The following is a 70257-nucleotide window of genomic DNA, read 5'->3' on the forward strand; positions in this document are numbered from 1 at the left end:
GTTCCTGAGTAAGGTATAAAACAACATCCAATGCCTCCTGGCCCGGTTGTTCACAGAGGATTCTGGAAAAAAGTAAAAGTCTAATAAACTGGAAGTTAAGAAATAAATAATTATGAAACAAACACACAAACACTAATAACAAAACATCAGTTCTGATGAAGCATCAACAATAAAACTGAATAAATGCAATAAAGTGCATTTTGTGAGCTAATTTAAAAGAAGAAACTATAGTTTGGTCACTTGGTGCATCTTAAAGTTATAAGTAGTTATTTGGTAGATGACTTTTCATGCAAGAGCTACACCCACCCACACACACACACACACACACACACACACACACACACACACACACACACACTACTGACCAGATGACACATTGCTGAATGTGGAGTATGCAGATGCAGTGTGTTTTGCTGGCGTGTTGGAGACCAGCAGCTGGCAGAAACACACCATGACTGGATTGTTATGATAGTGGTCAGCAAAGATCATCCCAATCCAAGTGCTGTAGCCTGGAACATGCAATAAATAATGTTAGAGCTTAACACCATATATGAGAAATAGCACTGAATTAACAGTATTTCAACAATATGTGTTTGAGGAGTATGCACTGCATGACTGAGGAAAAAATCCTTTTTCTTTGGGAAGTATTGGGAGAAAGGTCCTGGAAGAAAATAATCTTCAAGGATGAATGAAAATCTATAATATAACCCCGATGAACTACACCAGCATCAAATCATAATAATAATGATGATAATGATTGTATATGTACAGTATGATGAGTCTCTTATCTACTATCACTGTATATAAAAAAGAAAGAGGTTTGGCCGTGACATTTTATGGTGATAAATATGGAGACTTAACTTCTTAAACCCTTAAACCTATATTTCATCTTTGTCTACACAAATTTTGGTTGAAAGTTAAGCTTACCGGCATCCATGGTTTCATATCCTCTCTGCATAATGGTCCGATCTAAGCGGGACACCAGCCACGTTCCCACTACAATGCTGCACAGCAACCTTATTATGCAGTTGCTAATCCCCATCACCACGTTGTAGAAAAAGAAGAAGTAGTTGAAGCAGTGGAACCCCTTCCTGAAGAGGGGGAAGAGAAACTTTGATTTCAAGCTACAGATTTACTTTTAATTATATTCTGTTCCATTAACGTTTCCCTTCCCATTCCCCTTTCAACAATCAATGTTTTCTGGCAAATAAAGGACCTGCATGGTTTTAATAGTCTTATGATCCACGCTTACATAATACCTATGTTAAAAAGTACCCACCTGTTATTAAGGGCCAAAGGTTTTTGTTTATCAGTGGGAGACATTTTGTCCTGAAGGAAGAAGATCTGAACCAGAACTATCTGGAGAATCACCAGGCCGATGACTAGACTGATGGTCAGACTGAGAGAAACAGGAGAAATATATCAACTAACGTATCAATCAAATCATCCATTCATATACCGTCATATATCCACAACCACAGGGAAAGCAGACTTACAGTATAAGCCCCAGGTTGGTGAGCATGATCAGTGCTTTTCCATGCTGTATAGGAAGAACAAGCATATAGACCAACAGCAGAGCAAACAGGAAGTAGATAAAATGGACAATCAAGTAGCCTAAATAGAAAATACAGAAGAGACATCCAATTATTTCATGTAGTCTCTCTTTATGCTGCTTATCTTCACATTTTACTCATGCAATGGAACTGTGCTGTTGCTACTGTCTGCTGCATTTTATCATGTTTCTATTTCATTCTCAAAACTATTCTTTTCTGTGTGATAGGACAATAACATATATGCAGATATATTCATGCTCCTAAAAAGATTTCAACATATCAATCAACAAATATAATGGCATAGTAGGATGTTTCTCAACCACCACACGCCTATAATGAGTTGAAGTGACTTAATAATTGCATCCATTATATGGGCTTGATCAATGAAAAGTTAGTAACTGCCTAAAGCTTGCTGTTAATGGACACTTTCCCTCCTTCTCTTCCCTCAGACTTCTGAAAACGTCCCGCTTTTGAGAAACAACAGCGAGACAAATGTTGGGTTCAGTCCCATAACATAGGATGTGTCGATGTACATCTGCTAAGCCGCTGTTTTTGTTTTTTCAAAGCATGCAGTACATGTCAGTTCTTCATGTATATCAGGAGATGAAAGTCTTACCCCACAGTGTAAAAGCTATTTGCCAACCAGAGTATCTTGCAATGCAAGCCTGCGGAAATTGAAAGAGAAAACTTGTTTCAAATGCATAAAACAAGAGGCCAAATAAAATGAGATGCAAACTTTAACACATGCAAAGAACCCACATGCCCTGCATATTTGAAACACTCAAATGCATGCTCACACATTGAAATATTTCAGAAACTTGCAAATGTGTGTGTTCAGCAGAACCTGCTTGTGGGGTGCAGTGGCCATGTGGTTTATAATATGAGGACCATATTTTTCAAAAATATGTAGATCATAGACTGTGACACAAACATCATGACCTGGAAACAGTTACACTGCGGCCAATGTCACACTAGTGAATGCTGGTTTTGAATTTAGAGCCTGATCTGAATCTGATTTGCATTCTTGATTTGCATCTGCCTGTGTGTGTGTGTGTGTGTGTGTGTGTGTGTGTGTGTGTGTGAGATACTTACTACGCTGACAGCAGATCTAGGGTTGTGAAACTTTTCAGGAAGAAAACCCTTCTGCCCTTTCCACAGCCTCTTCATGTGTTTTCTATGGCGACAGTAGACCACTCATCTATGTTTTTGTTGTTGTAATACCTGCTTAGGAAATATCATCTAACTTCCCATGAACTAAATCAGTTTATATACTTCTTTTGGGACATTTATCATACAATTCCAATACATTTAATTTATTTCAGATATTTTAAGGACCTTACCTGTAACATGCCAAGACATGGAAGCAATAGGCTACAGAGTTGAGAGTAGAAAAGATGGTGGTAGCTAGCCAAGACTCTGGAATAAAATAAATAACGACAACGTTACTTAGTGTGTGTGTGTGTCAGTGTATCAGCGTAGAGTTGATTTTTTGGCTTTTTCTTATTGGAAATGTTTAGAATTATGGAAGCAGGGCAAATGTTGTGTAAATGTTCTCAAAACTTGTCTGATGTCAACTATGGAGCATTAATCACACAGACTGTTAGGGGGGAGCAGACCAACTCACTCCGAGCCACGTCGATGAATTCTTCCAGCTGTGGTATCATGACTGCGAGAGCTTCAGTCTGGTTACAAGACGTAACCAGCTGTTTTAGTGTATTCTTCCACCTGTCTATTTGGTCAAAAGCCACATTACTAAGCCTGTAATCTACCAGGGTCATCTAGAGAAATGACAATAAGGCAAATTAATACCTACAGCAGATCCACATATAAGTTGTTCGTGTAACACTTTTCCAAAACAAAGTGTATGGATGAGACATTTGGTTTACATAACTTAACATAAGAGAAGTCTTGCTGTACCGTATACAGGCCTATAAGGGATATGATGACAGTGCCGATAATTCTGTTGGGAAACTTGAAGTAAGGGTCCCATTCATACACTCTGCTCTGGAACCAGCTGAGGGTCTTACTGCACAAGAGAAAGGAGTGTCAAATAAACTGTCTCTATATATGTACGTATGTGTGTCTATAAATGACAGTGTTGTGAGAAGCTGACTCCCAAGTCTTGGGTGCTAGTGTCTACCAGGAGCACCTCAAAACACCAGACTGGACTTGAAGTCATTGAACTGCATGACCACGCAACAACAACGTCACTTTGAAAATAGATAAGATTTGACACACATGGGTTTAATAGTGTAAACAGATAAAAGTTCCTGCAACTAATCTGACTCAGAAAATCTCAATGTCCAACTCTCCATGTTGAGTTTAATATTTTACTGAAATAAATGATATGTCGTCAGTGAGTGAAAAAAGAAAGTAATGTTATGTTTCTGAATACATTTAACTGTTCTCAATTTTTGGTAAACTGGTTAAAAAAATGCAGAAATAGCGGATCCCTTTACAAGAGAAATAACTGAAAATACCTAGTTATAAAAGGGACACTTGAATTCAGCATTGATGAACACGTGCATGAGTGTGTATTCTACCTGTGTGCAGGTGTTTTCCTCAGCAGTCTCTTAACATGCTGTATCTGGTGTTTTTCAATCAGCTCTTCAGGGTCCTGGCAGCAGATTTAGCATGTTAACAGTCATACAGAAAATTCAGTTATATAATGATTGCAGAGAAGAGAATGCAATAGAATACAATGTTTCGCATAAATGTCTTAAAGGTCCCATGGTATGAAAATTTCACTTTATGAGGTTTTTTAACATCAATATGCGTTCCCCCAGCCTGCCTATGGTCCCCCAGTGGCTTGAAATGGCGATAGGTGTAAACCGAGCCCTGGGTATCCTGCTCTGCCTTTGAGAAAATGAAATCTCAGGTGGGCCGATCTGGAATCTTGCTCCTTATGAGGTCATAAGGAGCAATGTTACCTCTCCTTTCCCTTTCAGAGAGACATCATGGCTTTTAAACAAGCAAAGTGGCAGTTGGTCAAGGCCACACTCCCACCCTACACATTGCCCCCCCCTCTCTCCTCCTCAATAGCTATAGACACAGAAATGGCACATACTAAGGAAAGCTCATGGCTCTAGTGGCTGTAATTCTGTACAAAGGCTGAATTTTGGGAAAGAGACTTCAGATATAGTATTAGGAGACCACTAAGGCCTATATAAAAGCATCCAAAGAGCACCATGTCATGGGACCTTAAATAGTCTGTAGATCATTGGGGGTTTTATCCATAGGGAAAAAACACGGCAAGAGTAATTTCAATGATTTCATACATTAGGCATACTGACCTCCTGTTCCACTTGCAGATGTATTTGAACAGCTTTAACCAGCATGTAAAGAAATCGTCCCAAAAGGAAGATGAGGGAGAGGATGCAGGGCCACTGGACAATCCACCTCTGGTATTTACCTAGAATCTAAAACCACACACACAAAGTCAGTCATTAATTATTATTTTTTTCATGATGTTTCAACTACATACCAACAGGCTAACACTTCATAACTGAATGTTTTTTAGAGCCTCATTTATTTAGGTGTAGGAAGAGGCTGGCTCCTTGGTAGAAACAACAGGCACATTACATTTACACTAGCTTACACTACTCACCTACCTTACCACTGGGACAGGTGAATAAATCCCAGACTGTAACGACGATCCTAAAAAAAAAAGCATCGAGACATGATGTATTTTCAGACTTTTAAAATGTGATCATCCACATATCAACCCATGTATTTATTCATCTAGCCAAACTTGTAAGTATTTTTTACTTTTTTTATTAATGTAAATTCTGCTTCTATTCAGCTTTTAACTGTGAGTGTGAATGCTAATACACTCAAACTCAAGTAACCATCATATACACTTTTTAAATTCTTTTTTACAATGTTGTGTAAAAGACACACACTAGTGAAGGAAACCCTTTCCTGTACAAATTCACATTTTGAGACATATACATTTACCAGGCCAAAGAGTAGCATATTCCCAGAACTGCCCCAGCCGCTCTGAAAGGTGTTGACAGACAGGCAAAGAAAGGGAAATAGACCAGGCCCACCTCTAAAGCTCCAACCAGATACACTATAGCTGAGGAGAATAATCAGGAAAACATCACATCCGTCAAAGTGTTTATTTCTTGTATCTGCAAGGTACATAGGTTTGAATACAGAGCCTGAATAACAATGGCAAACAGTGGAAGTACCTCGGGCCCAGGCCGGGACAGAGAAGGGGATGTAACGTTCAGAAAAGAGCAGAAAGACGCTGGCGGACACGGCCCCAAATGCAAACCCATAGGACCAACGATTACTGAGGCTGCCTATAGTATCCAAAGGCCTGCGACACAGTAATATCATTAAAACAAACAAAGCCACATTGCTGAACTATATCAGGCTGATATATATCAAAACAGTATGGATAGATGTTACATGATTCAGTTGCCTAACACTTTTAAAGCTTTAGTGCGTAACTTTTTTATAATAATCAACATCCGTTACATTCAAGCAACTGCCAAATGAGTTGATACAAAGCTAATTAATAGGCTCCACAAAACACTCTCTGTATTTCTCAGTATGGCTATGTTTAGAAATTGGTGTCGTCCGGCGACTCTCGTGCGCAGAAACTCGAGTAAAGATAATTTTCCTCTTCTGAAAAGTTCATCTTTTTTCTTTTTTAATCCTCTGTGTCCTCCTTGGCTACGTAGCAACTGTGTGGAGGAGGGAGGGGGGGGAGCGCGGTCACGGAAGGCTTGTATCATGTGGATGCACCAACAGAATTGTTGTCATCACTCAGAATTCCTCGTGGGGGAGACAGAAACTACGCACTATAGCTTCAAATACTTTAGTTATGATATTGAAAAACATATTGTTGCTCTTTTTCTTTTGAGATTCCTAGCTGCTTACACCACAATGGCAAAACGTCCCCGCAGGAAGGGAAATCTGTGATCAATGGCCAGTTTCTGGGCTCTCTTCTGGAGGAATGAGAGCACCCCTACAATCACAACCTGAAAGACAAGAAATCAATAAATAATATATCAACAAAACTCTGTGAATTGAGAGGCTATCTTATAAAAACACCTTACAGGTGTCCAATCAAAGTAGTTTTGATCAAGCTGCTGCACCTACCTGCTTACCTGTTTGTTTTTTATTTTTTATTTAATGCACGTTAATTAACATAAGCACTCTAGTCCAACATGTAAAAGTGCCAGATATAACCATGCGGGCTAATTTTCATCTGCAGTCCCTGGCAGGTTGATGACATACATAAGCACTTCATTGTAGATGTAGTAGTACAGGTATGTGTTGTGTTGCAGTTCTTGGTTGTATAGTGTTTTTCTTCATCATTTGCTTATATGGTGGACACAGAACGGCAATTTCCCACAGTTGTAAATATAAGATGCTTATGGCATTAACATAACAAAACTATTCATTTTTCTTGCTGTTGTGATCTTTAATGTTTCAGGAAGACTAAGGGATTAAGTGTTTCTGGTTGAGAATATTTTCCTTCCTCTTAAACTAAAACATGGTTTAGAGATACGTGGGTTTTACAGAACAGGAACCAATAAAAATTCATTGTATTGTATCTGTAGAAATTTATGGAAAGCCGTTTAGTATGTCAACTTGTCTGAAATTCTCCAGCCAAATATTCATATCCCCGGCAAAATAGATGGACAACTTACTGCTGGTATGAGTGAAAAGTGCAGGAAGAGCTCCATAGATATTCCATTTTGACAGTCCTTAATGGTGGAGACCCTGGAGAAACAGGACATAACTATAATCTAACTGATCTGAACTGTAGGGCCACAGAGCAAACTGATCAAACAGGGTTAAAAATCATGAATAGGCTATACTTCTTAATGCATCAATAATATCATTGATTGTTTGTCGATTCCAAACAGCTGAAATCAGGTGTAGTCCTAAACTCTTCGTAACATGACCATGACGAATAACAGCTGCTAGTTACACAATAAAGAGCAGGATCGTAATGCTAGTAGCAGTGAGCCGAGTATTTGCAGTCTGTACTTACTCATGTTCCACTCGGTTTCTTATCATCATTGATAAGTCAGTTCACTGAAGTCTGAAACGCTTTGTTCCTGCGCTAAAGATGAGGGAAGTGACTGGATATACTCATAGACATACTCCACTTCTCTGTTTCCTGGTTTCAACCATGTGACTCACACACTTGACCTTTGACCTCAGGATTCAACACTTTATGTCTCTGTTTTTTTATGTCCTCTCTCCCAGTGTCTTGCTCTGTGCTTCTCTCGCCGTTTACTCACACTCTCTCTGTTTGTCTTCATCACACACACACACACGTACACACACACAAACACACAGTGCGTTTCACTATCTTTGTGGGGATTATTATATATGACCATTATTATTATTTATTACATTTATATAGCGCTTTATCTCAAAACGCATTTGGGGGGAGGGGACTGCTCTCTAACACCACTAATGTGTAGCACCCACCTGGGTGATGCACGGCAGCCATACAACACCTTACGACGCCAGAACGCTCACCACACATCAGCTAGTTAGGGAGGGGGAGGGGAACATATTTTTAGTGGTGGGGGAAACCGGAGAACCTGGAGAAAACCCACACAGACACGGGGAGAACATGCAAACTCCACACAGAAAGGCCTGGATTTGAACCCAGAACCTTCTTGCTGTGAGGCCACAGCACTAACCACTGGGCCACCGTGCTGCCATTGACATAATGCATTCCCTAGCCCCTTACCCTAACCTTAACCGTCACAATTAAATGCCTAAACTTAACCCTTACCCTCACCCTAACCATAACCTAATTCTATCCCTAATCCTAAAACCAAGTCTTAACCCTCAAACAGCCCTTTAAAGTTGTGGGGTCCAGCATTTTGGCCCCACAAAGCTGTCGGGACCCCACAAGTATACTGGACTCCCGGTTTTTGGAGCCCACGAATGAAGTTAAACAAGAAACACACACACACACACACACACGCACGCACACACACACACACACACACACACACACACACACACACCTGAACATTATTGACCAATGTGTTACCCAGTATAAGGAGTGTAAACATTTGTCTTTCCCACAGATAACCAACCGTTCATTTACCTCCTGCCTTCACTATCAAAGGAATGTTTTTTAGATAAATCATTTCCTTTAATTTTTTTTCCATTGCCCTTGTATCACCTCCATTGCAAAAAAAAACAAAAAAACAAAGCAAAACATATATACTTTACTACTATACTATTCCTTGATTTCTTTTATTTCTAGCATATGTTTAACTCCTTCTATAAACATGATCCAGACAACTTTCTTGACTGGAATATGGATTTTATTGACAAACAAAAAGAAAGTAAAAGATGGTTGTTTACTGCTGATATACATTTATTACTTATTGCATTGACAAACATTTAGGAATTGTAATTTCACAGATCCATGTTGGGTCGATAATCAGATCCTGATTGGTCACCCCATAGCGGTGACATCATCCCCTGCGCAGGTCAGCAGCTTTCCTCTTTGGCAACCAAAATGTCCATCTTGGTTGTTCTGCAAAGAGGATCACAACATGACATGGCTGCGATTCATTCTGTTTCGGTCATCTGAGATCTAGTTCAACTTCGTATCAATGTCAGTGATCAGAGTGAAAATAAGGCCAGTCAAAAGATTTTTTCTCGGAAATCACAACTTATATGAAACTGTTTGAATGTGGGAGTAGATTCCAGCAACAGTGTTTAAAAGCCATCACTGAGGATATTAATAAAGCAAGTTGTGTGTTATGAGGTTAAAAGACGAAATAAGATAAATAGAGAGAGACAAAGAGCACTTTATAGAAAGAGTCACTTGCTGTTGTTAGGCATCTGTGTGAAATTGTTTTGCCAGTATTTTTTCAATCCAATGCAAAATCATCGCTTGACATTTTGTGCTTTTTCAAGATTTGGTTATCAGAAAAATGACATATCATTATCTAGTAATGACTAATGGCCACTAGCTCATATCCTGTAAAGACAAAGAGATGAATAAAATGCTTCCAGTCATTTAAAATCAGCCGCTCCTGTTAGCCAATCAAGGTTCGGTATTGTGACTGTGGTCCTTACATTCATCCACCACCAGAGGCTGACTCCAGCACCATACAGTCGACTTGGATGATGTTGAGCTAATGTGTGAATGCCATGAGAATGGAGCAGCTGTGTGTGTACTCACTGTCTCTGGGCACACAAGGTACACTCGTTGGCATAGGTGTTTCCATCGCTGCCGCACACGGGAGCGAGGTTCAGAGGGCACGCCATGATCTCCTCACCAAAGTTAGGACAGGAAGGCTGCCAGGAGATACACACAGGATCTGGTTTCTGGTGCGACTTCTCTCCTTTCATTACCTCATAAGAATGTCTCAGAATACATGTTTATACATAATTCCTTCAATGACACAGTTTAGGTATTTTTTTCATTCTCATTCTCTCACACATACACACAAAACACCTTCTATATGCAGCACACACCTTTCTCAGGAGTCCAGAGTTCTCCCCAGCAACTGTAAAGAAAGCAGATGACTCATAAAACCATAAATGTCTAAATAATTGACCCCATATACCATCAATTCTTGCCTACATGCAAGTACATGAGAATATTGTTAGCATGTAAAACTGACCGAACACCCAGAGACTCAAATTGCGTGAATTTATACTGGGATGAGCAAAGGTCAGTATTCCACCTTTGATACTTTTTAATATAGTCCCTGTTATTGATATTTCTAAACAGTTATTGCTAATTGACTATAAATACAGGTAAAATATATTACTATGTAACACTGACATACAGCGCACATGATTTTATGTGATATCCCTACATGTGAGTATACTGTATAAAATACTGTACAGTGCCCAGCTAAGCAAGCAAACAAGTGTTTTATATTTGTATTATTTCTCTCAATTTCACTTTGTAGATATGTTTTTTTTTAAACTTTGAAATCAATCTGCCTTTTTCGTTGTTGATCAGTGTAAAAAAAGCCACATCAAATCCCCTTTGACATACATTTAGTAAAACAATAAAACATTGACACTTCCAATGTGGGTGAATTCTTTTAACAGGCACTCTTTGTTCATTCAATGGCAACTAAACAGAAATCCCTCAAAAGACATGCACGTTAGCAACAGTCAAAATAGAATGTAAAAATAGCTATAAAAAAAGTGTGCTTTTCTTTGTTACCTTCAGCCACACAGATGAGCAGCAGTCCCAGAAAAACAACTCTTCCAATCATGATGTTGGTGGATGAATAACTAACAGAAACTTCTGAGCGTTTCGTCCGTTTTACTGTCAATATAACTGGGGGTGGGTGTGGGTGTGTGTGGAAACACAGCAGGTGAAAATAGACACTCAATGCATGCACACTCTAGAAACTTATAGTCATCAGCGCGCATGCGCGCACACACACACACACACACACACACACACACACATACAGAATACATTTCTTTTGTTGAGTCATTAACTACAAACTTCCATTTAACAACAAGGTTTTTTGTGTCTACTACACAACTAGACAAACATGCAAAATAATCAAATCAGGAGAGTTTTTCTTCAAAATGTATGAATTTGTTTATTTATTAATGTAGTAACTATACACAATTTGTAACAGACTCAAACAGCTGTTTAATACTTAAAAATGTAAACAAATAATAATATTGAGCACAAGAAGAAACCATCACCACCGTAATTTTGCCCTGCATGTCTCCTTTTATCTCACTTTTTCACTCTCAATCACGTCTTCCCTCTCAATTTCAAGTTTCAAACAAAATGTTTTAATGCAGTGGTGTAGCTTCATTTTGTCTGAATTTTACCGGTTTTCCAGTGCAGAGATTTGATTTTTAAAGTCTAATTTACCATACCCAAAACCCTACTTCTACGTCTTTGACACAACAGGCTATGCAGTCTATAAAGTGCTGACATTTAGCTGAGGGTTTTGCTGCGTTCCAAGATTTGAGAGAGAACCCGTAATGACAATCTTGCATCAATTTAAACCCTGAATACAATTTCTTTTTGGGGATATTCTATAAACTGTAATTGACGTGGTCCCTGTTTATGTTGTCTGGCTTATTGACTAGCTCTGGAAAGATAACTGTGTGTGAAGCATCTCAACCTCATGTCTAAAAAAATTAGAGTTACTGACAGTACAGTGTGGCAGCTGATTAATGTGGACTGACGGAAAGATGAGAATTTGGCAACGTGACTAGAAGATAGAAAAACTAAATGAGGTAGCACACATTTGACATAACATGTGCTAATATGTTTCGAGCTGCTAGCAATAGAGAAAGAACTGAAATCAAAGCACAACTTAAACTTTACAAAACAGTTGCCTCCTCCGTATTATGCTGGTTTGATCAAAGATATATATTCAGCTCCATTTGGCACAGATACTGTTTGTTTACTCCATCGATAATGTTTTTTTTGACTCGACATCACAAAGTTGCTACTGTACATAACATCCACATCGGTGCTGGCTCAGGTCTAAAACGCTCCCATCGTGCCCTCGCAGGCGAAGCACACGGTACCGGAAAGGTCACCATCTTTAGATCCTACACGAGCAGACTAGCTGTGAAACTGTCTTCGTCATGTGTGAGAGCTACAGTTTTACCTACAGGAACATTTCCACCCCATCGCCAAAAATCCCATTTTGATACAGAACAACAGAACTTTGGATTTGGACTCCACATATACATATGTGCCAGTAATCCCACAACAATGAAGCACAATTCAGTCGTCTCCAGTTCTTTTACAAGCCGATCTGACGGCATGCTTCGGCACACACGCACACACACAGAAGCGCTGACAGTCCCGTTGTGTGGCCCAGTGGAAAGCATGCAGTATATATTTCCAACTTTGAGAAACCAGTCAAATTTCTTCAGCAACTTTCAGCTTTCTCTTGAAGTCACAACTGCTAAGTTTGTGATGGTCATCTTGCGTCCTCTCTGATTAGCCTTCAGTTCCTTTGAAGAGAGCAGGGCGAGTAAAAACAAGCCAGTACAGCTGACTGCACATCTTGTACAGACATCAAGCAACCACAAGATTTTTTTTTTGTTTTTGACAATGAAGGATACAGTTTTTATAAAAACAGTCAACTTTCATTCATCATCTTCACAAAAAGCCCCCTTTTTTGTGCTTCGATGTATGATGGTATCGGTTTTATACATTCCTGGGCTGCCTACATACATTGTTGTTGTTTTTTTTTCTTTTTTAATGGAGTGCTCAGATTTCTCTCTCCACCATGATACAGTATAGGCACTGTGCTAGACAATGTCAAGGGCACAAAGAACATTAAATAAAAAAAAGACAACTTGGTTATCAATCTCAATTATAATCCAAACAAAGAAAGAAAAACTCCATAGAGGTTAAGTTTGTCTATTAGAATTAAATTATCTTAAAACAAATCAATCAAATTAGTAAAAATGAATATGTTGCTTTATTGTGACTGAAATCAATTGGATTGTAAATGATGGTTTCACCATCATCTGCATGATAAAACTGCGATTGGTAATGAAGAGAGATCGAGAGAGGTTTGACTCTGAATAAAAAAGTAGTCAGCTCGTCTTATAGCAGTTGGCAGTGAGTGATCTGAAATTTTTGTTTCGTTTTTTTTGCTGTCGTGATGTCACGATACAGAGCAGCACATACACAGTCCCACTGACTACTGCTAACTACTTTTAGGAACAGGGATCAAAAACTAGAGATATTTCCTTTCATCATGCCCGATGCCGAGCCCATTGAGTGAGTAGCAGGGCTACAAGCTTTCCAGTCCAGCGCAGCATTATAATCCTGCTGTCGCTTTAAGTCTTTTCTTTCTTTCTGTCCATCTAGTGAAGGAGAAGCACCGGTCTCCAAACCATCACAGGAATATCTTCTCATCTTAAATATATTTATATATATTTCTTGCATTGATTTGCATTGGGTTTTCATTGTTTCAGTGTCACAATACCTGCAGTCTCTGCCTTGTCAAGAGGCTGTGCGCTGAAATGCAGGTCCACTGAAAAATGATAACAATTAAAAAAGACTAAAAAAGAGAAAATAAAAAAATTAACAGAGTTTGTCTCCCCTGCAGGTTAGTGGTCCATGTTTTCTGGGTTGGGGGAGGGTGGGTGAAGCATAGCAACTCCCACTGATGGTATGTTGTCGAATCAGACACAGCTCTCCCTGGTCTTGTTGTCTGTGAGGAAAGTGTTAAGCTGGGAAATGTCCACTACCACAGCGTCCAGTTTGTTCAGATGGGCCTCTTTCAAATGGTCCTCATCACTTTGGTCCTTGGCGAAATTTACAAACACCTGCGAGAAGGGAAACAAGATGAGGGACAAATTAGCATGAAGGAGAAATTAGACTCAGCCTAAACTAAAGTCACAATCCAATTATAGTGAGATCCAGAGGTGGAAAGTAACAAAATACACTTACTCACGTTACTGTTTTGAGTAGTTTTGTTGTGTATATTGTATTTTTCAAGTAGTTTTTAAAATCGGTAATTTAAATTGTACTCGATTAAGTTTTGAGAGAAATATTGTATTTCGCTACATTACAAATCCCATCCGTTACGGAGTACAAAAAAAAAAACTTTGGCTAACAAAAACAGCATCTAGGCTGCCTACCAGGCGCCAAGTCTTTCTGTAGGAGATTGAGAACGAGATGGAGGTGGATGAGGCGAGCGACGACGGTTCAGAGACTGTTTCAGTAGAAATGCTACCTGAAACATCGAATCCTGCTGCCCAAATCAATGAAAATCCTTGGCCTCATTTGAAAGACTGTTGTAAGAATTTCTCCCATCTAGCGGTGAAATTGTATATGACAACCAACTGAATATTACTTTCTAGCCCTTCCCAATCCGAGCGCATTTCAACTCCTACGGTGGCTAAACCCAAAATTAGCTCTTAGTATCTCCTTTGTTTAAACGCAGCTGTTCTAGCCACTCCAAAATTAACTTTGGTCTTGTTGCTTTGCCTGTCGCGTTGTCGTTTTAATTCTGTTTTGCTTCCCTGGCGAGTAATCTCCCCCTCGCATTCGTCACGGTGCCACTGAGTTTAAAAGCGCGAAAGGCGGAGATATCTCCCTCTCTGGCTAATGCATTTTAAAGATGGAGGCGCTACATGGCGGCCGTCATTCGAGCGACTCGCTCGTATGTATTCTGAATGATTCTGAATGGCAGATTCTACGCTTACGAGAATACTTTGATTAGTTGGTGGAAGTAATTACACATGAATGAGCACATATTTGTGAAAGAACAAAGGGGATTTTGCTAAGAATCAACTCAAAAAATTACACAATGTAGGTTTAAATTCAAGAGGGCCAAAGTATCATCATGCAATGCCAGATGTGCCTGAACTGGCAGCATTCAATAACTCCACATCTAATCTGCGGAAGCATGTGTTGGTAAGTATTTGTGCATTGGCACTTCAAACAAAGTTTTCAGGACTAATAGCAAATTGCCAATTAGCAAAACATGTTTCGTGGCATTGCTAATTTTTGTCCAGCACTAGCAACCTGATTGTTTGAAAACATTTTATAGGATGGTGTGAACTAAAATTGCACATTATACCTTTCTAAGGGTCTTAAATGTCATGTGTGACATGTGTTATGTTGTTATTACATGTGTATACATTTGTATACATGTTTATACATTTGTATAGATTTTTCTTTAAATAAAAACAAAATAGTTTTGGATTTATGACCCCTTGTCCTATTTTCACTACATGGGAAAGATCCCCCCTGCACCGTTTATTTATTTTTATTTAACTAAGTAACTTTTACTTAAAGTACATTTTAAATGAACTACTTATTACTTTTACTTGAATAATTTTTTTCAGATAGATAATTTCACATGTACTTGAGTAATATTTCATCAAAGTATTGGTACTTTTACTTGAGTACAATATTTTAGTATTTTTTCCACCTCTGGTGAGAGCCGTGGGTGCACTTCCTTACTTGGTCTAAAGTAGTCTGTGAGACGGAGTAGTCCTCTATGCTGAGGGCCTCCTTGTTCTGTGAGAGCAGGGAGAAGATGCGGGCGAGGGAGGTGAGGGAGGTGGGCAGCTGGTACTGCAGCATGTTGCGGTGTTTCTCCTTCAGTGTGCTGCCAGGCAGCTCCCGCTCGATGAACTCCATCGCCGGCCGAAGGTCTGGGTCTGGGCCAGCCACCCGCAGGATGATGGTGTAGCCATCACCGAACCTGTTAAGAATGCAACGGAGCACATTTCACTCAAATGAACTGTTTAAGTTAGGGTTCTTCAAAAGGGGGTCCGGGACACCTAGGGGGGTCCTCAGAGTCAATGCAGGGGGGCCTCGAAATATTGTTAATTTTTGAAAGAAATTTAGTTTTTTTTTTTTTAAGTCTTAACATGAATCCAACATATTATTAGGAAATATAAATCCCCACTGCTGACTGGCCTATAGTCAAGGTAGTCACTAAGGCCATCCACAGAGGTGTGCCACATGTATGTTAAACATTATTTATAAAATCAACCCAACAATTATTAGGCTATTTGAAAAGCTTAGTATTCTATGCAAAAAAAAAAAGGTATATATAAAGGCTTTAGACTGCCCTACAAGTTATTGTAGGCCTAATTTAAACTTCATTTTATAAAACATATGTAATAGGGGGTCCCTGCTGCGTCTCTCTTTCAGTTAACTGGTCCTTGGCTTAAAAAGCGTTAAAGACCCCTGGTTTAAGTGACAACCTAGGGGAAAACTGTTATTCTTTCAGTTCTTATATGTGTGAGCTTTTGTGAAATACTATTCTGGCATGGGTTCGCACCTGTTTTTGAGGTGCTGCACACTGCCCAGACACCGGAACCTGCCGTTGACCATGATGGCCATTCTGGTGCAAAGTGCCTCACACTCCTCCATGCTGCAAAAACACACAAGAACACACCAGGATGAGGTTAGTCATGTTGAGGTAAATATGTAAATAAAAAAAAAACAACTGTATAGTTCGGTTAATTGAATAGATATAATTCAGACGCCAAGTCCAACCTGTGAGAGGTCAGGACTACAGATCGTCCCTCTTTGATGATGCTCAGGATTGCGTTCCACAGAGCACGACGTGCTTTAGGATCCATGCCTGTGGTTGGTTCATCCTGTAAACAAGAAACAACAAATACTCAGCTGCTGCTACAAGGTACTGTTAAAAACACAATCCACTGTCTTCAGGAACTTCTTGGTCACCCAATTCAGAAGTATTTTGTGAATGTTCGAAGATGTTCTACTGACCAGAAAGACTACAGGTGGTCCTCCTATGAGAGCGATGGCAGTAGACAGCTTCCTCATGTTTCCTCCACTGTAGCTACCTGCTGACTTGTCCACATATTTGACCAAGCCCAGCTTCCGGATGCCCCACTCTGCTACCTAGTGGACAGGATAAGGTTTTCATGAGGATCAACCATTTTCTTTTTCTTTTTGCACATACATAAAGACTGATGATGATATAGTCAGTTTGTTCATTTGTATAGACCGATTTCCCAAATAATGCCTCAGTGGACTACAAAAATAGACAAAACAAGAAGTCTGACTTACATAATAAAATACCAATACAACAGGACCAATACAACATGTCATACTAAATACAGTAGGCCCATGTATGTGTGTTCATGTATTTTGTTTGTTGCTGACCTCACAGACTTCCTTCTCAGGCACACCTCTCAGGATGGCGTAAAACTCGAGGTGCTCTCTGCCGGTCAGCAGGTCGTTGATGGCATCAAACTGAGGACAGTAGCCCATGTTCTGATGCACCTCATGTATCTCTGTAGTTACACTGGAGTGAGATAAACATATAAAGAAGAGTATAATTAATTTTTATAGAAAGCAACAACATTTTTTTTTTTACATATTTTAAACAAAATGTTGCCTTGTATCACATCTTTTCTCACAAAAGAAAGAAAGCTGATTTAATTCACAGTGCAAATCAGATTGTTTCATAGAGTTTCGTTTGATTAGATCAGTGATGCTAAGAATATATTATTGTGACTACTATTTCTTGCCAGCTAGGCAGGCTAAATAAACTAGCGGAATAATGGAAAGATCGGATGTATTGTATGTTTTGAGGTATGATGTGTCTTACCTCTTGCCAGCCAGGAAGGCCTCTCCACCGGTGACCAGAGAGTCTCCCGTCAGCATTTTAAAGGTGCTGGTTTTCCCTGCGCCATTCACTCCCAGCAAACCAAAGCACTGCAGGAAAAGTGGGACAACGTCAACATCGGGACACAATATGTTTATTTTTCACAGGAATACTATAGAGTGTCTTATCTTTATCTTGCACATTTGTTGTATCGGCTGATCATGCTGTATCATCCTCTTGCAAAAATAATTTTCACAAACTGTTTATCTGTAGGCTACTGAAGAAAGCTTAGAATAATGTTTGTATAGCTTGTCTGTATCGTACCTCTCCAGGGGGGATGCCAACACACAGCCGGTCCACTGCTGGCTTCTGTTTCCTCTTGTAAATCTTGGTGAGCTGTCTGAGCTCCAGGATGTCTGACTGTCCTCCTCCGCTCAGGATCCTCTGTCGCTCTCTGGCCACATCCTCATCTTCTTCCCCAATAGGCTTCAGATGACTGGTGGACGACCTGGAAGGGCCACAGGCAACACAGGGAGGAGAGGTCACATTCAGTCCTTCACCCAGAAGGGAATTCAAATCGCTATTTTGTTGTGAAGTCTTAGTTATGCATACAGTGTTATAAGGAAAACTCTGGAGGGGTGTTTTTGTCTCATTTAAGTTGAACTTAGTGAGTTACATTCTGACAGATCACATGTGTATTGAAGGTTTCACCCACCTGGCCTTGAAGAAGAAGTGGTACTGAATAAGGATGGTGATCCCGAAGAAGATTACGCCCTCTATGGCCATTGCAAACAGGTTCTTTCCCACCATGTCCCAGGCCAGAGGGGAGCGGAATCGGTTTTCCCCTGCAGAAAGCCAACCAGAACCAGAGAACATTTAAAGACGCTTAGAAAATGTACATTTACTTCCCTTGCCAAAAACAAATAAGGATACATTTTGTATCAAACACAGTTTGTAAAAGAGGTCTGCTGTAATTACCAAATCTCTCCAGAGCGTCGGCCATTGCCTGATTCTTCACCATGTCGATCAGTCCTCTGCCCAGACAGAAGTGAGGGAAGATGAGGAACACGTTCTTCAGGATGTCGTTGATGCCACCGACTTCCTTAAATAGGAATAAAGTAAATATATAACAGTTAATATTCAATCATGAGAGGTAAAGCATCCAATCAATCAATCTACTGCTACTCTTAACTATCTGAATCAATATGACTTGGAGACATTATTTACATTGCTTCCAAACAGCTCCAGGACAAATGTGGAGACGCTGCCGTTGATTCCTATCAGGATGTTGACGCTGGTCAAAACCACGTAGGCAGTGCTGGGGATCTTAAAGAAGAACGAGGCTGGGTACATCAGAGGGGTGATCGACCATCTGGAAAAGAGATACAAAGATCATTTTAGATGAGGGGAGGTTAGAGAATTAGAAAAAATAAAGAAAAGTATTGCCAAAACAACTTGAGTGTGTGTCAAATTTACCCGTAGAGCAGCAGCAGCAGCGCCAGCACAGGCAGATTGGTGGAGGAGACATAGGCGTCTTGTTGGAAACAAATGAAGATAATGATGACCAGTGTGGCCGGGACGATGTAGTTGCACTGTGAGAAAGGAAGAGGGTGAAAAAAGGGCTTCAGTTAATTTGATCATGAAAATAACTGCATTATGTTTTTTGTTTTATTTGGACTTTGCTCTCATGATATTTAATATAGTTTGGAGGGGAGCCAATGGGTCCAGCTCGACTGAAATATCTTACCATATCCCAGACAAAGTTGGCCAGCCAATAGAGCAAAGGCTGCACTCCGCTGATGAACTGCAAGTGTTTAGCCTTGTTCACTCTCTCCTGGATGAGGAAAACAACAAAACTGGCAGGGACAAAGGACATGGCGAAGATCACGCATATGGAAACCAGCACATCTACTGATGTCGTCATCCTGAGAGAGGGAGAACAGAGTGACAGAAGAAGTGAGAATGATAAGTGATGTGTCTTAGAAGATCAAAGTGATCGTTTTTTTTTAAGTGTACCCCCGTATTAACAGTAATACTCACAATGCGACCTGTGACAGCTGCTCCTTGGTGAGGTTGAGCGGATGATTGGAGGCAGTAATGCCAAACTTTGTAGGGTCTTGGCCAGCTTGCAGACTTGCCCGCAAGATGCCGTTGTTCAAGACATTGAGAAAAGAACCGATGCTGTGCCAGCCCTTGTTGTTGAACCAGATCTGGAAATAAGAGAGAAAGACAAATGATACAAATGAAGAGTATACACAGTATATTGTAATTCATGAATAGAACAGCAACAACAAAAACAAAGGGGCAAGAGGTTTATCAGCAGTGTGGAGTTAAAGCCGTGCATCTTATAATCTACCGCAAAGCAGAAATCAATTAGTATGCAATCAAACCCCACAATAGGAATAGAGTGAATGAAGCATATTGTGTCTATGTTGAAGAATTTGGCGAGGGAAGCTTGAAGGAAACCTACAGAGCCACGTGTTGTTGTATAACCACTGGCGTGTGTGTGTGTGTGTGTGTGTGTGTGTGCATGCTAACCTTGACGTTATTCTTAGTGTCCAATCCTTGGATAAAATTGGAGAGACTGCTAAAGAAACGATCCGCTGCAGTTCCCTAGAGGGTGGGAGAGGCAGAGAGAGAGAGAGAGAAAGAGGGTGGGAGAAGGAGAACGTCTTCTTTAGGACATGGGTAACCTGAAACTGTTCAAACAGGCAGTAATACAAGTCTATCCAGTCTAGCTCCAATACAGCTGTAATTATTAAAAACATAAACATGTGGAAATGAGTCGCTGTATACAGCAGTTAGTGTCTTACCCTGACTAACTGAACCCACAGTAGTAAGATTTACCACATTAGTGTTTTCTTGCGCATTAGTTATGCAGTTTGAAAAAACAATACTGTAAGGAAATAGCTTACTCTCTCAAGATGGAAACGTCTCTTCAGTTGAATGATCGCATCATCAATTTCATCTGTGTGGGACATAAGCTGAGAACTCATGGCGCCCAACGAGAAGCCACCGTATCTGTTTAGAGAACAATCATTTTTAGGCCAGGCCGCTTTATTTGTATAGCAGATTTCAGCAACAATTCAAAGTGATTTACATACAACATTAAAGAGCAGTTAAAAACATCTGTTAAAGAGAATATAAACACAGCTCAAATAGAATAAGACGGGTATGAAATACAAGAGTACAAGTTACAGTGCAGTGTAAGAAATGAACAACTTAAAAGTCTTCGGCATTGATTTTTTTTTTTATATCAGCGAAGGACACAGCAGAGAGGCACTCAGGTCAATATTATATCGACCAATAAGCTTAAGATGGATCATGTCTGATGATGTACCTGAACTCGTTGACCAAAATCTTGTTCTTCAGACTGAAAGAGAAAAAGAAAACATGACTCAAAGTCAGTAAAAGATAACAACAAAGCATGAATTAGAACTAATTTGAGTGTGTCACACAAATGTAAGGCAAGTGTTACCTCTTGCCAATGATCTGAGCGTAGGTTTTAACAATATAGTCTGAGATGTTCCTGCCAGTCAAATTCTGAAGTGTGTCTTGGTCGCTGATCTTCATCTACACAGACAAAACATTGAATTAACATTATTTAGTGCGCGTATTTGGTCTTTACCTTTGTAATTTTTGGATTGATTATCACTTTAGTTTTGACTTTCTAATTGTTTGGTGTCACCAACCTGTGGTGGTTGAAGTCCCCCAGCGCCAGCAGGACACTCCGGAAGCATCCTCTTGCGTCCTCCACAGCTGCACTCACACATGGGAGAGGGATTCTCCATGGACCAGTTGCCATTGGCGAACATGTCCTTCACACTTTGAGAGACTTCCGGGACCGACCACTCATCTTTAACTGCTGTGCAGGGAGTGTCCCTGGAGCACAGAAATAGACGCGTTTTTATTTAACTCCAAATCTCCATTTTATGTGCCTGTGCAGACTACCATATTTGTGTTTTTACTAAAACTGCATGCAGAGCTACTGTAGATCTACAGTTTGTATTTTTATATTGCGAAATGTATGTTCATTTTTCTTCTCAAAACTCACTGTATGGTTTGTCCTTCCATGCAGTGTGTTCCAAATCCTGGGTTTTCTGTCAGAGCTCCCAGTATTTTGTTGATGTGAGGGTTCTCAGGCATGTCATTACTACAAAGACACAGAAAACCCATTGCCTTTAATATTACATAGCATTTATTAACTGTCTTAATGTGGAAATACACAAACAAATCATCACAAACAAATGATGTTTAACTATCAGCTCAAATGAATTATGATGTACAGCCGCTATGATGTTAAGACTGAAGACAGGTTCAAACATCGGGACATGTCTACTAATAAAAGATTGACATTTAAAATAGCTTTATCATCAATTTATGACACCACAACTCTTTGAAACCTGTATTTTGAGTTTCACAGTTACTTCACAATAGCTGTGGGTAAAATAAATGTCCTTAAAACTGTGTTCAGTTCAGATTTATTTAGAAAATTTCCTTTTTTTGTTTCTTTTGAAAGAGAATGCTTTGATTAAGGTGAATTGAGGATTAAAAAGTGCTTTGACAAAAAAATATAAAAAATGTATAGAATGAGCAGAAATATCTTTTTTGTACAAGAGCTATTAGAGATATTGATGACAAAGAGAAAAATGCTATTTTTCCAGACAGAAAGAACAATATCTCACCTGATGAAGGTAAACTGTTCTCCATACATGCTGTGATCCAGAACCAGACTTGGGTACTTTCCAAACGGAGGGACAATCAGACTGAACACCAGGGCAATACACACAAACACAGCCGGAAGAACAATCTGAAAAACAACAATACAATGATTTATTATAACAAACACGCATGGAAACTGACACACCTCAGAACTATTGCTTCATTCTAAGAGGCATGGTTGATGCAACGGAGAAAGATCTACATTGACTACCTGTATATTTACAGTACGTGAATATGAAAATAGCATCATTGTACCTGAGCAAAGAAGCCTTTCCTGGAGCGCCGAGCGTAGAGGAACCGTTTCCAGAGTAGCGCAACAAACTGCTGTCTCTTCAGACTCCAGCCTTTGACCTGGTATGAGCCTTTGCCATCTGTTCCACTGAGCCAGTCGGTCTCACGGGATTCTGGACACAGACAACCCGATACACATGAGCAAACTTGTCTGTGTCCTGATTTAGTAATATTCCTAATAAGTTGTTAGTAAGAACGTTGCAGCATAAATGCAGTTCTTTAAACAAGGAGAAACTTTTTCTCCATAAAAAAAACCATACGTTTCCTAATTTTCTATGTGGCGAAATACAACTTGGTGCAAAGACAACAAAGAGCAAAAGCAATGATAGCAACAAAACCATTGCTATCATTGCACTGCATGCTGGGTAGTGCAGTTCTACCTGGGTCACCTTCAGAGTCGTTGAAATCAAAGTCATCCTCAGTGAAGGGCTTCAGACAACTCTGGTGGTCTCCAAATGCATGATGGCGACGAATCCTGGTTGGCACGACTCCATCTGCAGCCACACAAGGGTCAAGATGGTCATTTAAACTATTCAAGTCTTCTGTTTTGTTTAAAGATCACTCCCGCAATTTTCCAATAACCTAAAACCAATTACTGATTCTACTAATATATTTCCAAAACATGGGCGTGTTAGGTGTGGAAATGCAGTGAAACTTCAAAATGCATCATGGATCTCACCTGATAGCTCAACAGCATCCACTCCACTGTCCTCAGCCACTTTCAAGAAAATCTGCAGAGTTGGAAGACACGCGATTAAAACATTGACAGAAGCATGTAAACAATAAATAAAACAGAACATTTAAAAAAAGCCATCCACACAAAGTATGTTTTACATGAATTTTATTCTACTTTTGTACTATGAAAGGCCAACTAAGACGAGACAAAAAGGTGTGTAAGCTCTTTCTGCTCCTTACCTCCTCCAGGGTGGTATCAGATATTCCATAGCTAGATATTCCCAGGTCGGTGAGTCGGTCATCTAGCTCGTGGAAGAGCTCTACAAAGGCTCCATCTTTAGCTGACTGGTAGGGCAAGACATAGGTGATTTCGTGGCCAAGGTCCTCAACCAGGCGAGCCTCGTGGACGTGCTTGAATATCAAGTTGGAGATGAGGGACACATCTGTGGGGAAGAAATTGGTAGAAAGAGGTTGGTGAGAGGGAATGATAAAACATTAACATCTAATATGCCTTGGAAAGTTAATTTCAAAGGAATAGATGTGTCACCCTTTAAAGTAGCCTATTCAGTTCTTACCAATAGTGGTGGTTTCACTCTCTGGTTCACTACCAAGACCGGCATCTGAACTGCTCTCTGATACACTGTCCTCCTGAACCGAAGACAAAGAGGGTAAACAGTTAAGTTTTTTTTTTTTTTAAATCTCTTTAACAACACTGAAAGTGAGACTACATATATTGTATCTGTTAAGAACACATGTTCTTTGTAACATCTCTCTTACCTTCCCGGCCTTCTTGCTGTAGGAGACGGTGCTGGCAGAATTCCTGCAGGACTGAAGTGTCAAGTCGTAGTCTCTCTTGACCAGGGTCAGGTAGTAGCCCGTGCCGAGATGGGTCTTCAGGAAGAGCGAGGAGCCTACGCAGCACAGCTTGCCGTGGGAAATGATGGCGATGCGGTCACCCAGGATGTCAGCCTCGTCCATGTGATGAGTGGAAAGGATGATGGTGCGGCCTGACAGAGGAACAGAGGGACAAACACATTAAGCTTACAAACTACAGAATTACATATAAAGTCACAGAACATTTTATTTTAATTTAATCTTTATTTGACAGGGACAGTGCATATTAATAAACTAGCCAAAAGGCTAGATTTTATCTGCAGTCCCTGGCCACATGTTACAATAGGCTCCCTAAAAAGCAACGATAGGCATCATAACATGAGCACAACATTAAAAATACAAATATAAATACATGTGCAATAGATAAAATCACATTACATTCTTGTCTTGTCTACATTTCAGTGTAGTTTAAAAAAAACAGCAACATCAACATAATTAGATACATCTATAGGCTATATAAACCAGACATACAAAATTAATATAAAAAATATTAAAACAACACTATGTAACTTTTAGCCCTACACGTTGGAATGGAACTACAACTCGCGCTACCCGACGCGAGTTGTAGTTCCAATGAGACAACCTGTAAGGGGACCGTCCCCCTACAGGTTGTCTCTTGGAACTACAGCTGCAGCTAAAAGTTACATAGTGTTGCTTTAATATTAATTATTTAAAAAGAATGAATAACTACTGTTATTGACTAAGCACCAACAATCAGTTGTATTTACCTGGTCTGTATTTAAGCAGCAGGTCCCAGATGCCCCTGCGTGCGTATGGATCGACCCCGGCAGTAGGTTCATCCAGGATCACAACCTTGGAGCCCCCGACAAAAGCCAGGGCCACTGACAGCTTCCTCTGCATCCCTCCTACAAAGACAAAATGAAGAAAAAGTCAGTATGACTAATGTAAAACATCTCTGATATTACTTGTGTATAGACTAAAAGGTAAAAAACAAACAAAATTTAAATAACTGACCAGACAGCGTGCTGGTGAGAGACTTTCGTTTGTGAGGCAGTCCGACATCGTTCAAAATTTGCTCTGTCTCAGCCTTCACCTTCTCCTCCGGCAGTCCCTTCAGACGGGCGTAGAACCAGATGTGTTCCTCTACCGTCAGCCTGGGTTACAGCAAACCAAGAAATCACACAATTGCCAAAACACAAGAGGGCAAGTGTGCAAAGAATTCAGTTCTTGATGCTGAATACGTACATGCTGAAAAGTACGTTGTGCTGGGGACAGACGCCCAGATTCTGCCGGACAGCGCTGAGTTCACTGCGGATGTCCTTGCCGTGGATATAGGCTGTGCCAGATGTGGGTGGAAACAATCCCGTCAGTATTGACCTATCAGAAAGCAAGCAGGAACACAACAGTCACCATCAATTGCCATCTCAACTGAGTAGATTTAAAAAATCTTTTAACTAGTTTCAGATGCTCAGCTCGGTTAAATTTAGGATTATTGTAGAATCCCTGCAGAGAACATGTGTATCATCTTACATAGTTGTGGTCTTGCCAGCTCCATTGTGACCGAGGAAGGAGGTTATTTGTCCCTTATAGAACCTCAGGGACAGTCCGTCTACAGCCAGCTTTTTTCCATGGCTGTAGACCTTCACCAGATTCTCGATGTAAACACCGGGCTCGATGTGGCTCGGCTCCTCCTCAATACACACAGCTGAGGACGAGGACAAAAGCATTTTAGCAATAACATAAAAGGAGGTTTGATAAGATACATAGAGGTAGGGATCATCCATCTGCACTTTAAAGACTTCTTCTGAGAAAATATTTCACTAAAAGCGACAATTCAATATTGAACCTCATCTCTAGCTACCTGAATGAGGGACATCGTGTTTAAAAAGCCTGCAGTTCTTTACAATGTTCTCTGTGCCTCTGGGGCTCAGCTGGCCACAGCTGCAAAATATGAGTGCTTTGTTGATATTTATTTAGTTTCTTTTCCGTTTGAATGAAGTGTGCTTTATGATGAGTAAACAGGGTAATTATTCTAGTCTTGCTTGGTGAAAGAGACAAGAGAACTTGCATTCTTAGTCAATATAGCACACACTCTGGATTTGTTTTCTCAGTGGATTACATATACCATTAATACTGATTGGACATCCAAATTAAAGGTGGCAAATTTTCCCTTAATGGTTTATTTACTGAAAATTCCTCCCTAAAGAAACTATGACAAAATAAATAATGATAATAATGATAATGATTTGTACCTTCAGCGTTGCCCTTCTTTGACAGAGGGGTGGAGATGTTGTTATTCTCTTTCTCTCCACACCAGTACGACTTAGTGAAAGGGAAATACCAAGGCCTGGGGATCCCATACTGACCTGGAAAAGAGTGAATTGTTTTGTTATTACTACTGTCCACCAAAACAACCCTAACTATTATAATGTACATCATTGATTTAGCACTTTATGGGGAAAAAAATAATACAATTGTAAACCATATCCATGACTCACCAGGGAACACATTTTCGATGTACCAGGTCATTATTCCGTAGAGCACAGCGTCAAACAGCATGAGGCTGATAGAGGTGGTCAGGTTGTAACTGTCTTCCTCCAGAGGGCTGGCCAGCAGGTTCGACCACTGGATACCCACTCCTTGCTCCTCAAACAGGGCAAAGTACTCACAGCCAAAACCAAAAGCCACCGGAGACAGCAGACTCTGTGAGAAGAATAGAAAAGCCAGAGTTTAGCTCTCATAACAAAAGACTGAGTATTCATGTCTGTATTCAAATGTGTATTATTCAATTTCTTCTACACACCACTATAAGTTTTGCTCCAAAGCCCACGTAGTCCTGCCAGGCAACACACAGCACGTAGGGCAGATAGAGCGTGAAGTATATAATGCCACCGCAGGCGGCTGCCAAGTTGGCACGAGAGAACAGGGTACTGATGAGGAAACACTGCATGATGGTAACAATGCCGAAGGATCCAAGGAAAAGAAACACCACGCCTGGGTCACTGTAAGGCAGCAGGCTTCCCATCTGAGAAGTGTAGAAAGGGGGGAAGAGATAGAAAATGAAATAGTTTCCTTGTTACAGCAGTATGATATAACTTGTTTTCCACAATTTGATGACATTTCTAGAAGATCCACAGAAGTCCTCTGTGATCATGGAAAAACAGAGTGACTATCGAGTTAAATGTTGAGTATAAACATGATGAATGTGATTATGTTCACTTGTTTTCTATAATTTGCTGACATTCCTGCATGATGACAAAATGTATTTAATGCATGTGTGTGTGTGTGTGTGTGTCTGTGGCAACACCAACCTTCAACAACATCACCAACAAGCCGGCGCTGATCAGGAGCGGGATTAGACTGCTGATGAACCAGCTGAGCCACAGGGTGCCGTTGTTCAGTCCCATGATCCTCATGGTCTCTCTGAGCCGGGCCTCCTTCTCGTACACCACGCCCTTGATGATGATGGCTACCGAGTACATCCATGCCAGGGTCATGAAGAGAGGCATTGACCGACTCATCACCCGCAGGAAACTGAAAAAAGTGAACAAAATTAGTTACACACATTTTAGACTAACTGTACAGTTAAACATGCAAATATTACTTTGTTCACTTACATGTCATCGACATAGCAGGGGTAGGGCATCTGCTGAATGTAGATGCCTATCTTCTCTTTGGTGCCAGTGATGGCTCTGATGATTCCACGCTCAATGATGTCCTGCAGGTAAGAAAATCCGCCCCAGACGTACCGAAGGTCCTCAAAGGGGTCTGCCCTGGGACCGGGGTCCCAATAGCTGCAAAGCAAGATGAAAATCAGTAAAGCTCATAAAAAACATAGGAATTTGCAAAGGGTTCTGCAATTAAATAACACTTGGGGCGCAGCTTCTTACCCATCTTTAATCTTGTTTGTCCTCTCCACATTATCAATGTCCATGCGTATCTTATAGTTTACGTTGGGAGGCAAGTCAGCGCTGCTGCTATGGGTGATGTCAGGAAACACAATTCCAGCCCAGAACTTCTGGTTGTTCAGAAGACCCATGGACTTGTTGACCAGCCTCTCCTCGTTAGCTACTGGCTCCAGCTTGTCCAGGTTCACACACTGAAAAGGAAAAGAGAGGGGTTATGACATATTTTACTATGACAGTTTGACTAGGAATGAAGATGCATTTGCATGAGGTGTTTCTTGGGTCTAAATGGTGTATGACGGTCTGTGTCACCTAGTTAAAGAAGGATGGAACAAGAAAACATGCCTGAAATTACAGCTTTGCAGAAGTAAAATAGTCTCACGATTTATCTCGAACAGCTGAATGTCCTATTTGCAATTTGTTCTAATAAATAGCATCTCCTAAGTACGTTAAATGTTAATGTAAAATTGTCTTAATGGTAAGCTTCTCATTATAATAATCAGAACCCTACCAGGGTGTCGGACATTTCACAGCTCCAAACAAACTAACCCACAAAAATCATAAAAATTCCTGCTTACAAAAATGACATGCTTACCTCACAAACACCACTGACAAGCTGATAATTACAATGAACCCTATACCCTATTACTCAAACTCATGTGTCTCGGTTGGTCACTGAGTAACCACACCAGAGTTGTTTGGCTGATTTGTTGAGACCTCCTACAGATTAGCCTCTCACATAGCTGGCGTAACCTGATTTATACCTTGTTGCCTCATACTGTGTGAGAAGCCAATGAGTTCAGAAAGCATAAAAACAATATGTGTGAGCACCCCTAATACTGCAGGTATTACAGACATGTATGTTCGTATAAGGCCTTGACATAGTTTTTGGCGCAAGAAATGTCAGTTTACACAAGTTCTGATCTCCTCTAAGGTTGAGACACAGTAGGTCAGTGAGTTGTTTGCAGTGTTGCTAGTTAAATAATATGTGATACCTAATGTACCTTAAGTTTAAAATTCCCTCTTTTTTAAATTAGTATTGTGTTTATGCATTTTATTGCATTATCCACATTCGTAAGAGGCGTGGAGGAGACTAAGGGGAGTCTAAGGGCAGGAGGTGGATTTAAACCCACAATAATCATTTATCAATTGTTTGCATCATCAGTCTATAGAATGGAAAAAAATGTTACTTATTTAGCTCATCTTAACATTATATATCAGAGGTCCATCACAAGGCTATTAGTTCACATTTACTACTGAACTGTAATGTTTATTTTATAGACATCCCACTGAAGAAATTTCCTGACACAGATAAGTAAAACGTTAAAAACATTAAAATTCACGAGAGCACGAACATTGATTAACATTTGGCAGGAGTTTAGGGTCTGTTTTTTATGACTTAAGCTTGGCTTGGCTCTGGCATACTGACCCAATACGCAGAGACAGGGAGCAGTGACACACTGATTTGATTTGGTGAGGAAAGGAAGGGGAAAGAACATTTGATTTCAAGGCTTTAATAGTTGTGCCTGGATCTAAATGCAGTTAAAAGTGCATTAAAAAACAACGGAAGATTTTATAATGTGATGACCTTTTTGGGCAATTAGTATTTAACCTACAGTATTTCCCCACTAGGTTTTCTGTGCATCTTGACCGAAATGGCAGATACTGGATAACAGCTATTTTACAGGCACAACCTAAGAATATGGATTTATTGGCACTGTCCCTGAAAACAAGGACTGCTACGCAGCAATATCATTTCACACGTCTGCAGACTGGACTTGTAATTGAACGTTTTAGTTGCGTGTGTTGGGGTGATGCATACTGCGCTAACACACAAACCTCCATGAAGCGTGAGATGGTCTGTATGGCATGGTCAGTTTCGTTGAAGACGTCTCTCCAGGTATAGGCCGATCCTGCAGGTCTTTGGTCCTCTGAGACCTTAGACAGGAAGGCTGACACATCTGACACACGCCACTCAGTCCCACTGAGCTGGGCATTAAAGAACGCGGCACTGGCGTTATTCTGGAGCAGGGTCTGGAAAAAGGAAGGTTTAAATCGTTTATTATAGAGAGTCAATGTACAATTACCGGCTACAAAAACCTAAAATAATGAAAAGGATACAGATAAATATTAACAGGCGGCTCAGAGTCTTCCTGTCATAAGACTTTCATTATTAAGCTAATTATTCTTGCGCCGTAAAATTGTATGTCAACAACAGATACAAAAATAAGCAGTTGAATAATCACTGTATTCCCTCGTGCTTGTTTGGTTTTGTGTCCTTTATTACTGCTGTGTGTTTGTGTGGCTTGTAACCTATTTATATATATAATATTTTTTGTGATCCCTGTTCCAGGCTTTTCTCAAATTCATTATCTCTATTATCACAGCCATTTTCCTTTTTCCCAGACCGAGAAAACTATTGCCTGACGGACAAAGGCTAAAAAGACAGGGACAGCCATCTGATCAAAATCAACGTGAAGCTATTTTGGAGAATCAACATTGGCCACTAGGTGGAAGTGGTGCTTATGCAATTTACATAGGAAGAGTGGAGTTTTGGCAAAAAACTGTGAGAAAAGACAAAAACATTTCTAGCCAGGAAGAGCCATGTTATGAACTATTTCCATCTGACATGACTTTTTTTTTTTTTTAAAAGAAGATGACGATAAATGTTTTATTTCAGTGGAGTGACTGTAATTTCATACCCATTGATCTATACAGATCAAGTAGTCCTGTGTGCAAGAAAACCAACACTTGGTGCGCTTGTCCCAAGTCTTGCTTTGCTTTATGGTTTTAGAATTTATGGTATAGATTTTAATACCACACTGAAAATGCCTCTATGCTTTGTTTTAATTAATCAAGTTTTATGGTAGACTTTAACTCATTGGCCCTTTGGGGTGAATTATCTGTCTGTATATTAGTCTCTCATTTTTGTCGCTCTTACGTTTACCCAAAAGACACCAGCCAGTATGAAAAATTTACTTTTTTTTGCCTCAACCCACAAGAGGTGGAGGATAAACCAATTTTCTAACATTCAGAGTCAGTCAGATGCTCTAATATAGTCAGAACATGGATCCATACTACAGCTGTCTGGGTGGTGACCTCTACAGAAGTTTCCGAAGTTGTATGGTCATTCCTTTGCAAGTCACGTCCGACACATAATTATGATTACGTCACAAAGACGCACAGATTTCTATCTTTAAACCCCTCATGTAAACAGGAAGAAGCCTAAGAACAAGCAACACATATCTACAACAGACAAGTTTTGGGGAAGGCACGGTCGATCTTAGCCATCCCCGACCAACCGCTCTTGGAGGAATTTGTTCTTCTCCCTTCTAGGCGGAGATACAGATTTCCCAGGGTAAAAAGCAATCAACTTAAATTTTCCTTTGTTCAAAATGCAATAAAAACGCCTCATTTGCACTGAACCTTCACTGCCCTGCTCAGCAGCACCTTATCATGGCCTCCATTTAAATGGTTTGAAACTTTAAACGAAAAGATACATACAGATATTTGGTTGTTTTCTGTCATTGTTGTGATATATGTCTCATGTCCTCCTGTATGTCGTGTTTCTGGTTTTGCCCTCTATTGCAAATCAAATTCCCCCTCGAGGGACAATAAAGTTCTGAACTGAACGCAGCTTTAATGTGTGCATGTGTTGGCAGCGTATCCAACTTACCCTGACCATGTCCATTTCCTCGCCATTCTCCATGAAGTTCCAAACTTTGGGCCTCATTTCCTCCCACATCCCTCCGATGTCCCTCAGCACGCCGAACTCCTGGAAGGTCTTATTAACCTGCAACACACACACAAACCCGCTCAGTCTCATTCAATGGGGCTTCATTCATTATTCTGGTGAGGGTTTCCAAAGATGAGAGGGGCCTTTTGATACCTCCTGGATGATTCTCTGTGTGGCTGGAGTATCTGGGGTGTACAGGATCTTGCCCATGAGCAGAGGCTTCAGAGCTCTCCAGATCATCCTGGAAATGGGGCTGGACTCCAGGCTCCGCATCATATTGTTACAATAGGGAGCTGGAAAATAAACACAGAGACATTTTGAGTCTTGAACCTTGTCTGTCTATGAAAAATAAATCTGAAAAAGGTAAAAAAAAAAAAAAAAAAAATAAATAAAAAAAAGAAAGAAGTTGTTTCAGGTAGCTTTGGACACTTACTGGAAGAGTTGTCATAAGCTGAGAAAGGTTCACTCTCGCTGTCGTTGCCATGGTTTCCAAACAGGGCCTTGTAGTTGTTGTCTTCATACCAGTTGAGAGACTTGATTTTGAGGCCGCCTCCCTCAGGGTGTCCACAGACGATACGTGAGACAGCCTGGTACATCTGGTTTGGAGAGTCTGTGGCATTTGCAGTTAGATACAGGATCTCCTTACGCATGTCGTTCCAACTCTTCATACTGGCAAACTGGAGGGACAGACATAGACAGAAATATTAGCATGATGGTGGATGTAAGTACGCAAGTACATGTATCATTCCAAAATCAAGTGTTGATAAGCTGGAGGATGCAAATACAGATATATCTCGTAGACCCATAAAGCACATTTGAGATGACAAATAGCCCTTAAAGAGGCTGTTCTCGATGTTAAGATTAATACATGAAGACATAAGATTAATAAAGCAGCAAACAAATATTTTCTACGTGAAGATATAGTGGAGGAATGGCGTCCTGAGCAGAAAATGAAGTCACACTCCTTTTTAACAAAGGAGAACTGTGCAGAAAATGAGTTTAGTCTGGGAATTCATGGGGATCCATGTCTCAGCTTCTACTAACAGAAAAAGGGCAATCTATAATCTATGACTTTGAGATGTGTCACCACATCTGTGTTCAAACTTGATGTGTACATGCTTCTTCCTTCAGGGAATCTCACATGTCACATATACTGTAACTCAGTGTGAAAAGTGAAATTAATATGTCTACATTTGAAAGGCTATCATCTGTCACAGCAGAAGCAGCTTATATGAACCCTGTGTGTGTGACGCTGTAGGTTTGAAGTTATTAAAAGGTTATCATCTGCACTATGGGTGGTATTCCAGACAGGGAGGTCAAGTGCTGCACTGCGGGGTGGAGACATTTAGCACTTAGCCGTCTGCCTGGCTAAGATAAAAATAACTGCTGTTCCCGGACCTATCTTTCTCCCTGTGTGTGTGTGTGTGTGTGTGTGTGTTTGCATTTCTCTCCAGGAGAGAGGGCAGATAGCATATAATGCAGTATTACTTACATGTTTTCACAATGTTTCTTATTTAGGTATGTATTGTCCTGTATTCACTGGTGTTAATAGGGTTACGTCTCCAGTGTGCAGCTGCTTCTTTCTCAAATACATTCTCAATGCTGAAGGCTTGGGGGCAGTGCAGTACTGCTCCCTTGTTATCACAGTACAACATACTTAGTTCAGTATTGTTGGTAATTTCAGAAACAGGGCAATGCCTGAGCATTTAGTTTTTAATGAATTAAACCTAAGCTATTAAGTCTCCACTGAATATTTTTGATGAAGTAAGATGAGCTAATCTCCACAGGTTTCAATGTTATTCTTCCTCATTAATGCAAAAAGTATGCTTGATTTAGGGAAATCATTTTCTTGTGATTATTGCAAGATTGCAACAAAATGATAATATAAAAAAAATGAAATATGTGGCCATGCTAATCATAACTACAAAACATATTCCTCTAGTTCCCAGAGAAACTGTCCTTGATCGTCTAGCAACATTGTCTATCAAGTCAGTGTGACGTCTGGCTGAAGGGAGCAGGGAGTTCATTTCCATTCACACGGGGGGTTACTCCAGGTCAAGAGACAAGTCGTCACAAGTTCCCTGTTAATGTCTCCAAACTGGTCAAGTGCACATGCAATTATGTCACCAACTCGTGATAGGGAAAGAATGAAAGAAGGGGTTTTGTGTTTTCTGTGCAAGTAAAACATAAAAAGGACATAAGACGATGGGAGCTTTTGTTTCCTAAGAGTGAACTGCAGGAGATTACTTGGGCCTACGATAGGCTTGGGCTCTCTGTGTGAGAAGTGGAGGAAATCACACCTTTCCTGAGGTTGATATGGGAGGAGATCAGAAATAGGTGACAGAAGTGAGACTGAGAAAGAAAGAAAGAAAGAAAGAAAGAAAGAAAGAAAGAAAGAAAGATCATAGGAGTTTGCAGCAGAGCAGGAGGTGGAAACGAGAGCAGAAGAAGTGAGAACAAAGAGAGGTTACTATCGGTCATTCTCCTAATAGGCAAACCTCCTCAAGCTCCACAAGTAGAGCGCTATTATACTGACAATTGTTACTAAGTACAGATTCATTAACATAAAAACACACACATGTGCAACACGTTAAAGGGCGGACACACCATGCATGGCTGTTTCATGACAAATAACACTGTTTTCTCAACTGTGTAATTTCTACAGCACGCAATTCTTATTCTTCCCTGTCAACAAGATATTTAACACTGTCTTCCAACAAAGCGAAAGTGAGACTGACACACACACACACACACACACACACACACACACACACACACACACACACACACACACACACACCTGCACTCCCTGAGCTCATTGTGTATGCGTTTGCTTTGCAGCTAAACATGCAGCCACATAAAACCATCTCCTTCCTTCCTGCTCTTTCACACGCAAAGAACTGGGTGTAATAACGTGTGTGTACATGTGTACATGTGGTACATGTGTGTTGGAATTGGTGCATATATGGGTCTTTCTGTAGGTGGTTTTCTTGTGTGGCTGTCTGTGTGTATGTATGCATTATAAATGCCTTGCGGTGTGCATACTGCACGAATTACATATGTACATGTCAATATGTGTCTTTGTATCTTCACTGCGAGAGGCTAATGTAGCTGCGACAAGAGAGCGAGCGAGCAAGAAAGAGAGAGAGAGAGAGAGAGAGATGACTTACAGAAGCCATATTTTGTTCCTCCTGTTCTCACACACACACACACACACCCACACACACACACACACTTCTAAAGTAATGTGTGTAACCAACTGTGTCTACCAAATATTTGTGTTGATCTGTGCAAGTGAGTATTAATTTGCCTTTGCTTCTTACATCTGAGCATACAAATATGACATGCGGAGTTCCCCAAGGCTCAGTTCTGGGGCCTCTTCTGTTCAACATCTACATGCCACTAGCTCAGATTATGGAAAACAACAAAATAAATTACCATAGTTATGCGGATGACACACAAATTTACATAACCTTATCGCCAGGGAATTATAGCCCAATACAACAACTGAATATGTGCATTGAACAAATTAACGACTGGATGTGCCATAACTTTCTTAAATTAAATGAAGAAAAAACTGAGGTGGTTGTTTTTGGAGCCAAAGAGGAACGATTAAGGGTCAGCACTCAGCTTCAAACGACATTGTTAAAAACAACAGACAAAGCCAGAAATCTTGGTGTAGTCATGGACTCAGACCTGAATTTTAAAAGTCACATTGAGACAATTACAAAATCAGCCTATTATCACCTTAAAAATATATCAAGGGTTAAAGGACTTATGTCTCAGCAGGATTTGGAAAAACTTGTCCATGCTTTTATGTTCAGTAGACTTGACTACTGTAACGGTGTCTTTACAAATCTCCCTAAAAAATCAATCAGACAACTGCAGCTGATTCAGAACGCTGCTGCTCGAGTCCTCACTAAAACCAAGAAAGTGGATCACATCACTCCAGTACTGAAGTCTTTACACTGGCTTCCAGTGCCTCAAAGAATTGATTTAAAAATACTTTTGCTGGTTTACAAATCACTAAATGGTTTAGGGCCAAAATACATTTCTGATCTGCTACTACACTATGACCCACCCAGACCTCTCAGGTCGTCTGGGACAGGTCTACTTGTTGTTCCCAGAGTCAGAACTAAACAGGGGGAAGCAGCGTTCAGTTTTTCTGCTCCACATATCTGGAACAAACTCCCAGAAAACTGCAGGTCCGCTGCAACTCTCAGTTCTTTTAAATCCAGGCTGAAGACATATCTTTTTAATGTTGCCTTTCTTTAAATAACCTATTTTTAACTGCTCTTTCTTTAAAATTCTTATACTGCACTGTACATTTTATTCTTGTCTTTTAATGATCTTAAATTGTTGTTAATTGTTTTAATGCTTTGAAATTGTTTTAATTGTTTTCTAACTGTTTTTAAAGTTTCATGTTTCATGTAAAGCACTTTGAATTACCTTGTTGCTGAAATGTGCTATACAAATAAAGCTGCCTTGCCTTGCCTTGCCTTTGCTGAAAACGCTTTTGTGTGAGTGAGATATGTGTCATTTCCCCTCGAGGGATGACGACCATGTTACAGCAACTTAAGTGAGAAACGCACACAGACAGGCAGCAGAAGAGAACTGTCCCAGAGTTACCTCGTAGTGAATCCTGTGAGGTTACTTAAGTTCAAATTTCCACTCCAGCACACACAGCTATTTAGACCAGAACAGCTCAGGGGCCAATCATAAATGAATTGTTGACATGAAATGATACATTATAACTCTCTAAACCAGTTGTGACCTGAATATTACAAGACTTTAGAGTAGGATTAATTTGTCTTAAGGTAACTAGGGTCCACTACTGCTCTATCTAACAATGTAAACATAGTCAAACAAAAAAGAATAATACACAGCTTACTGTGAAGCAGTAAAACCCCCCCAAAATTGGAAATATTTATAAGTAGCATTTGTGTAAAGCCTTACGTAAAATGACATTTCTTTGTATTCTGACCAAATACACTTGAAATCTCTAAGGCAGTGATCAGGTTTTGGAACAGAGAGGTTACTAGAGTTTAGTTTATTCACACACTCTACCGCTTAGCTAAGCAGCTGCTTAAGCTACTTAGGGCAAACAATACAAAGGCACGAATGAGAAGCATTTTGAATACATTTTTCTAATGAGTTTGCATTTGTTAGGCTTGTAAGGGGAGGAAATTAATTACATTGTTTCCTTAATTACCAATCACTCATGATGAAAGGTTTAGTCAAACTTGTTGTAGATCATTATTAGGAGTATATCTCCACACTGCCAGCCTTGTGAGCTAAACAAAATAATCTACTTACAAACAGAGAAAAGGGTTAAGGAGCATGGATGGCTGTTGAGCACTATTGATGAGGAAAAGGACTAAAATCTGCCACTTTTTCAAGTGTAACTACACTTGTTTCAGACTTTCTTGGAGCAACATTCCCTTGATGCTAGTACTGTAGATAAATGCTGGTTTATTTAGGAAAATTCCCAAAACAGCTCTGTTTATGTGCATACAAAGTTGTAATTTAAAATAAAACCACTCCAGTCAGGCAGGATATTAATGTGGCTTGTCACATGGCTGACAATGTACATTTTTCTTACTGAAAAGACATTTTGAAAATACATTATATAGTTGTTTTTGCCTTCCAACAGTGATACGCCCTGGATTTAAACACAGGCTACAGATGATTACTGGTTAGGAAGCAGAGGTTACTTGAGTGCATATCTCTATTCGGCCGCTTACCTCATCTACCAACCAGCTAAGCAAACCCATATAATCTTCTTCAAACTAAATAATACACACTGAAGAGGAATTATTTCTGTGAGCAACAAAATAATCAGTGATTAAATAGATGCTCTTTCAGTAAATATGCCACTGTGAAATTACCAGCAGCCTAAAATAATCACAATGTCTCCACAGGAGTATAAAAGACCAACAAGAGCTAGTTCAGACAAATAAAAACATGGTGAAACAAGGGAGGAAGTTGTGCAAGAAAGATTTTGGTTAACAGTCCACTTTTGTCTTTTACATTTTTCATGAGTTAATGCATGCTAAGCATTGCCCTGTCATGCAGTGACAAGTAAAAAAGAAGACTTGATGTGGTGGAAAGGTGATAAAAAAGGATTGGTGAAGGTTGCAACATTATTACTTTAGGACTGAAGAAAGGTCATTGATGTTCTTGCAGCTGCTAAGACCGCAAGCACCATCACACACGCAAATGTACACACACACACACACAATGGTGCACACCCAGTTGGGTCTTTATGTTTTGCCAACTCAGCAAAGCAGGAGCCTGAGAGAAAGGGGGTTATGTATGCCCCACTGCAGCTCCTCTCCCTTCGTACTACATTCCAGCAGCTCCGACTGGGTTACATGAGCTTAGGTCTGGCATGTGAGTGCACTGCATGTGATGCTATAATGTGTGTGCATGCAAGACAGTAAAGACAGTGCACCTGGTTGCTGGCTAAGCAAGGCTCTCGTGCCACCGCCTTCAAAAACATTTCGCACAGCTTGTTCTCGTTTAAACTTGAGAAAGATAATTTTGTAGACCTTTTATGAGTCAGAGATGATTTAGATGTTGTGTAATCTTTAGGCAGAAAAGTAATCTTAGGTGAAATCTAGCTTTAAAAAAAAAAGAGGAATGGGAACCACAGAAAATCAAAGCCCACTGTGGTTGTGATGATTAATATGACCATGATTAATATGGTTAAATGTTGAGGTGCTAGACCCATATCGACACATAATGGTCGAGTGTACAGTTAATATGCTTCGTTGTTGCAATCATGTTAGCAGCTTTTCCAAAAAAAAAAGATATTACAATAAAGCAGTGTGCTCTGCCCCAACTTGTACTACTACATGAAAGCTGTGAGTAATTCATTTAGTGAGTGAGTAATTAAATTATTATTACTACTGAGAGCTTATTCTTGGGAAGAATTGATTTTAAACAGTACTACTGAAGCAAGAACTTTGGAAGTAAATATTTCAGTGGTCCTGTTTGTAAATGTTAGAACATGTGTGGGTTGTTTTCTGTGTGTGTGTGTGTGTGTGTGTGTGTGTGTGTGTGTGTGTGTGTGTGTGTGTGTGTGTGTGTGTGTGTGTGTGTGTGTGTGTGTGTGTGTGTGTGTGTGTGTGTGGTGTATCTACCTCCACGGCCAGTGCTCCCAGGCTCTCCAGAAGATTGTCGGTTGCAGCTGAGACATCCTGAACAACTTTGGGGTCCGACTTCACATCCTTCTGTTAGAGAGAAAGGGCATCTTCACTATGTTGCAGAGATTTTACACTGTATTTTTGGTTTCTGGGTGCAATAAATACATCCTGAAAAAAGGCATTCATTGAAACATAAACTGAAACTAAACTGATGTGCAGATTATGTAGTTTATTATGTAGTTATTTGTTATTTATCATGTATTATTGTATTAACATCTATACTAGCTTTCATTTTGTATCTGTTTATTCACTTTGGTATTAAATATAAGGTAAGCAGGGGGGAAACAGCTCTGGTAAAGGAGAAAGAAGAGGGACAACATTGGGTTCAAAGGTGATGGAAGAGGGGAGCCGAGAAAGAAAAACATGTCAGCATAGCTTTGACCTGTTCCCGTCCGTCAAACTGTGTGCGTGTGTGTGTGTGTTTTCTCATCTATCAGACTAAGCTGTCAGCTGCTGAAATGCCTGACACTTGATAAAGCTCAGATGTAGCTGAAGACAGAACAGCCGTCTAGGAAGACAGAAAGATACTGTAGCTTTCTCCTCTCTCTCTCTCTCTCTCTCTCTCTCTCATTTGCTCACCCTTTTTGTCACATTTTTTCTCGAATTTCTATTCATCTCTCTTACACACATATACACACTCACACACACAGAGAGCAACTTATGGGATATCGTAAAGTTCCTGCCTTCACTTTTGCACAATTTAGTTACTTTTGGAAAGGAATTTCCATTATTGCATCAACATGTGGACACTGAGTTCATATAAAAAAGATGAAGAGAACAGTCTATTTTTGGGTAAATCAGGTCCACACTGAGCCAGGTAATGATTTCATTCTCATATCAAGAGACAAGAAAGCAGCGTTTCTTATCTTTTCAACAGCACAGCAAACAGCAGAATTGCTGACATGATTTATTTCTGAAACCGGGATGATACTCTGTCTCTCTTTCTTTGACTGTTTCTCTCTCTGAAGATCAGTACAGAACACAATGTTTTTTTTCACCTCTTGCCACACTACACCATTGTGACTCACATTTGGGTCACGGGTTTTATGGGAAAGGGGCAGGCTGTTCAGGAAGAAACAGGCAGAGGAGCGGTAACGCTGGACAGGGAAGAGCGGAGGGAGGATGAGAGGCGGAGGGAAAACAAGTTAAGAAAACAAGGGAATACAGAAAGCCCAAAGTTTCATAGTAAGCAGAAAAGACGAGGGATAAGGGATTTACATGTCATGGCTGAATGCGGGGGTCTGGTGATTTCATGCCAGACCTATACAAACAGTGATTCCCCTTGTCACATAGTGTCACAGTCAACAGCTCCCATTTAGCAGTCAAAGTAAAGATGCGTGGCCCTAACTGTGACAGAAGGATCCATGTTGTTGAGGACATTTTTATCATCTTTTAATTTAGTAGCTAGGTTTTTATTGTGATGTTAAAATTCGAATTCGCTGTAAAACTACAACTGGTTGATGTGTTTGACTCACCCGGATAGGTTTGAGGAAGTCCAAGTTGGACAGAAAGTGGCTCTGGGCCTTGTTTAGCCAATCACTGGAGGAATTGCAGATAATTTCTTGCGTCAGACGGGAAACATTGCGATCGGCAATGTGGACAAACTCCTCCAGGGGCGTGGTGTTACAGAGGTCTCTGAGATGAAAGCCAAAACCTTTAGTCAGCACCTGGAAAGAGAAAAAAAGAGCACATTGGTTCAGAAAGAGTAGAGAATTGTGATATAACATGTGTTCTAGATACTATGAGAGGACATATATAGAGAAATATATCCAACAAATAAATATCCATAAAAGTGTGTCAAATGTTAATGTGACAACATGGTGGCATGCCAGACTGATCTCCTTCAAGTTGAAATTATTATAAGTCCACTCTTCAGTTAAAATAAATACTACACAATAACTGTTTTACATAAAAGAGAAAAGGAGTTGAGTGTCCATGTAAATATTGTGTAAATATTTAGAGATGATCCAGTCAATTTCTATTTCCCTTACAGGAGCATAAAAAACTCTTAAACAAAGCAAATGCAAAGATATAGAGGAGTATTTGCACATAATGTTTGGGTCTCTTTGCCATCACAAGTAATATTGATTTAATATGTGGTGAGTAACACTGTTTGTGTTTTAACACAGAGTACCCTTGGTGGTTTGTCCTGTTATGTAGCAGTCTAAAAACGTTACATTCTTAAAACCTGACCATGAGAACAAAACTATGATGCTCATAGAAAGATATTGCCGAGCAACCATGAGGGAAAAACATCTTATGAATGTCAATGCTGGATCTTGCCAAGGACTTTTTATACAAGAAACGTCATCCAAATAAAACTTCACTCCGAGAGACTCATCTGGTGATTTTATTTTTCTTTACATAAACCATCTTTGTCATTTAAACAATGCTTCTCTTCCCTTATTTTTCAAAAAGACAATCTAACACATTATTTGGGAGCGGAAGCAAAGCTGTGCCCGTGCAGTTGAAAGAACGTCCTTTTCTGGGACATCAAAGCATCCGAGTACTGGACAGAGGCCGTTTTCTCTGACAGAGTCAAGATGTTCGGAGTGTGTGTCTTTGTATGTGAGTGATTGAGAGAGACAGAGAGAGAGCAAGGGGGGAGCACACTGACTTATCATCTAGATGACTATAAACTGGTCACACACACAATCACAGCTGGTAATCTTTTCATTGGAAAAACATCAGGGCTTAAAGCCTTTGGAGTGGGAATGTAATACTTATTGTCTGATAGAGAATTCAAAACATATATTTCCCTCAAGAAATTGTTATGATCATATATATATGTCTTTGCTCTTGTGCATCTTATTGCTGTTCTAACAAGTCATTCAATAGAAATAAATAAATAAATAATAAGCTTTTCCTTAATTTTCAATCCCCTCCTTAAATAATGTTCCTCATGACTTTCATAGACTACTGCATCCGATCAATAGATGTGGAAAAATGGATGGTAGAAGACAATCAGATTGTGTAACGTGAGTTTGTCTTTGAGCCTCTGTCTGTGCACGTGAGGAGAACTGGGGGGGGAAGGGAAGAGGGCAGAGGGGCAGTCATGTGACACCAGCCATCCAATTGCAAAGTGGGGATGATGTGGAAGGCCGGGTGTGGGGCTGTTGTTGAGGCGGACCCTTACAGTCTATGGGTGGAGGATCTATGTAGTGAAATCTGTCCATGTATGTGCGTGATACTGTGTTATACAAATAATCTTGATTTTAATGGGAGGTGTGTATGTGTATGTGTGTGTCTGTATGTGTGTATGTGTGTGTGTGTGTGTGTGTGTGTGTGTGTGTGTGTGTGTGTGTGTGTGTGTGTGTGTGTGTGTGGGGGGGATCGGGAGGGGTCATCATGTCAGCTAAAAAAATAAAAAGGGAGTTGGATTTTCTTTTTGTGGGAAAATATACAAGGAAGAGACAGAATTGAGGGAGGCTTTTGGTGCCCGGCAGCCTCTTCACCCAACCACCCCTCACCATCAGTGATTTTTCTGCTGGGTATTTAGGGCTTAGCTGTGGACCAACAAATGCTGTCAAGGCAAGGTCATTGGAATCATGCACGTGCACTGTGACCAGGGGGATGGGGGTGGGGGGGTATGATTAACTCATGTGAAAAGGACTAAACAAAAACAAAAATTTGTTGTCTGCTATAGGTAATATGGGCCGCTAATACTTGTGGCGAGACCTTTATTATTTAACATTCTTCAATGTGGTTTAATCATTTCATCTACAACAATCCACTATTTTTATGTTAGAAAATCTCAAACCAATAAGTAAACTATTAGCATTCACTGAAGAGGAAAAGTTGGGAGGATGGGAGAGGAGGGTTTATTATTAAACGTTGGAATATGTAGGTTTAAGAAGGGTATCGCAGTACTTTAATTTCAACATTAATAAAAAGATAGCAAAGAAATAATAATCTTAGAATTGTTTCTACCTTCTCCAGATTGACGTCAGCTTCCACTATTTGCTTCAGCGCGTGATGAGGAAGTGAGGCGTTGTGGTGCAGGAAGTGGGAAAGCGTCTCATCGTCTTGCAAAAAGTCCTTCAGCTTGAAACCTAAGGAAAAAACAAATTGAAGAAGTGAGTCAACTAACTATTAGACACACACAAAAAAAAAACATTTTGGTGGTTGATAGTGCCAGGACTCACAGCAGTGTTCCCAGCATGATATACAATGAAACCCATCAATTTATCCATCCATTTATATTCCACTAAAGCTGCAAACCACTTTCTCATTCAATGACCATGTGAAACAAGTTATTAAATGCATCCTTGCGTATACTTGTAAAGTGACTATATATATAAAATTCCTCAATAGTCTGATCAAGAAAATCTACAAAATCCTCACTATTTCCTTGTCCAAAGTATAACTCTTACATTCTCTAATATTCCAGAAATGTATGACCAGTGAAAACCCCAGTGCAAGAACTCCATGATATAATGCTCAATGAGAACCACAATATGTAATACATCAAAAATTAGTAGACTCAAACTGAAAACAAAAAAAAACATTACTGAATTCAACTCCAAATGACTCCAAATCAAATGGCATATTTGAATACTCATAACTTCACAAACAGAGCCACACTGTCCTCTCTGAACTCTGAGAGCTTATTGTACTTTTGCTGCATTCCAAACAAGTCAAACCATTTCTGAAAATGGCCTGAGTCAGCTGTGTGCTTGCACGTGCTCGCTCGCGCACACACACACACGCACGCACGCACGCTCGCACGCACACACTCTTCTCAGTTTTTGTACACCCGGGTTACTACACGGCGTTCCACTTTGGTCCAGACACTGCCTACCAGTCTTCCTGTCTCTCCCTCTCTCTTACACTCTTCCTTCCTAAATGTCTCTGTCTCTACCTTTCACCTACTTTTCTGTGCCCTGAGCCACATCTTAACCATTTTCTACCAGAACTTGTCCTAGACTTTGGGTGACGCTTTAAGAGGAATCATGCAGAGAACAGGAATAGCTCCTGCAGCCTGCAGGCTGTTATTTTAGTTACTAACTGTGCTGTCTCGATCTGTTGTGTAACTTTTATGTTAGCATGGCTTAATACTTTAAACTTAACTGATTGTTTTTCACCCTAAAGGGGTTTACGCATGCTTTTACTGCCTTGGATTACCAATATTAATACATTTAACAAAGAATGAATGCTTACTGCTCTGCTCTCGTCTAGTCTGTTCACACATTAAAAATGCTGAATTGAATAATTGAATTAGATTGCTTATTTTAAAATGTCTTCCACCCCCCCTCTCCGTCTTCTGTCGCTTTTATCTCCAGTAAATCTTTTTCTGCTTTTTAATCAGATGACACACACACACAAAGAGGAAACATTTTGCTTCTACTGAACTGAACGTCCCCTGGGAGGAAGTGAAAGAGAACAGTTTGTTTCTGTGTGTTCAGAAGGCACATATGTGGCATCGCTCTCCCCTACTGCATCCATGGCTGTGCACCAGGATGTGGGCTATTTGAGTTTGAGGTGTGAGTGTGTATTACACATACATCCTTACCATCCCTGCTCTCCATGGGCCTCTGTGCATGTGTGTGTGTGCGTGCGTGAGTGTGTGTGTGCACCTGTGCCTGCAGTGTGTAACCTCAACTGTCAGGGGTGAACAACCAGGGAGTGCTAATAAGGTCTAATCAGTGTCCCAGTAGGAAGTCACAGCTCCCATGGTGCATTGCATCCAAAGGCCCTTGAGGACAGACCAGACTGGATGCAAAGTCGGACAGTACTTTGTGCAGTCAGAAAAGGTGCTTGCGTGTTTGTATTCAATTTCCTGGTTTTATCTTATCTGTGTGTTTGTCTTAGTGTGGCCTGCCTACGTGGTTTAAACCCCCTGAGGTAGCAGGAGCAAAGAGGCTTTCTAAAGTAAGAAAACATAAGTAAGAAGAAGATAAGTAAGAAGTAACAAACCTTATTTGTGTTTGTTTTTCCGATGGTCGAGCCAGTTAATGTAGGGCGAGCCCTACATTAACATTTAAGTCTGTGCTTGCTCCTGGCGGTGCCTACTCATATTTGAAAATACTGTGACACTAAGGCTGAGCAATTTTATCGATTCTGTGATATATATCGATGTTTTATTCCCCAAGAAAGTATCGATTTTTTATGCCGCGAGTATCGATACATAAGTCCCATTCAAATCCCCCGTGTTTACCCCCGTCAGCCGGCCGCTAGTGTCGCTGTAGAGCAGCCAACGTCAACTGGCGGCCCTCCGCCAAAGCTTTTAGTCTGGCCCGCAGAATAATCATGAATTCACAAAATGCAAAGAGGAAAAACTGTGTTCTGTTATTTATCATTTCAAGCATTTAGAGCAAAAACCCAGCCCCCTGTATTTACATCTCTATTCACATGCCGGGATTCTGTACATCGATGACCGAGCTCCACACACACGGCTGAGCCGAGATGTGTGTGCGTTAAAACACACACACAGCTGAGCCGAGATGTGTGTGTGCGTTAAAGGTTAAAACACGCAGCACCTGACTGGGAACGATACAGAGTTACCAGCGGCTGCTGGGGCAGATGAACTCACGCTGGTCTCTTTTCTGTAAATAGGCTACAATTAAACCTCAAAAGCTCAACATTGACCATCAGACCATACTTATCTCTCAATCATTTATCTATTTGGTATTAAGAACCTCTTAAAAAATGTTGCACGTCTCTGTTCTTTAAATGCTCAAATGTCTGTTGATTTTCTCCATTCCATCTATCTGCCATGTCATTCTGTACTATCTTATAAAGCAGGAATGCATTAAACCTCATCAAGAAAAGTATGTGCTGTGTGATTTATCTAGTTATCCTATAGGGGGGAAAAGCGTATCCCTCTTCCTGACCCTTTACAGGGCTCCTTCCCTGTCAGTGTAAATCTCATTCGCTGACACCCGTCGGTTGCTGAATTATTAACCGACATGAGAGGGTCTCATTAACCGACATGAGAGGGTCTCCACTCTACATCCACTACATCGGTGCATTCCCTCACATGGATTAAAGACAAATACCGAGCGGAATATGGGATTAAGCACAATGCTGTGCATTTAGAAATCAGTTGTGATAAAGTGCACAGATGTGCTGTTAAAATGATAAAGAGCTTGAATTAAAACAAAAATCTAATTAAAATGTAGTGACCCACACATAAGATGAAGATTTATGACTGGGCTCTAATGTATACTGCTCACAAGATGGAAAGGAAAAGACACAAAAAGAGATGAGGACATCCCAAATGAGAAATTAGCAAATTTAGGAATTTGTTAATGAATAAAAATGATTTTCTTTTCATTTACTCATTACATGTTTACTCTCTCCATTTTTTCAGGCCATGCTATGCTTTGTAGGGCCGTTGCATAACGAAGTGTACCTTTGGGCTGGTAAAGCAGACTGTAGCCAAAACAACAAGAACCTTGATTTGTCTGTTTTGTCATAATTTCTGATGGTACACTCTGCTCAATTTACCCTTACATTAGTGTCTGATGAGAAACCAAGCTAATACATCTTTATTTATAGAAACACTAATGAAACAAACGAAAGGACTCCAATTAGACTCCCTCATTTCACGTTAGCAATTAACTGAGGTCAGTACTTACGTCATTGCTGTTTACTGTTCTTGCACTCTGTCCTGTAATGCCCTTTGTTGTGTTATTATCCTCCATTTTATACAGTGTTTATGTTTTTTTTTTTTTCCACCATTACATTGTTTTCCATTTTCTTTTTGTCCTGGTTGTCTTTGTACACATGGTCGGCTTGAAAACAGACATTGCTCCCAGCTTGCCTCCCATGTCAGAATGGATACTGAATTGAAATGAAAATATCTTTTTCACTCAAGTTAAGTCTTTGTATGACTTATATGCAAGTCAAGTAAAGTAAGTGCAAATTCAACACAGCCAGCTTTCCTATTTGCAGGTTGCTTTGACGGAGTCAGCACAGTGAAGTCAACAACAAGATGTTATTTTAGAAAAATGACCTTTCTCTGCTTCAAGAGGTAATGATAACAAATATCTCCCTCTTTCTTCTTCAAAAAGAACGCATTTTAAAATGTTATTCTGCAAACTTGAGCACTAACATTTCAGATTAGGATGTCGGTAGAACTGACAGCAGAGATAGCAGAATCACGTCTGTGACCGCTCCTCGTAGACAGGAAGCAGCAACATTCCAGTCAGAACAACTCGACATTTACTACCAGATCTGTGGAAGGGATTGTATAATGATTGTCAGGGTGGTGCACACGTTTTTCCTGTCTTGTACCACCACTGGCACGTACAGTAATAACAGAGAAGTGCAACACCCAGTGGCTTCTGGGAGAGGGGCCCACCACGGCTGACAGGCAGTGATAAGGAAGGGACACGCTGCACTCTGACCGCTGAACGCCACTCCGAAGACTTGGAGCTAACATCAGCTCAGTCAACCATTTCAGGTAGTTTAATGGTTAGTAGACTGAACAAACTACAATCTACTTTGTTTTCAATAAAGGAAAAGATAATCATCTAGATGAAATATCTTGACAAAAACTACTTCTTGCTTCTTTGGAAAACAATACGTTTCGTAAGAGTTTTCCTTTCTGTTTAAATGAGCATACAGGCAAGAAAAATGGATGAATGGGTGATCAATGTGTATGGGTGGGTGACTAAAGGGATTAATCAGTATCAAAACAACAGAAAATTAGCACAAAATCAAAGGGATGTCCTTACGAGCACTGTTCTTCTGCAGCTTCTTGAGGGCCCTCAGCAGTCCCTTGTAGCCCTCGTAGCTTTTATCATTCTGTGAGTAGAGCAGGATCTTCTTGGCATCAATGAACAATCGGGAGATTCTAGTGAGGTTGGCAGAGAGAGACAAAATCAGACACACTGTTTGACATCTCTTAAGAATTCAAAGCCTGAGAGGATCTTTTCTAAATTTTCTAAAAGAATACACTTTGTGACTTAATCCGAATTATTATGTTGATAAAAAGATTGAAAATTATAAAACAAAATGACACAAAACTTTCTTTGCACTAAGTGAATACTTTGAATCAACCCAAGCAATGCATTGATTTAGCTATGAATCAGCAAGAGGGCCATGTTACTCACATAGAATCATTAAAGTTTCCCACCACCCCGGGACTCTCGCCAGGGGTAGGATTACGAAAGCACGGGTTGTTGGCGTTACAGATGATGCCTTGCACCCAGGGCAGGGACCCCGCTGAGGGCATGGCCTTGTTCGGGAAATGGCCTGAAAAGGAAAGGGACAGCATACATTTTTTATAATTAGTTTAAAATTTGGAATATCATCTCAATTTACAGACATCATTCAGCCTCACACAAGAACATTGTTAACCAGTATTGTCATTCTAGCAAATCACATGAATTCTTCCATATTAACGCTGCGTTCCAGGCAACCCGTAACTCGTGTTTTCACAACCTTCTCCCCGTGAAAGTGCCCTGGAACGGCAGTCAAACCCGTAACTTACTACTCGTGAACTCGTACCAGATCGTTGTACTCCCAGTTACAGTTTTGACATCACACACACATAAACAACAATGTCAACCCCTGTTAATGCTGTACAGACGCCGGTGATTAACGGTGAAAAATAGAAATAAATAGACATAAATAGGCAACGTAAAGTAATTCCGCACATTATCGCTAGTATCAGCTAGCGCTAGCTAACGTTAACGTTAGGTAGCCGTTAGGTAGCCGTTAGTTAACGCTAGCTAGAAGGGTTTGTCGTGACTTTGCCTGGAACGCTATTGAGTCGTGAGTCATGACTTGAAGTTGTAACTTACGGGCTAAAAATTGTGTCTGGAACACAGCATAAGTGTCTCAGTAACTAGTTATTAGTAGTAGTATTAATAGTTTTACTTGCCCACCAATCCAACCTAAACTCCGAAAAAAGTATTCCACTGTGTGTAAATAATTACCCAGCTATCTTTAGCATTGGCATTATCTTTACAATTGTTTGTATTCTTATCAGCAATCTTAACTGCTACTGCTGCAATTTACTGAGGTTAACTAGCTATTATACTGAAAAGATAAGTGTAGAGGGCACAAAGGGAAAGTTGGAGTTCACTGGGTTAACTGGGTTCGGAATGACTTGATACACTTGTTACAAATAGGGGAATTGTTTTCCTTGCTGATTGGATTTTTTTTTGGTTCTTTTTATCAGTGAGTTGAAACATGGTCAAAGTTGTGAAACCACCTTTTCCAGGAGCTAAAGTTCCTATCACACATTCACACAGTGCAAACAAAGGTTGACAAATCTGAGCGATATTACTGTGACAATAACATGGAAACCTTGGATGACTAACATTATTGATCTTACCAAGAACCAAGAGGCAAAAAATAATGGCTAAAGACAGACAATGTCTTAGAACAGTTGAATAACAGACTACCGGTAATACTGTGTATAATTTTATTATTTTGAAGAATTTAACTCTCAACTTGTAATACTATATCTCTACTTTTATTTACTTTTTATTTATTTTATTTATTAAATATCAGATGGTTAAAAAAAAAGTTGCAAAAAATAAAATCAATATTAGATGTGAATAAAGTAAAAAATAATTTAGTACCACCCTCCATCCCTCCCTGTCTGCTTACATTGATGTTGCTCGTAGGGTGGATAATGTATTCGGACTGAGATTAGGATGAAGAAGATAAACAGGGGCCAGATGATCTCAATCAGCAGCTGGATCTAAGAAAGGAAGACAAAAAGAATGATTAAAGAAGTTAATCAAGTAAATAAAAGTGCTTCACACTCTTGGGAAACAAATGAGTTAATCGTCCCAAAAAAGTGTTTCCTTTGTGCTTTGCAGGTTTTGTGTAATTTCAGGTCAACTAAGGTCATTTCTGCTGCTTTAGTGTGTGTGTGTGTGTGTGTGTGTGTGTGTGTGTGTGTGTGTGTGTGTGTGTGTGTGTGTGTGTGTGTGCGTGTGTGCGCGCGTGCGTGTATGAAGGGAACTGTCAACTGTTGTCCTTTATAAACAGTAATCCCCACCCTGAGTCTGGGTAAAGCATGTGGGTTAAGGGGAGACAGAGTGAGACAGAGTGAGAGGTCTGCAGGGTTTAGAGGACTTTGTCCATCTGTTCCATATGGCCCTTCTGCTTCAGCTGCCTGTGTCTCAGCTTTAACCAGCATGGCAGACACGCAGCGCGGGGGGAAAGAATAAAGACGCGCTGTATCCCTTTGTTGGAAATAATTTGATTTGATGTGAAGTAACCACAGCCATCACTTTGAGGAGGAGTTTCTGCTTGAAGGTCAAACTGCTTAATTGTATGCAGATGAGCCTCCTCACATATAAAGAACAACAATGCTATTGGAACAGAATTTGATTTAACTTTGAGTGTGTGGGCATCATCAACCAGCACAAGATGGTAACTGGACAGTGGGTATGACATTATGTGTCATCATCACATCTTCGACAGACTCATAGAAATCTGTAAACTGTAATGCTTTTCGGTCCGAGTGGCTCGGAGGAGAATTACATCATTTCCATTGTTGTGGGCTGTGTATTGCAATATGCATATTATTTATGAGGAAAGACCTAAACATGTACAAAGTCTTTCTAATTCCCTTATGACTCGTCATGTGATACTGGAAAATCATCTCTGATTTAAAGTCGGTCCATTGAAAATGTGGCCGACACAAATCATTCAGGGGAAATTATACAAAAGAAGAGATGCCCCTCCATTTAGCTTTTTAGTCTTATTTTATGGATTGACCTGAACATGTGCTTCATCGCATTATTAGCACAGCTAACTTCAAACAAGAAGCCAATGCAACGAAAGATAATGATTCTGATTGGCAGCATTAAAATACTGTATGTGATACTTTTTTTCTGAGTGGATCATTAAATAAAATCAAATACACAAAAACAACCCAGCACTGATAAGTGAAAACCTCTGTTTTAAGAAACTATCATAAGGAATGGAATATTTATATTTTGAAATTAATAAAAAAAAAAAAAAAAAAAGACCAAATAAATAATTGACTGTGTTCTCATCCAGTCCATTCTTCTTATGAGTAAGTAATTTAAAGCACTCCTACTTACAGTCTGTCTCCGTCGGTAGGTAAAGTTCTTCCAAAGCAGTAAACCCAGTTGAGTGGAGACTGCCATGTTGACGTCTTCCCTACCTCACCGAGCACGCTCCAGCTCCTCACTGTGAACCCAAAAAGACAAAGAGAGAGGGTCAACCACTGCCATTTTGTACATGTAAAACAGGCAAAACTCAACAAATAACACTTTCCTCACTATGAAAGGGCCACAGATAAAACAAAGTCAGCTGACAAACACTTTACAGTCCAGCTTTGTTCCTTTGGAAAAAGACATGGTCTACAAAAAAAAATTGTAAATTCCACATACACTGACGCACAAAACTGATGTGAAAACAGAACAGAAAGTCTTTTCATCATCAAACCATAACCAAGTGCATGCAACTGTACCAAATATGGCTGTAACGTTGAGTTGATCGTGCCACAATAAGGCATGAAAAGCAATTCAGAGTCAGAAAGAGAACTTTCATAAAATAAATAGCATTACAAAAAATCATCAAGGAAAAAACAAACAAACAAACAAACAGCAACACAACAAACATTAACTGGCTGCTTATTATTATTATATTCTAAAAAGTTGACAAAACTAAAATGCAGTAAATTGCCATCAGATCAAATAATCATGACAACGGATTCACCTATTGAACCAAACTGTTCTGAAACGCCGACCAGCCAAAAGTAGAGCAACACTCAGCAAATGATGTCGCCTGATGACTGAAGAAGGATGCAAACAACTGCAGATTCAAGTCTGCTTGATGTCGACTCATCTGTCCAAAGGTCAAGTGACAGTTAAACTGGGAGGATGAGTGGATTGTGGGAAGTTTCCAAGTGGTGAAACGTTTTTTGGTAATCCCTTTTAAGGCTGTGCAATCAATCAAATTTGAATCACAATAATTATTTTGGCTCCTAAGTAGGGCTGCAACTAACGATTATTTTTATAGTCGATTAATCTGTTGATTATTTTCTCGATTAATCGATTAGTTGTGTTTGGTCTATAAAATGTCAGAAAATGGTGAATAATGTGGATCAGTGTTTCCCAAAAGCCCAAAATGACGTCCTCAAATGTCTTGTTTTGTCCACAACTCAAAGACATTCAGTTTACTGTCTGAAGAAACAAGAAAATATTCACATTTAACAAGCTGGAATCAAAGAATTTTTATTTTTGTCTTAAAAAATTACCCAAACCGACTAATCGATTATCAAAATAATTGACTATTAATTTAAAAGTTGACAACTAATCGATTATTGATTTATCTTTGCAGCTCTACTCCTAAGGATCACAAAAACAATGCAATCGAGAGAAAAAACAACTATTTTCCACATTACGTTTTGAAAGTAAACTCAATTTGTCTGGAAAAGTATCAAGGGGAATTTCACAGTTCAAGGTGTTTTCACTGCTGATTTGTTGAACTGTTTCACTGTTTTTTTTAAGTTCAATAAATGCAACATCTTTCCAAAAGTCAATAAATTATTGTGTTAAATAATCAACATTTCAATATTGATCAAAATAATAGCGATTGTGATTTTTTCTATAATCAAGCAGCCCTAATTGCTTATCATCAGAATTTTCACCCCGACCTCAGTATCACATGCTAAAGTACATTTAAAGTAGGCTAAATGTGACAAGAAGACCTCCCTGCCCTCTATGATCAATCTAAACAAAACAACCACTGATCAAACAGCATTAGTGAGTTTACCCAAAGTAATGTAATAAGCAGATATACACTTTTACGTAATTTTTCTTTCTAGGGCACTTGCTTTTTCATGCCCATTTGTTTACATTCTATTTGCAGATTCGAAAGACCTTGTATTTTTGACTCCAGAAAGAAAACTAAAATACACAAAATATATATTTTAGTTTTGTTATTTTGTTTGTCATTTTTACCAAAGAAGAATAACTTTGTTATCTGGACGCTAAGTTGGCCAACAACCCCACAAATCATAAACATGGAGTTATCCAGCTAATTTTGTAATCCTGTTTTGTCAGACAGACACCTGGCCATCAGGGGCTACAATTAGCGCAGCAACCTAAGACCGAGACCTTAACTCCTTTATTAGAATCATCATGCTTTACAGCACATGAGGAAAATATAGCTCAGGTCTTAAATGTTTATGTAATCACCGTTACAATTCTAGCTATGAAATTGATCACAGCTCCCACTATAATTCTTATATTCACAAAAAGCTAATCAAGACATTTCATCACCGTTTAAAGTTAGTCCATACAATATCTTACACACCAAGAATTGTTATTATTAATGTTGTTGCCCAATTTTTCTGGCTGTTACTTCATTTCCGGTGGTTAACTTGGAGTTGTATTGTGAAATCTACAGACAAAGAATCAAAGTTTATTATACTGAATTCCCTTTAAATACAGAATAAAGCTGACTGGATGTCATAGAGATTGGAACGACAGCACAACAATGTCAAGGACACAGTGATGTTCAAATAGTATGCTCTCCACTGATCATTTGCTTGTGGGTGAGGCCCTGCCCCAATCAAATCATTAATCCAGACTTCTATGGTTTTACACCCCATTTTCTCTAACGCAATCATAATGACACCATAATCACATCTAACCACTTCCCCAGTAGTTTCCACTTACTTGCAGGTTGAAACAAATATATAACACCACTGCCAGAATGTATGCCTTCTAGCATTACATTATTGCCAGTGGCATGGACAAAAAGACGGTAGGTATCAAAAGAAAATCAAATACAATACAGCTGCCAACAACATTTTAGTTTTTATAACTCAAATGCATTGCACAAATTTCCCAGTAACATGCAACTGGCTGTATTAAGTAAATCCACTGGAATGCATGATATGTCACAATGAAAAACCAACAGGACCTTTGGGATGAACAAACAACACAGCGATCCAATATCTGCTGTACTAGTACATCTGTTTTCTCTATGAGTCACTTCATTAAATAGCAGCAGTCACGGCACAGCAGGCACACAATGTAAAATGCCTACTGTAAGACAAACACAAACTAATAATCACCAAATAAACAGCTGGCCATTTGATAATAAAGGACTGCAAAAGCTGATCATGTGATTTAACAAGGGCACAATATGAAGCTATTTAACTACCCTAGAAACAACGTTAATGCTTATATTGCTGTTGGCTTAAAGACAAAAAAAAACATCATCAGCACAGGCCTTGTCCATAGTCACAAATTAACATTTTCTCCTACAGGAGATGTTTGGATTTGTCAGCGAATATGCCAATAAATACCAAAAAAATCATATGAAATGAATAAGGGGAAAAAAACACCACCTACATTGCCATATTGTGGTCTGCAATGTTGCTGTATGTGTAGGCGGACAACAATTTTCCACATTTGGATTGGATTTTGCCCCCTCCTAATTATTTCCCAAATTCACTATCAATTTTGATTACTGAAATACATAGTGTCTCTAAAACTCTTCCACCGTCATCTTGGGATTTATATCTTAACATAACATCGTGCTTACATGTTCATTAGCCACTGAAAGACCTGATTTTCATCGAACTTGCATCAGCTGGATTCAACTGATGTTTTCTGTCGGATTTTGGTAAACACTGAGCTGAAAATACATGGTATGCAGAGATAACAGGGACTGTGCTGAGTCCAACAGCACAAATGGTGCAGAGCCAGGGCGCCTCTAGTGGTACACAGAAAAATCTTCTTCTTTTTTATACTTGTTTACCATCAATCCTCACTCACGTGCTGTATCGCACTTATTGGATTTTGTTTTCAACTCCATTGTCTTCGTTGTTTCAGAACACATAGGCCTAATTGAAAGATCATTTAAAATGGAAAACGAATCAAAAAAGGACAGTTCACTTTTCCCATGACAAAGAAGACGATAAAAGACCGTCGATTCTTTGTATGAAAGACATTTTTGCTTCTTCAAAACACGAATGTAAACAGAAAGCGAATGTATGTTGTCGACGTTGCACCATCACTGCAGACATGCACATGAATAAAAGCACTAAAATCAATAAGCTACATTACTGCGCTGACCCAGAACACATTGTGGAAAAATACATTTTAACATGAAATGAAGGAAAAAAACAGGCTACTGTTAATTGTCATACAGGGGCATATTTTTCACTGCGCCTTAATATCAAAATTATGACAGAATGCCAAAATTCATCATTTGACTGACTGACTGACTTATAGCCTATAAATGCTACTTGTGTTACTTGTGTTTCATTGTTCTATTAAATGAGGTTACTGTCGGTCATTCAGTTTCGCGACGCTGACCCAAAGCAGCGTCAAGTCAGCCAAAATGAGACTACAAGTAAGGTGAATGTGCTTCCAGCATTTAGGCCGTAACAAATGTGACTTAAAAATACTTGCAATTTATGCCCTCCTGTAACCTTCTAAATAATTTAGACGTGGCTTTGAATTGCATAACATTACGAGGGAATGTGAACATTTGCGTTGTACTTCTCACTTTATTCATTAATGCTTACATTTTTATCAAATAAAGGACGTCGCCACAAGGAGGCTTTTATTTTTGCAATAATAACCGGAAACCTTGTGTTTGACTGTAGCTAACTTGACACTGGTCCAACTCATTACACGGTCGAAGAGGATGATAAAAGAGCAAAAACCACCAAGGACAATACTTGTCATTTTATCCAAACAACGACATTGCCTCGAACATATAACGTCCATTCAGCACATGGCAGTTCTTGTTTAACTTTGCGACCTTAAAATGAAGGGGAAAAAAACCCTCTGCTACGTTATCATCACTCAATACCAAAATTGTTTTTTGTTTTTAACGTTCAATTTGCCTACTCAAAGCCAAAAACAGAACATATGAGATGACAATATATGAAGTGATATGAAAATATGTTTTTTACTGTAACACGGTGGCAAAGCCTACATCTCTTTGTTGACCCAACAAAGAAAGTCATAAACCTCCCCCAAAACTCCAAACCCCCCAAAAAACTCCAAACTCACCGACCTTGATTCTGAACGGTGTTAATATCCACTGTCTCTTTTTTCATACATTAAAATCCTTCGTCCAGAAAAAAAAAACTTGCAAATGGTAAATGTAACGTACTCCTCTGCCGTGTCTCAGTGTCTCAGTGTCTTGACAAAACTGTTCTTTTCTCCTCCGGCAGGGTTTTATAGCGCTGCTCGATGCGGAGCAGAGCGGAGTAGAGCAGCAGCAGCAGCAGCAGCAGCAGCAGCAGAGGTAACTAACGGTCACCGTTTGATGCTGCTCCCATAAAAGGCAAGCACGTGTGGAGTCAAAACATCTCTTAAAGGGCCAGCGACACCTCAACACCTCATCAATGCACCGTGGGGCTTTTCAAAGAATATTAAAACACTACTTACTTACTGCTGGGCTAGACTAGGCCACGTCCACACACAACTACTAGGCCTACTACTAATATAGCAATAATCATTATCATCATCATAATAAACCTGTAACAACTTAAATATTCACACAGTCACATCAAGTGATGGCATACAGTTAAGACAAAATAAAAATGGAGTAATATTATTATTATTACTTATTATACATAATTTGATATATAGATACATGGATAAATGGATTACTTTATTCATTCAAAGGGGAAACTGCAGTGTTACAGAAGTCATATCACATACAACAATAAAGAGAAAGGTACTATAAATATAGGCCTATAACTGAAATGGAAGATGGGAATAAAAGAACTGACCATAATCTTTAACTCTAACCTATAGTTGTAATTTAATTGGTTGATAGTAATGTCCTCACCATTGATTTTTCTTTTTTAAATATTAATAAATAAATTATTATAGTCAAAAAGTGGATAAGGAACATTGGATATAAAACATGTAGCAATAATAACAATTCCATTATTATAATATGGATAATAGGGGTAGGAACAATTTGATTAATGTACAGTACAGGCCAAAAGTTTGGACACACCTTCTCATTCAATGCATTTCCTTTATTTTCATGACTTTTTACATTGTAGATTCTCACTGAAGGCATCAAAACTATGAATGAACACATGTGGAATTATGTACTTAACAAAAAAGTGTGAAATAACTGAAAACATGTCTTCTAGTTTCTTCAAAGTAGACACCCTTTGCTCCGATTACTGCTTTGCACACTCTTGGCATTCTCTTGATGAGCTTCAAGAGGTAGTCACCTGAAATGGTTTTCCAACAGTCTTGAAGGAGTTCCCAGAGATGCTTAGCACTTGTTGGCCCTTTTGCCTTCACTCTGCCGTCCAGCTCACCCCAAACCATCTCGATTGGGTTCAGGTCCGGTGACTGTGGAGGCCAGCTCATCTGGCACAGCACTCCATCACTCTCCTTCTTGGTCAAATAGCCCTTACACAGCCTGGAGGTGTGTTTGGAGTCATTGTCCTGTTGAAAAATAAATGATGGTCCAACTAAACGCAAACCGGATGGGATGGTATGTCGCTGCAGGATGCTGTGGTAGCCATGCTGGTTCAGTATGCCTTCAATTTTGAATAAATCCCCAACAGTGTCACCAGCAAAGCACCCCCACCCCATCACACCTCCTCCTCCTCCTCCATGCTTCACGGTGGGAACCAGGCATGTAGAATCTATCCGTTCACCTTTTCTGCGTCGCACAAAGACACAGCGGTTGGAACCAAAGATCTCAAATTTGGACTCATCAGACCAAAGCACAGATGTCCACTGGTCTAATGTCCATTCCTTGTATTTCTTGGCCAAAACAAATCTCTTCTGCTTGTTGCCTTTCCTTAGCAGTGGTTTCCTAGCAGCTATTTGACCATGAAGGCCTGATTCGCGCAGTCTACTCTTAACAGTTGTTCTAGAGATGTCTCTGCAGCTAGAACTCTGTGTGGCATTCATCTGGTCTCTAATCTGAGCTGCTGTTAACTTGCAATTTCTGAGGCTGGTGACTCGGATGAACTTATCCTCAGCAGCAGAGGTGACTCTCGGTCTTCCTTTCCTGGGGCGGTCCTCATGTGAGCCAGTTTCGTTGTAACACTTGATGGTTTTTGCGACTACACTTGGGGACACATTCAAAGTTTTCACAATTTTCCGGACTGACTGACCTTCATTTGTTAAAGTAATGATGGCCACTCATTTCTCTTTACTTAGCTGATTGGTTCTTGCCATAATATGAATTCTAACAGTTGTCCAATAGGGCTGTTGGCTGTGTATCAACCTGACTTCTGCACAGCACAACTGATGGTCCCAACCCCATTAATAAGGGAACAACTTCCACTAATTAACCTTGACAAAGCACACCTGTGAAGTGAAAACCATTTCAGGTGACTACCTCCTGAAGCTCATTGAGAGAACACCAAGGGTTTGCAGCGGTATCAAAAAAGCAAAGGGTGGCTACTTTGAGAAATCTAAAATATAAGACATGTTTTCAGTTATTTCACACTTTTTTGTTAAGTACGTAATTCCATATGTGTTCATTCATAGTTTTGATGCCTTCAGTGAGAATCTACAATGTAAATAGTCATGAAAATAATGAAAATCCATTGAATGAGAAGGTGTGTCCAAACTTTTGGCCTGTACTGTATGTATCAATGATTTTTTTCAAAAGTTTTTTTTAAATTGATTCTTTTCCCCAGAAGCGATATTGTTTTTTTTATTAATGTATCTACCAATGAGTCACCAAAATATTTTCTGTTTATACGGTAGCCTACCGCCGACGGCAACTACATCATATCCGTTTCCAGCAAAACAGAACTTGCATGTTATGTACTTTTTTACAAATGTAATAAATGTCAGACTGAATGACTAATATGTAATGTGCATTTCTTTTTGAAAACAATTAGTTTTTAGAAATGTCTAGTAATGTATTGTCTCTAGAAGTGTATTATGCAACAGTTTTTATTAAAGAAGGAAAAGAAAATCACAATCGCAGTACTTCTAGAATCGCAACAAATGAAAATCACAACACAATTCGAATCCGCATGTGAAAGAATCAATTTGGGACAAAGGCATATCGTTCCAGCCCTAATGGATAAAGGATAATAAGATAAAAAATACAGAAGTAAATGTAAACTGTAATGTATTGTAAAGTGGCTCTGAGAATTATGTAAGCATATACTAGAGAGCACTGTACTGCAAAGTTCAATAAATATACTTGAATATACCTCTTTCTTCTTTTTTAAAAAGCATTCCTCTTGGTGAGTGTGAATTTGGTTGTCTGTTTGTATATGTGTGTAAGTCTTGAGAAGGACTGGCAACCTCGGAGTAGCCTGTCGCCCAATGACTGCTGGGATACGCTCCAGCCCTACGTGACCCTGAACAGGATAAGCAGCTTAGAAAATGGATGGATGGATGTTAACAAGCCATTGCTTCATTTGCACTTGCTGCTGTCATCCATCAAACCTGGACTGAGATCACAAGGACACCAGGCTTACTTCCAGTGATGCTTGTAGCAAAGCACAATATACCTGCAGTACTGTATTGTTTTCTTTCACAGTTGTTGCAATATAACCCAGTTTATGATTCTAAGTTGCTGCACTCGGAGATACACATCTTCCACTTGACATCTCTCTGCAAGGTTCTTAGCAAGTTGAAAATTTCTGTCCGTTTTTAACATTTCTTGAGAGATTTTACATAGCTAGGTTGTTTGATTTCAGTTTTCCACAATATTTTTCAGCGTAAGTAAATAGACCCCCAAAAGATTCTGTCTCAGGTCTGATGTTTGGTTTGTGACTGTGTCTTCACTGGTAAAAATAAAAATAAAAGCAGTGTGACTATACAACTGAAAAATAAGCACTGATATTTTTAACCCTCATCACTTCATGTTGCACCTTGGTCTAGTTGCTACTGTGACTCCTGTCAGTCCTGTTGCTGTAATACTGATGTTTTGTGTGCCCTTCTGTTGATTGACTGACTCATTAAACAACTAATTCTAATTTTAAATGGAACAATACATCTTTTGAAACCAATTAAAGTAAAAGTAAAGTATGGCATTAAGATGAATACGTTTTGAAATGTTCTATTCATGTATTTCCTCATCTCTACTTTACATTATACTTTATATAAGACATGCATGAACGTAGAAGAAATAGGTAAACTAAATAAAGCCTCAGTTTGTAAGGGTATCAATAGATTACAAAAAGGAATGCTCCTCTAACACCAGACTTAATATGAAACATGAACATTTACGGCAACATTTCCATGAATTAAGAAGAATTGATATTACCAGCATTGCAGCATGAGTGTATTTTGTGTATTTTCCTGAAACAAGTTAAAATGCAGTCCGTTCTCCACTGTCTTGCTGCCTGCTCAGTGAGTGTGTCCTAAAAACTTTTTAACCCCACCGATGGCTAAACAATGACAGACTGTGTTGAGCATGGCCAGTGGGTAACTGGACCGCTCTACGGTCCAACAGCATTCTGTTAAGGACCAACTGTAAACACCTCACATGTCATCACACCAATATCTGGCTGGACTGTGTGTGTGCCTGCATGACTGCCTGCCACCAACACCAGATTAAACAACTAAAAGGTGGTCTGAGGGAGGACCTTGTTAGCAAAATTTATTAGAGACATTTTGCCTTCATAATGATAAAGTGGGGGTCAAGAGGGAGAGGGAACAATTGCACAACTAACATTCCTTTCCTTACACTTTAACAATGCCTGTAGATTGCCACCCATGCTTTAAATCAATACAACTCAGTAGAGCATTAAATAGAAGTTGGACATTATGACCCTGCACTGCATATTGTAAGGAGAAAACAAAAATAAATAAAAATCAACCACAGCTGACACCACGCTACCATGATTAGACACTTTTTGACCGCCCTGTTGACAAATCCTTAGACTAAACAGCAGCGTTTCCCTTTAACACTAATCCTATTTGTTTGTTTGTCTGAGAAAAGCTGCGGGAGCGTGCTGTACAGTTCAGGCTAACTAATGTACAAAGAACACGGCAACCATCTGGCAGTGATTATCTGGCCTAGTGTGCCTCCACTGTATTTTATTCTGTGCTTAGGGGAGCAATAACACAGTGTCTTCCAGTGGCATGCTGGACATCAACATTCCCCTGCTTTGTATTTCCTCAGGGAAGTTGAATTTTATTTATTTTCTCAAACAACCTCAGTCAAACATTGTCAGACTTTCCTGAAATTATCTAACATGAGTATTTATTGTTCCACTCAAGCACAGGCATGAGTTACAATTAGGGCTGGCAGTAGCTCAGTCTGTAGGGTTTTGAGTTGAGAACTAGAGGGTCACTGGTTCAAGTCCTCATATAGCCCTAAGGACTAGTAGCCGGAGAGGTGCCTTCCTGTGTATTGCCCAGGTGCTCTTGAGTAAGGCCCAGCTTCTTGGGGTGCCTCTTTATCAACAGCTGCAGCCACCTCACTCTGACATCTCTCCATTGGTGCATGTATAGGTATTGAGCAGAGGTGTGTGTGTATTTCAACAACAGTGTGAAAACATTGTAATTTCCCTTAATAAAGTATAAATTATTATTAATCAAAACTGGCCAGTGCAACCCCCCACCCCGCCCCCCACCAAATAGCTTATAATAATTTCCTTTACATAATGAAAGACATTTACAACATAAATGGATGCAGAAAAGGCCCAAATTGTTGCTGATAAATTCACTAGAATGGTGGAGATCTCAACCCCCTCACCCATTTTAAACCCAAGGTTACGCCCTTACACTCAAGAACCATTTAGAGCACATGTTCTTTGATGTATTGCAACAAGTGTTGACTGCAGAATCCATTACATGCATTACCCTTTGATTTTACACATTTCAGCTGATTTAAAAAATAAATTAACATGACAATAACTGGGTTTGTGGCAGCTGAAACAAGATGAAACAAAGTGTAGGTAAAGGTAAACGTGTGTCATTTATAAACCTTTTTCTCCTCCACTTGCATGTGGAGCACAGTGAGGTCTCCCAGTATGGGCTCTCATTAAAACAGGATCCTTAATCAGAAGGATTAGTCATTTAATCAATCAGAGAAGCTCAGGAACTGTCTGCATGGATGAATGCATCATCCAGTCATCACACTGAACGATGATTTAAGATGACTGAGTTATACAACAGCTCATTTTTTTATCTGAAGAATTCAGTGTAACTAGCGGTTAAAGTATGAGGTTTTGTGGTGATTCTAAAATAACAGTATTGTATTATTCATTAAGCGCAAGACTATTTTATACGAAGCCTGGAGATTCTTAGAATAATTAAAGACCTCCTCAGTTAATCTAATCAGCTAGTGAATGGGTTAATTTTACAAATCCATTTAGAATGAGACAGATTACATTTGCTCTTAAATAATACTATTAAAAAGATTATAAAGTGTACCTGAATAAATTAATGAATTGCAAAGGGATTATTAAAAGTAAAATCAGAACAATGCTTATATTGCCACCTCCTGTCCTTTTCAAAAGGTCAGAGGTCACTGTCAGCTTGGAGCTATTGCTCACTCTTTTCTTTTCCGTTACCTTCTGCTTTCTTTGTGTCGATATGGTTAACTGCTCCTCAGATCTCTGCAGGGTGAATCCAGACAGCTAGCTAGACTATCTGTCCAATCAGAGTTTTCTGTTGCACGACTAAAACAACTTTTGAACTTACACGTTCCACCAAAACAAGTTCCTTCCGAGGCTATTTTAGGTTAGCTCAGAGGGGATCGAGCGTTTGCCGTTGCAGCTCCAAAACTTTGGAACGGACTGCCTCTGCACATTAGACAGGCCTCCTCTCTGTCTAATTTTAAAACTCTTCTTAAAACCTACCTCTTTTCTTTGGCTTTTAACACCAGGTAGAGTGTTGATGTTATGTGCATATTTACATATTTTAATTTATGTTTACTTATTTAATTCAATTTAAATCGTTTTTTATTGCATTTATTTTATAGTGGGTACCTCTGCTTTTATTGTGTTATCTATTTACTTTGTTTTATCTTTTGTGCAGCACTTTGGAAACCTTGTGTTTGTTAAAATCGTGCTATATAAATAAAGTGGATTGGATTGGATTATTTTGCAGCAGCACTGTGGCTCTGTCTGGCGCTTAGCGCCGCCCATGAAGATTGTGATTGGTTTAAAGAAATGCTAATACACCAGAGCACGTTTTCTCCCATCATGGAATGCTGTGTGGACTAGCCACAACCTCCTCCGCAGCGCTATGGAGGAAGGTCTGGCAAAGCGAGACTAGCTTGGAGCTAACAAGCAAGCATTGTCTTGTTCCAGGAAATTTGAGGACACTAAACTGCAAGAATGAAATTTACCAAAAAAAAAAAAAACAATCACTTGATGGTTTTCAACAAGTACAAGTTTTCCCGCTCTGGCCATTCCAGTACAAAAGTTGGAGATGGAGAGTGAAGGCAACAATAGTCAATTTTCATCAAATTACACTGGAGGGTGAAAGATGTGTGGCTATAAAGCCAGTTTTGTTGAAATGGACAGACCTCAACATCTCTCTCTTTCTTGTGGCAAACTCAGCAGTTCATATCTCATTTATTGTGATTATGTATAGTAAGCTGTCAGGTGCAGTTATTCCCACTGGGTGGAGAACAATGGTTTGTTATGGCTGGCACAGCGTGAGGTAGCTTCCATACTCAGGACTGATGGGATCACTGGACTATAACCCACTTAGGATGTTAAAACGCTCTTGAGACGTCATGGAGTTGTGGATGCAAAGGTATGACAATTAGGACAAAATCTTTGCTTCTTTTTTTGATACACGTGTATCAGCACAAAGTTAGACAATGTTCAACCAACTGGGCTGTATGTCTCTCAGAGAGACACAACTGCTTAGACATTAAGAAACTAGAAAGAAAAAGAAAAATGCATTAAACTAGTATTGAGACTGCCTGAAGGAGGATTGTTTTAGTAGTATGATAGTATGAGCCATTGTTGTCTTTCAGTAATTAAGCAGTTGTCCATTCATGTTATGTATAAGTCTCAGAAGAAGTTCATTCAACATTTAGATGGATCAACACACTTGTGATCACATTTAAAGGTTAAAAGGGAAATTCTTTCAGAGGTAAAATGTGTGCTAGTTATTAATACATCATCAACCATTAATCTTGAGATAAATTACAATTTTGTGCATTTGTTTATCACAAGATAGAACAATCTAACAATATTGTCATGCATCATGTTGTCATTTTGGGAGCTTTAATATTGTCTTCTTGTAATCCAAATTGGATTGTACCAGTTGAGTTGCTTAAGAGTTTATCCAAGTCGGCTTAACCTTCAAAGAACTGACCGAGTCAGCAGACAATCAAAGTTTACATTGAAAAGTAGCCAGAATACAATGTTTTAGTTCACTAAAAAAACATGAATTGATCTCTGTATTATGAAATCTGTGATCATATGGAAACATGTAAAAACCATGGTTGCTCACAGCTTCTGCAGAAAAACATGCAGCTTCGTCAGAAGCTACAAACCATGCGGGAGAAAAGACTGATTGCAGTGTTTGAGTCTGCTGCCTTCAGTATTGACTGAATAAAAAACTTGTACCTACCACTTAAACCTGTAATACCTACAGAAACTCTTTAGAATGCAGAGTTGGTACTGTGATCTGAAAAGTAGACATGCAAAAAAAGGGCCATTTTGCTTCTTACTTCGATCAGACACAATTTATATTTGAACCTAACCACATATCCTGAGAGTACAACAGACCTGTTGTGCACTGAAATGTAACAGCCTGTTCATTCACTTGTCTTATTCAGTTTGACATAATGATCACTCCATCTTTTATTTTTTGGCGAAGGGAAGCATTTGTGACTTGATTTGAGCCTTCTCATTTTCACTTTGACCGATAGTAACCCGAGATAGACCTGCAGCTGAGAATATCTACCGGTGTTCTTTGTACGAATACATTAAACTGCAACGTGTCTCACTTTCCTCCGTGTGATTTCCGTTGTCGACCTTATAAATATGCGTGCTGCATAAACATATCACCCCTGTTGTGCTGAATGAACAAAACAAAATGGCATACAGGCATGACTGCACTATGCGGGTGCAGAAAAGCAGGATGAGAGAAAGAAGACGAGGAGGATGGCAGGTTTGTCCGATAGTAACCCCAGCACAGAGAATGAAGGAGCACGGGAGTTTTGACCGATAGTAACCCCAGCACAGAGTAGCCTATGAAGGGAAGCGGAGGGGGGTGGTGAAGCCTACGGACTGTCTAAATTCACAGCTAAAATGTGTCACATCTGCTTGATATAGCCTACTGAAAAAAAGACTGATTGCCCTAAAAATGCATCTTTTTTTTTTAAACCAATGCAACATCAGCCATTTGACTTTACACAAAGCCGTATGCGGAAAGAACTGCGCGAGACAAATCTGTTAGGCTATATGTTGCAGCAAAAACATCGAATGAAATGAACAACCGATGGGAAACATTTCTCGAAAATGCCACGATACTGATACACGATAGGCTACGCACAAAAACGATATGGCTCGGCTGCAGGAATTCTGGGTTGGATAAACATTGTTTTGGGTTTCTCCTGCTTGCAACGTCGGCAAGTATGTGGCCTTCAAGTGCTGTCGGAAATATTGGTAATGCACACGAACGACCATTGATAGTGGGATCGTGGGAGAAGATGAATGTTCGGATGGTGAATGAATGAACAACACACAGCACAGCAACACGATCCCTTTTTGTTCCTTTTGAGTCTGACCATCTCAGCGCCACATTCTTTCTTTTTTGGCTTTCCATCATCAGACTCACACACTGTCTGTTAACGTAGACTTCCAAACGTGACAAAGAAAAAAAGAGGTGTTCAATGGCTTTACGTCATAGGCCGACCAGGGCTATGCCATTTGTGGAGGGGCCGCTCACTGATCCCCCTGTAGCCTATTACTGAAAATCCTATAGGCCTACATGGTTGTGTCCGTTAGGACCATTGACATATGGTTAGGACCCGCCGTAAGGGTTGACCAGAGGCTGCACAGTTTGACCAGCGGGCCGGGCAGCTTGGCTACGGGCAGCGGTGTTGCTTGCAATATATCAGACCGGCCCTCGCGGCCCACCGGGAAAAGTCCCGACTCTCCCGATTGCCACTCCGCCTCTGTTTACAAAACAGTTAACAAAAATTCTACAAATAGGAGTCTCATATTTGTAGAATTTTTGTTAACTGTATTTTTTAGCTGATTAACAGCCACACATTAAAAGATAAATCCTGGCTTTCTCAAGACATCATTCATTTGTTTAGGCCTAGCCTATAGCTTTTGTGGTTGCACTTGGAATATTTTTTTTTCCCATCAATACACCACTGTCCAACTCACTTAAGACCTCTCTCTGTGTGACTTTTTTTGTTGTTGTTGCAATAAACTGTAATGTTTCAGTTATTTCCATTATTTATTCTGACAAAATCAGTCCAATTATTTTAACATGTCTTACCCTGACGTTTTGGATGTACGCACTTTGGAAGAGCGCGTGAATGCATCGTGGTTTGACCGCTAGTTACCTCGTGCTGTAGCCGTCAGAGAACTGGGTGAAAGGGGAATGATGTCACTGCCTGGCTGAGGAGAACAGCTAGGCTACTGGAAATGGTTACTGGGCAGAAAAAGGCAGTGAAGAAGTTGATTATTGTAAGAAATGTTTTGATGACAACATGTCTGGATCTTCACCGTTAAAGTTAAAGGAGGCCTACCATGTAGTTTTAAAGTAACATTATTTCTGATATCTCCTATATCACCATAAAAATAATGAAATTTGTTTTTTGGTAATCCAAAGTGATTTAAAAATGGATGCTTTTTTTAATATAGGGGAAGGCAGTATATTTATAAATATAGTTACCTGTTGTAAGTGTTTTGGGCAAGTTATTTCCAACATGTAATACATTATAGATTACTAGTTACTGTCATTTGAGAGAAATTAGTTATATTACAATATTACTGTCTCTGAATTGTAATGCTTTACACTACTTTTGAATTACTTTTGAGTTACTTTCACCAAAATAACAGCGGAAGTTTGACTTGGCAGGTAGCTTGTGAATTTCACCACCGGATCAATAAAGTCTCCTCTTTATCCACTTTAATACATCATAGATTATTCATAATATTTTGTATAATTAATATGAAAATTGAATTAGTAATGTGTTATATTACTGCATTACAGCAAAAAGGAATATGTTACTGTAATTGCATTACTTTTGTAACGCGTTACTCTGGCACTGGTTACCTATAGAGTAAATAGTGAGAGTTCCTGCAGCTTCCTTTTTTTTAATACACACTGTGTTATGGGCTATGGATCGGTTCAGCAATTGAAAGGGTTATCAGACATTGGGGAAGCTGATTGCCTGCACGAATTCCAATAAGATTCAGCGATGAATTTCTTTAAATGATGGAGTTTTTTTTTTTTATCTTAGAGGTCTGTGGCATTTCTACAGAGCCCTAAAGGGACACGTGGGATACTTTTCTCGTGCTCATGAGAAACCAATCTGAGTAGCCTACCAGTCAGAATGGCTGCCTTAGAGGAGGTATTCATCTTCCTGAAAATGCAACAAAATAGGCTACCTGATAGTGTCATCAACAAACTTAAAGATGATAAGGCAAATGTTAACTGATTTCATTCTGTGAATGTGAAATGTTAACTTTAGCCACATAACATCAGCAGTACTTGGTTAGCATCATTTTGCTAGCCTTACATTGGTTTCTTCTGAGCACAGGGTACTAAAGTAGCTCATGCTCACAAGAAAGTTTCTTGTGTGCACGAGAAAAAAAATATCCCCATGTCCCTTTAGGGGCTCCGTACATTTCTATCTCAACAAAGGAGCATTGCTTTGCATGCATGACCCTATCACAAAATGCTATCAAATAAAATATATGACCTCATGCATTATGTGGTTTTTTTTGTTGATATTTTCAAGGAAGAAGTCATCAGATATGAACGCGGGGACCTTGAAGTGCCACCCTGACGTCCACCCTGCTCTTGTCTCTGATTAAAAACGTGGGTGACCTTAAAGTGCCACTATAAAGCCTAATCAGGAAATATAGAGACATTGATTATGTTACAGTATTCTTGTCACATGACATACAATTTGTGTGTATTTGTATATGCACCGTGTGGACCATTGGCAATGATATGAACAACAATTTGTTACAAATACCCCCAACTCTTCAATTAGTGACATCATTATAATAAATGATATAGTGGTTGTCCTACACGCATACTGTACACATCAGTTCACCCTATACATAGTGTGTTTGTGCATACATCACTTGTGTGACCTATGGGCTCATATTAAATAATGATACTGTGCAGCTGCAGTGGAGCTCTTTATCTCCTCTAGAAAGTGTCCTGCTTAGTTGGTGAATGAGGCCATTGTTGCAGCAACGGTTTACTGGACATACAGTATTGGTCTGTGTATTGCTTGAAAAGAATTCATAGGTCATGACCCTAACTAATTTCAGAATTGTTATGTGTTCACTTTGTACTATTTCGGTTTTCTTTTCTAAATAGGACTTTTGTATATTAAATGCTTCAGTGTTTGTTGAGTGAGTTCACACACACACACACACACACACACACACACACACACACACACACACACACACACACACACACACACACACACACACATAAAACATTACCAGTTTAGTACACATAATAACTGGGCAACAATTGGTTTTTGTTGTGTATGTTTTTAATATTACATTTTTGTGTACACTTTGTCAGAGATTTCTCTAATTGAACATTTTGTGGCCAGGTTTTGTAAAGGAAGAAGAATGCAACTGTATGATCTGTGTTATCTATGTGATTCCAAAAACATTTACTGTAAAGAGACAAGAAATTGAAAATATAAAGGCCCATGTCTCCACCGCAAGTATAAATCTTTTTAGCCTCCCATGAACAATGTGGAAAAACACTGTGCCTTGGCTGAGTCTTCGGTCTACTTTCCCTCTTTCATGCATTCTTCATTTCATGTGTGACTTTGAAGATAATAGCAGATCAGTTTACCCAGACCTGTAAAACAATCTTGTTCGACATATCTTGAGTGGAAATGGCCACACTCTTTTACAGACACAGTGAATTTGACATTTGATTACGTTAAATGAATGCATCAGTTCTGTTTCTGACAGCGTTTTGATGTGACCTATTGTGCTCTGCGCACTTCACCATCATCTTTAAGAAGGTGAAAGTACAAAAGACACAAAGAACCATGTGGAAATGTAACTGCTATGAGCTGTTCCTTATGACCCACCAGGCCTCAAAAGCACACTTAGTTCACAGATGACATAATACAGGTTAAGCAACAGTTTAGCGTGATCTGTGAACACACTTCAAAGTTGTGGCCAGCAATTTGTTTCAGATTTTTATAGACACTGCAAAATAAAAAATAAAAAAACACTCTTCCGCCAACACACACTCGCACGTGGCTCTCTCTTGCCTGCATCTGGCAACAGGTATGACTCATGAGTGTGTGTGTGTGCATTTGACTATATGTGTGTATATGTGCATTTCATGCTGGTTTAGAGAATCTCCAAGGTGTCAAATGCAGGCTGTGTTGACATCAGCAAACATTCTCATTTTTCAAAAATATGTGTCAAAGTTCAAAGTCTCTGAGACATGTTAATGCTGAATTACCCAAGTGAGCATAGTGCTTTAACAGATAATCGTTTTCATCTCACAGTGGTATCAGTTGTGCCTTTTATAGGTTTTCCAAGAAAAAGTCTGAAAGAGTATAATCCTTTAAAATAGCCAAATATACCTAAACTCAACAAAAACAAAAAAAGCAAAACTCAAAAATGTATAATAGGATTGGATCAGTTGAAGAGGCTGTACTCAAAATACTGAAAAAAAGCGGATAGGATTGCCTCCACATGGCGCTCGCAGACTGTTCCCCAATTCGTCAAATACCAATGCTTTATCAAGGTACTCACGTGGTACTCACGGCTATCAAAACAAATAACAGAGAAACATGGATTACAGCACACACAGAGGGAGTGTGACTTCATTCTTTCCTCAGGACACCATTACTCCACTATGTCTTTACATGGCAAATATTTGTTTACTGCTATATTAATGTACTGAATGTCGAGTACAGAACCTTTAAAACATTAGACCATTTTAACAGCAGACATTTGACCCAGGTGGAACTAAAGTCATTAACGACAGCTCTGTTCCATATGTGCCCAAATTAAACCCTACCTGTGAGTCTTCACACACACTAGCCCTGAAACTGAAAAGACTAAATGGGATGCAGCCCTCGTTAATGTTATCACTGTAATTACCTGTGCTTTTCCTACTGTGACATGTCAAGATTATCTCCTGTGTAAAGGCTGTTAATCCCTGC

General features: G+C 39.6%; 3 protein-coding genes across 6 annotated transcripts in view; all 3 read right to left on the minus strand.

Moving 5' to 3' along the window:
- Positions 1 to 7704, minus strand: part of stra6l (STRA6-like) — an 8320-nt gene extending 616 nt beyond the window's left edge. The window contains exons 1-18 of the mRNA XM_028605951.1: positions 7567 to 7704; positions 7220 to 7292; positions 6444 to 6544; positions 5747 to 5877; positions 5511 to 5631; positions 5165 to 5210; positions 4847 to 4972; positions 4097 to 4170; positions 3471 to 3579; positions 3178 to 3331; positions 2894 to 2969; positions 2646 to 2727; positions 2170 to 2218; positions 1497 to 1614; positions 1280 to 1399; positions 928 to 1091; positions 366 to 509; positions 1 to 62 (exon numbers count right to left, since the gene is read on the minus strand). The exon at positions 1 to 62 is cut by the window's left edge and continues 616 nt beyond it. Coding sequence (XP_028461752.1) covers positions 1 to 62; positions 366 to 509; positions 928 to 1091; positions 1280 to 1399; positions 1497 to 1614; positions 2170 to 2218; positions 2646 to 2727; positions 2894 to 2969; positions 3178 to 3331; positions 3471 to 3579; positions 4097 to 4170; positions 4847 to 4972; positions 5165 to 5210; positions 5511 to 5631; positions 5747 to 5877; positions 6444 to 6544; positions 7220 to 7292; positions 7567 to 7595 — 1779 coding nt within the window. The 5' untranslated portion in view covers positions 7596 to 7704. The remainder of the gene's footprint in view (positions 63 to 365; positions 510 to 927; positions 1092 to 1279; positions 1400 to 1496; positions 1615 to 2169; positions 2219 to 2645; positions 2728 to 2893; positions 2970 to 3177; positions 3332 to 3470; positions 3580 to 4096; positions 4171 to 4846; positions 4973 to 5164; positions 5211 to 5510; positions 5632 to 5746; positions 5878 to 6443; positions 6545 to 7219; positions 7293 to 7566) is intronic.
- Positions 7705 to 8909: 1205 nt separating this feature from the next.
- On the minus strand, positions 8910 to 11037 carry spink4 (serine peptidase inhibitor, Kazal type 4). The gene is made up of 4 exons (XM_028566848.1): positions 10741 to 11037; positions 10035 to 10066; positions 9739 to 9854; positions 8910 to 9084 (listed from the first exon to the last, which is right to left on the minus strand). Exons 1-4 carry the CDS (start codon positions 10790 to 10792, stop codon positions 9039 to 9041), a joined length of 246 nt encoding a protein of 81 aa, XP_028422649.1. The 5' UTR covers positions 10793 to 11037; the 3' UTR covers positions 8910 to 9038.
- A 1690-nt stretch (positions 11038 to 12727) lies between these two features.
- On the minus strand, positions 12728 to 56217 carry LOC114547436 (ATP-binding cassette sub-family A member 1). 4 transcript variants are annotated; one of them, XM_028566838.1, is made up of 49 exons: positions 55996 to 56217; positions 51030 to 51138; positions 49579 to 49672; positions 48072 to 48213; positions 47694 to 47812; positions 42943 to 43064; positions 40488 to 40679; positions 38950 to 39039; positions 32238 to 32481; positions 31958 to 32097; positions 31745 to 31861; positions 29908 to 30102; positions 28054 to 28262; positions 27781 to 27957; positions 27475 to 27697; positions 26967 to 27188; positions 26662 to 26866; positions 26416 to 26529; positions 25694 to 25868; positions 25409 to 25540; positions 25178 to 25317; positions 24931 to 25068; positions 24086 to 24315; positions 23884 to 23956; positions 23549 to 23751; positions 23313 to 23364; positions 23023 to 23127; positions 22598 to 22746; positions 22306 to 22430; positions 21675 to 21773; positions 21313 to 21502; positions 21099 to 21193; positions 20961 to 20993; positions 20536 to 20641; positions 20159 to 20233; positions 19661 to 19830; positions 19368 to 19545; positions 19097 to 19212; positions 18848 to 18992; positions 18599 to 18722; positions 18336 to 18465; positions 17945 to 18128; positions 17624 to 17730; positions 17176 to 17317; positions 16777 to 16911; positions 16540 to 16643; positions 16322 to 16414; positions 15493 to 15736; positions 12728 to 13847 (listed from the first exon to the last, which is right to left on the minus strand). In XM_028566838.1, the coding sequence occupies exons 2-49, from the start codon at positions 51093 to 51095 to the stop codon at positions 13704 to 13706; spliced, it is 6807 nt and encodes a 2268-aa protein (XP_028422639.1). In that variant the 5' UTR covers positions 51096 to 51138; positions 55996 to 56217; the 3' UTR covers positions 12728 to 13703. The 4 variants fall into 4 exon arrangements, with proteins under 4 accessions (XP_028422639.1, XP_028422617.1, XP_028422625.1 ...); XM_028566816.1 differs by having other exon boundaries at positions 23014 to 23127; XM_028566824.1 differs by having other exon boundaries at positions 23014 to 23127; positions 55992 to 56217.
- Positions 56218 to 70257: the final 14040 nt, after the last annotated feature.

Source organism: Perca flavescens, chromosome 2, assembly GCF_004354835.1.
Source record: "Perca flavescens isolate YP-PL-M2 chromosome 2, PFLA_1.0, whole genome shotgun sequence".
NCBI lineage: Eukaryota > Metazoa > Chordata > Actinopteri > Perciformes > Percidae > Perca > Perca flavescens.

Bases quoted from the DNA above. Each gene is read 5' to 3' on its own strand.
- spink4 (XM_028566848.1), bottom strand. From the start codon at position 10,792: ATGATTGGAAGAGTTGTTTTTCTGGGACTGCTGCTCATCTGTGTGGCT. The intron at 9,855-10,034 runs GTGTGTGCTGCA...ATCTCCTGGCAG, and splicing joins ACTCTGGACTCCTGAGAAAG to CCTTCCTGTCCTAACTTTGG. The intron at 9,085-9,738 runs GTGAGTACACAC...TCCTCTTTGCAG, and splicing joins ACCTTGTGTGCCCAGAGACA to AACAACCAAGATGGACATTT.
- LOC114547436 (XM_028566816.1), bottom strand. From the start codon at position 51,095: ATGGCAGTCTCCACTCAACTGGGTTTACTGCTTTGGAAGAACTTTACC. The intron at 32,098-32,237 runs GTAAGTGTCCAA...TTTATTTTCCAG, and splicing joins AGCTTATGACAACTCTTCCA to CTCCCTATTGTAACAATATG. The intron at 27,189-27,474 runs GTTGGTGTTGCC...TACACTTCTCAG, and splicing joins TGTTGGTGATGTTGTTGAAG to ATGGGAAGCCTGCTGCCTTA.